We start from the raw sequence: 72,089 nt of genomic DNA, 5'->3' as shown, positions 1-72,089 counted from the left end.
AAAGGGAGATGAGAGAAAAGAGGGAGTCGCACGGCTGAGGAAAGAAAATGAGGGCTAGGGTTGAAAAGTTATCATAATGGGGTATTTAAGGGCTATACAAAATGATGTCGTTTTAAGGCCTTAGGGTTTTTAGAAACTAGCACATGGTCTAATCACACGATAAGGGTCTTGGTCCTTGCAAAGAATATTAATCAATGCTTTAGTATAAATCCATGTAGACACTGAATTTTTAATATATTTGCAATGGTTGCCTTGATTTCTTGTTGGTTGTATAGTTTAATCCCTAAAGTCACCATATTCATTATTTTAATCCATCATTTAAATATATGTTAATTTCTTGCCAGTTGTAATATTTTTCAAATATTATTTACATGAGGAATTTATAGAAATGCGTCTTAACTGACAAGGAGTGTGTTTCCAAGAATTGTTCGAACAAAATAATACCTTTTGCATTCGAATGAATTTGTTTTTTAAATATATTTGATATATGTATTTTATCTAAGAGCTAAGGTAATATTATTTTGTTCGGGGAATCCATGGAAATGCCCCTTAACTGACAAGGAAGGTATTTTCGAGAATTATTCGTGCAAAATAATATCTTTTACATTTTTTAAAGAATATCATATTTAAATGTATATTCGAATTTGAAATTTTCAAAATTTAGATGGTGTATAATCATTTAGGTACCAATTTTGGGTGTTGTGGGGTGCTAATCCTTCCCCACGCGTAATTAACTCTCGAACCCTTTCTCAAAACAAATTTTTGGTTAAGCGCATATCACTTTTTATCTTTTAAAACTATTTTTCTTAAAATTATTTTAAATGATATTTTTTAGATATTCGACTTACCTAACCCAAAGGTCGATGACGACTCCAAATTTATTTCTTTATTTAAAACTCAATATTTCCTAAAATTAAATTGGATCGCTTCCCAAAATAGCCCCAAAAAGCCTAAGGACCGTTCTGACACTACTATTCTAATGTCATGTATATTCGACTCATCATGTATATCAAGAATAAAATTTTGGGATCCTTCTGATAAAATCAAAACGAAGTGTGAAGTCCTAAGTTAAATATTTCAATTTTCACAGTTTATCACAAGCAAAACATCACCCAATCAATTTTCATGAAGTTAAGATGAATTTAAATTAAACACACATAATGGATTTACTCAGTTTCGTTTAAAGGTGTTTAAGGGACAAGAATTCTCAAATCAAAACATGAATAGAATCTTATCATAGACTTACAAATATGTAACATATCCACCACATAGTTATATTAAATACCTAGATCAAAAGTTCTTTAAATAGGTTGTAATGGGGTTTGGGACCATGTATGATTGAAGGACTCTTGACTTTTGGAATTGAAGAACTTATTAATTTTCTTACAAGAAAAAATTTCCTTTCTTATTTTTCTCAAGATTTCATGTGTACGTAATCAAAGGAAGAAACCAGGATTTTTTTTTCTATCTCATTTGTATTCTTTCTCTTTTGATTTTTCTTTTTGTGCAATTTTGAGAAAATAAAACAAATTTCCCTTGTTTTTCTCAATTTTCTATTTATTTTCTTAATTTTTGTTATACATTCTCAAGTAAAGAAAGCAATTAGTTCTCCAAATTTGGGTTCAAATCATGGAAATCAACGTAAAAGGATTTTATTGGCTTTCAATGTAGTTAATTTCCAAATAATAGGTTTAGGCTTAAAAGTGATTCTCTAGGTGTTTGTAACACCCTTAACTTGTATATATATTCGAATACGAGTCAAAGATGTCACATTACATTTACAATCACTCTACAATAGAAAACCGATACAAATTTGAACCTTTAAAACTTTTCCAATTTAATTCTTTCTATAAAATAATTTAAATCGCGTAACGTCAAAAATATAATATTTAAACATTCAATTCGATATGAGTTTTAGGCTGCAACTTGATAGTTTAGTGTTGTTTCACATTATAAAATAAATTGCCTAAAAACTTCCTAATTTAAAATCCATTTCAATATCATATATAATTTAATTTAATAAAATACTATTTACACATTATACTAGTTTTATCTTCCACTATTTATACTAGGTTCATATTATTATTATTATTATACAGACCAATTTAAAAAATAATAATAACCAAACAGAATAATAGAACACATAATACACATGCCACTAATAAGTTAAAAGAGTTGTCAGAAGAAATTCATACTGATACTGGCGTTAGATTTTATTTTTGCTCGGTGATGCTTTCAAAACTCCTCACTCCTTATGCTTTTCCTTTTCCTCACCAACGCATGAAAACAATCACACGCTAAGTATAACTTAGTGATGCATTATAAACTAATCAACGTGAGATATAAATATAAATATAACTAATAGTTGAAAATTGTATAATTTGTTCAATAAAACAATTGAATTTCCAAAACGACTTAAATAGGCCACTTTCCACATCAGTAAACCTGAAAAATCAACATCTCATGATTTTATAAAAATCATGACAGTTAATATCAAATGACATAAATCAATAAATATTCATTTCCAGTTGATCACATATCCAGTTCTCATAATTAATACTTTCACATTTCATATTCAATACTTTCACTTTTCAATTATCATAGCCCAATATATATCTAAAGAGAAAGTGCTCCATGTTCTATCATCAGTAAACAATAATATGCACTCCAAGTGTTTTGGATAACTTGCATTGATGGTGCCACATATAATGTACATGAATGTACTATATCAGTATCAGTAAACAGTGATCACTCCACCTCATTGCATGCCAATTGTACTTAAGACTCTACATGCAACATACAATGGACTTTATAGTAAAATCATATCATTTATATAATCCACATATCCAATCAGTAATATTTTAAAACATCATTTATCCAAAACCAGTGCATTGGGCATTTCATACTCAAAACCATTCGTAATTATAAAACATATATCATATAAAATACTTTGGGCAACTCATGCCTTATAATCATTATAGGAAAACTATTTAATTGTCCTTTCATAAAAATTCATATAAAAACAATTTGGGTAATTCATACTCAAAAATAAAAAATAGATCATTTCGGTAAACATTATGCATATATTCCATATTTTTCTTCAAAATTTTCTTTTAAAAAAAATTCGAGGTTGACTTATCGTAAGTCTTCCTCAATCAGTATATTTAAATAAAAAAATACATTCACCTTTACCTCACTATCGAACCTTCAACAATTATATTCTTTTTTATTCACATACTCGATCCTTCAATTTTGACTCGATTAAATCACAAGACTTATCATAGTCTAAATAAAATCATGCGTAAAACACAATATTCAAAGTATATATTAGTATTATACTAAAATAATCAAAATCCAATAATTAAATCTATAGAATATAAGTTGATACTTATTCGATATAAAATTAATTCACTATTCCATAACAACTTCAACATTTCCAAAATGACACTTCAATTCCCTATATATTCATTTTCATCATCAAAGCACTCAATTTCACAAACCTTAAAATTTAGTCACCATTTATGAATTCTTTTAGAATTCATACCAACTTTTCCAATTAACTTAAAATGGCGCTTCACCATTTTTATTCAATTCAAATCCAATACTAAAATTTCCATCATTGAAATAATATTTTCAATCTAATACTTTAATATTTGCAAACTTATAATTCAATCCCCAAACTTTCTAGCATCATTCAAATTAACTACAAACTTTCCCAAATTTTGCAATTTGATCTAAAACAATATTCTAACTTCAAATTCAGGATTTAAACATTAAATTCCAGCAATGAGCACCCATAATTGAGCATTTATAATTTAATTTCCCATAGTTTCTAAAACTTGCAAAATGATCCTTTATCTATCACAATGTTCTAAATTGATCCAAATAAACTTCCAAAACATATAGAATTCATCTAATACCAATTATAGACCACAAGAAATTTTTGAATATTTTTCCCCATTTATTTTCCCCATGGTCGAACCTTACTAGTACTCTAGGGCTTGATTTTCATTTAATTTAAAGCATGAATTCAACCTCCTATGATAAAATTCATGCAATCCAATCATCCTAACATCAAATTCAATCCAAATTCATCCAAATTATATAAACCCTAGCTATGGATTAAACATATACATACATTTTTAGATGATTTTAATCATCACACTTGCTTGGAAATTAATCTACAACGTCAATAACATAAAAATTATCCTTTAATTCTTCAAAATTCAACGTTTTTCATGAACCCTAATCATGAAATGCATCATCGAAGCATGTTTTCCATGAACCAAGTATATCAAATGATAGAGAACTTCAAGTAGACTAATTCTCTATCTAATACCTTAACCCAAAAATCAATAGAATAAACTTAAAAATCAAATTGAAAAACTCAACCTTACCTACAATGGAGGTCGTAGCTGGTTAAGGAAGTAGAAGCTGAAATTTTCATGATTTTTCCACAATTATCATTTAATACACATGGCTTTATAATAATTAAATGAATTTAAAAATCATTCAAAACTAGTTTACCATTTTTCCATTAATAAAAATTGATAATTTCATCCATGAAACCATAATATCTTCCAATTTAATATTCAAAGTCAAAGATGAACCAATAAAAATTGGCTTTCCAACTTTATCCTTGGTCATTTTCAAAAATTACAATTTAGTTACCAAATTTCATAATTTTGGCTTAACATGGAAAATCGACCTTAATTCCGCCAATCCATGTTAAATTTCACTATTCTAAATTGTGGAAATAATATTTATACCCCTTCAAAATTTTCTGAAATTTCAATTTGATACGATTATCCGAATTTGTATCGGACTTTACTACTTTATAGCTTTTAATACAAATCTCGAATCAAATTTATGTTTCCCATGTAAACATCAATTTCGAGAAAAAACTATTCATTTAAGGGAAAATATATAACTTTTAAAAATTACATTTTTGGTTCCTATACTTTTACAAACTTTATACTTTAGCTACTAAAATTTCAAATTTTACATTTTGGAAACTAGCCAAAATTTAAGGTATTGCAGCGTCTTATTAACAAGGTTGGTTTTTAGCTCATGGATAGTCCTTAAGTGCCTTTATCATCTTAATGCATTCGATCATCTCAATTAATATAAGCAATGAAATCAATAACTATGTCGAACTCTATTTTGCCTGGATGTTTGTACTTTTTTCCTTCATTTAGGATTAGGAAGGTTTTTAGTAAGGCACACAGTCCAGATCTGTTTCTTATGCTAAAATTATCTTGTTGAGCAAAAAAATCAATAATCGTGTTGTGGTATAACCATTGCCTTATAAAAAATTGCCTCGTTATATATAATCACTACAGTGGCCGTTTTCACCAAAGCTTAGTACAGACTCTCAGAGGATTCGTACACCCAAAAACCAAAATGGACAAGCGATGGTACTACTCTCTCTTAACACTAGAAAAGAACCTAATGAAAAGTTTTGAAGAATTTAGAGGATAAATAGAATTTTGTAAAGCAATATTGCTTGCTTGGATGCTTTGTAAAGATGAAATATTTAGGTATTTATAGGCTTCACCTTGGAGTTAATAATGTTAATCAAAATCAGCCATAATATCTTATTTTAAACTTTTAGGAAAATTGCTAATTAAGTAGTTGTAATTGTTTTTTTGTAACCATTGAACATAGTCTCAAACATGTCCAAATTTTTCCATAATCATATTCTTAGAGCTTGTCGATGTTGTCTTTAAAGGGGTTAATTACACAAAAACTCTTCCATATGGTTGCATCCTTAGTTACATCTTTAGGGAAAAAACTTGGAGTGTCCACCGCCTATGACCATCTCATTCCTCTTGTTAATGTCATCGATCTCAAATCGGCCCACAAGGCCAATTGGGATTTTGATGGAGTTATTAGTTAATGGGGTTCTTAAATTTAACACCCCTTTCATGTATTCATTTTCGAATATGAGTCATAGATGTCACATCAAACATTTAAAACATTTTTATTTGAAAATCAATAAAATTTTATTCTTTAAAATTTATCAAAATTAACATCAATCATTAAAAATATTTAATCCTGTAAAAATCAAAATATAATATTTTTAGTTTTAAGGGCCAGACTTTTCCTTGTAGTAGATTTAATTTACCATTTTTGCATCCCTCAAAGTTACTTAATTGTATCATTCTATACCCTTCCCTAACTTAAAACCGTAAATTATAAATCATAAGCTAGTGCTTAGGGTTTAAGGTTTATAGTTTAGAGATAATAGGGTTAGGGTTTAGGGTTTTAAGTTAAGGGTAGGGTATAAAATGATACAATCGAGCAACTTCGAGGGTTAACTTGATGTGAAAATATGATAGGGGCAAAAGTGATAAATTTAGTCTACTAAAGGGGTAAAAGTTACCATTTTGCCATATTTTTAACATTTAAATCATGTTCGATTTCAAGAAGCAATATGATAGTTCAATATTATATATCCTAAGTGAAACTGCCTAAATAAAAATTCATCCTTACTCTAATAAAATATAGTTTTATTAAAATATAAAATTAAAATTCATATTCTTAATTATTTATTACTTACTAAAATTGACACATGTTTACTATTATAAACCAATTAAACATCATTGGCATATCATACTATTTCTGACCTAATTAATCTATCCATATAAAAATATTAATAACACTTATTACACGTATACATGGCAACTAGAAAATTAAAACAATAGGACGTCATTACTGATATCGATAAATAGTCTTCGATGATTGATGTCAAGCTCAGCTCCGTACTCCATTTGCTTTCTTTTTCACTAAAACCATCACACACAAAGTATATACTTAGTGAGTCATTTCGTAATAAAAGTAAGTCATATCGATATATATATATATATATATACAAACGCCATAGTACGGAAAATAATATATAAACGTATAGGAACAAACTTGTTAAATCACTTTTCATATAATTAACCTGAAAATAAGTAGTTCAATATCAACATCTTAAAAATTAATAGTTAAAAAATCAGTAATGCAGAGGCAACAGTTTAGAAACCAAGAGCACATAATCCACATATCAAAATAAACAATTTAAAGTCAACAGTTAAGATATAAGGGACTTTATGCCAAATCAAAATACTAAATGAAAGCTTTACTTTTAACAATCAGATAAACCTGCACTTTTCACATTCATTTAAATGACAACCCAATGTATAATAAATGAGAATGTATTGTACATGAGTCAGACGAGTGTGTGTAATATGCAATTTACTACCAGTAACTTATTTAACTTTTAGTGCCAGTCAAACATACATTTACTATAGAACACAACATCATTGTATCAATAATCAATAATTAGATATGGAATCTCACAACATCAAAACATTGTGAAACCCATAATGCACATATAGCGCTAGCATAATGTACATGAATGTACCAATTCTATAATCAGTAATCACTCCACCTCATGGAAAGCTAATTGCACCAATGACTCTCAATGCATATACAATGGGCCTTTATAGAAATCATATGTCAATCATGTATCAAAATATCAATATAACATTGCATTGGGCAATTCATACCCAAAACCATTTAAAAAAACATTTAGCAGACCATTATAAAAATATACGATAATATGATTTGAATTGTTTTCATTTGAAAACATTCGAGGTTGGTCATCGTAAGTCGCCCTCATAACATATAAAATATTATAAAAGTAGTAATGCACTCACTTGATCTGCATTCCAATCAAACCTTTACTTCTGATATAAGCCTCATTATTGTACTTTTTCCTTAGCTTTTAGCTCGTTTCGATCTCGGTTTCTATCACGATCTACATGTGCATTATTAAAACAACACATAAATTTCATAGCACATATTAGTATCTTACTAACTTTGTAGATGCACAATAGCATAGAAATTGCTAAAAATCCCTTTTATACATATTTGATACTATTTTCATTTCATACGATCAAAGTCAACCTTAACACTTTAAATACAATTTCAAGTTTTTTACTATTTATATCCATCAATAACTCACATGACAATTTCAAATTTTACAATTCAGCCACTAATATGAATTCTTTTAAAATTTATCTTAACTTTTCTAATTTATTCAAAATGGTCCCTTGTCAAACCTAATATCATGTTATTCCAACAATACATTCAAGCTTAGTACATCAACTTTCAATCAATTTTCATTTCAATCCCATATTTCTTATACTTTCTGATTTGGTTCCTAAAGTTGTACAAACTTCCAAATTTGTCCAAAAAACATTCTAAAGCATGTATTTTCATTTCTAGACTTAGGGAAATTTTTCCATATTTTCCCTAATTTATTCATTTAGGTCTAACCATATAGGGTACCTTAGGCATGATTTCCAACTTGATTCAAGTATGAATTCAACTTCTAAACATTATTTCTAATCATCAATAACCAAATTCCATATCAAATTCAATTCAACTTCAATTTTATACGAAAACCTAGCATGGCCAAACGCTTTAAACACATTTCCAATGGTTTTCAATCAATTTTCAAGCATGGAAATGAATTAACAACCTCAATTTCATCATATCTAACATTAAAACATGAAACCTAACCTCCTCTTTATCCACTCAATTTATGAAACTAGGGTTTTAAGTGTGAAAGCATAAATAAATAGTATCAAATGATAGAGAATTTCATGTAGAACATGCTTACATCCAAAAACTAAAAAAATGGCTTGAAACTTTGAAAATAAAATTTTATTCTTACCTTGTACGGTTCACGACAATAGAAGAGGAGGAAGAGACATTTTCTTATTTTTCTTCATAAAAATCTAATAACTCTTGGCTTTTAACTAATTAAAATGAATTAAAAAATTATATAATGCCAAAAGACCATTTTACCCTTAAAATCTCATGTATTTACCATGGTACTTGTCCATTTTATTCATCATATGGTCAAAGATAAACCAACTTATTCAACTTCCAACTTTTTCCCTTGAAAGTTTCCCCAAAATTACAATCTTATCATTTTAATCTAATGGTTCCTATTTAACATGGAAAATCAACTTAAATACAATGGTCCATATTACATTCTAATAATTTAAAGTATTAAAATGACATTATTAACCTTTACAAATCATCCATCATAATATCTCAAATATCTGATTCAATTCAATTCAATTATTTGAATTTTTCCCAGACTTTATCACTTTATAACTTTTAATCAGAACTCCGTATCAAAAATATGAAACACAAAAAAACATCATTCTTAGGGGTAAACTACTCATTTACGAGATAAAACATATTTTTAGGAATTTTACATTTTTGGTCCCTAAACTTTTCCCAAATTTATACTTTGTCGACTAAACTTTCAAAAATGTTACTTTGGTCACTAGTCAAAATTTTGGGGTATTACAATTCTCCCTCTTAAAATAATTTATCCTCAAATTTTCAGCATGTACCTAATTTAAAAAATGAGGAAACTGATTTTTCATACATTCTTCTCTTCTCCAAGTCGTTTCTTCGACTTTATGATTTTTCCAAAGAACTTTAACAACTAAAAATGTATTGTTCCTCAATAACTTAGTTAGAAGAGAAGCAATTATCAAGAAGTTCTTTACAAACCTTCTATAATAACCACAAGTCCCAAGAAACTTAGAACCTCAAGAATATTCTTTGGAATTTTTCCATTCAACAATAGCTTGTACTTTCTGGGATCGAATATGATCCCCTCTGCTGAAACTACATTGCCAAGAAAACAACTTAAGACAATTAAAACTCACACTTCAATAGTTTGACATACAACTTCCTTTCTCGAAAGGTTTGAAGAATAATGTGATGATAAGTATCATGTTCTTCCTTTGTTTTTTAATATACCAAAATATCATTTATAAATACTATTATGAATTCATTCATGTATTACTGAGTTACTCAGTTCATCAAATTTATATATGTCGTAGAAACATTGGTCAAGTCAACCCTAATGGCATTACCACAAACTCATAATGTATATATTAAGTTATAAAAGTTGTCTTAGGAATATCTTCTTCGTAAATATTTAACTGATGATATTCATATCGAAGATCAATTTTAGAGAACACAGATGCACCCTTTAACTGATCAAAGAAATTATCATTTCTTGGAAGATGATACTTATTCTTTACTGATACTTTAGTTAACTAGGAATAATATATGCATAATCATATACACCCATCTTTCTTTTTCACAAATAATATTGGTGCGCCCCAAGATGACACGTTTGATCTTACAAAACCCCAATCTAACAATTTTTATAATTATGACTTTAACTCTCTAAGCTCAGTCGGAGCCATTTTAGATGGGGCCATACCATACATGCAGTACATGATAACACTTCTATTTTAAATTCTATCTCTCAATCGAGAAATAATCTTAGTAACTCATCTAGAACTACATCTGGATACTCTCTAATAGTCAGAATATCTTTCAACTTAACTTTTATATTTGAGTATCCACCACGTTGTCTAAGAAGAGTTAACAACTTGCAAAGTAATAACTTCTTGCCAACTACTGCTGAAATCACATTAGATAATGAATTTGCTCTTTTTCCTACCACTATTATCTCATAACCTTTCAAGTCCTTTAAAATTTTATCATTTTAAGAGACAATTCACTATGGTTTGATAGGGGATAACCAATCCATACCAAAAGTTGCATCAAATTCCTTGAAAGGTAGTTCCATCAAATCCGTTAAAAACTCAACTCCTCAAATCTTTAACAGACAGTTTCTATAGATACAACTCACCCTCGTACTCTGGCCTAAAGGTTTAGTCACACATATGTCACTTAAGATTGATTCTATCAAATTATCCTTTCCTTTAATCAACTCAGTACTTATGTATGAATGAGGGTTCCTTAAACTTACACTAGTATTTTTTATTATATAGGTGCACCACCACGATCAGACTAAGCAGGAAGATTGTGATTAATTGCATTAATTTCAGTACTTGCTTATTATTTAACCTCCCGTTAATTATTTATCTTGAACCCTCTGTTTTAAATGTGTGTGTGTGTGTGTGTGTGTGTGTGTGTGTGTGTGTGTGTGTGTGTGTGTGTGTGTGTGTGTGTGTGTGTGTGTGTGTATGCTATACTTTTCCACTTTCATTAGTAAGGAGTTGCATTAACCAAATCACATAAACACTAAATCAATAACAATGACATCCTAATGGCATGTATATACTTTTCTATACAAAACAACTTTGGTTTTGGCCTAGAATCGACTAAACTTGTAGCTCTGATACCAATAAATGTAACACCCATTTCATGTATTCATTTTTGAATGTGAGTCAGAGATGTTTAAAACATTTGTTAATTGAAAATCAATAAAAAAATTCTTTATAAATTATCAAATTTAACATAAAACGTTGAACATATTTAATCGAGTAAAAACTAAAATATAATATTTTAATATTTAAATCAAGTTTGATTTCATGCAACAATATAGCAATTCAATATTGTATTTTATCCTAAGTGAAACTTCCAAAGTAAAAATTCATCCTTACTCTGATAAAATATAGCTTTATTAAAATATAAAACTAAAATTCATATTCATAATTATTTATTAATTACTAAAATTTACACATATAAACTATTATAAACCATTTAAACATCATTAACATATCAGAGCATTTCTAACCCAATTAAATCTAGCCATATAAAAATATTACTACCACTTATTACACGTATAAATGTCAACTAGAAAATTAAAACAATAATAGGATGTCATTACTGATACCGATAAATAGTTTTTAATGATTGATGCCAAGTTCATCCTCTTACTTTACTTGTTTTCTTTTTTACTTGCACGAGAAACCATCACACGCTAAGTATACACTAAGTAAGGTATTTCGCAACTAAAGTAAGGCATATATATATCATATAAACCAAAGTACAGAAAATAATATATAAACATATAAGAACAAGCTTATTAAATCAATTTTTATATAAGTAGCTTGGAAATTAGTAGTTCAGTATCAATAATTTAAAAATTAACAATTCAAAAATCAGTTATATAGAGGCAATCGTTTAGAAACCAATAGTTTAGAATCCACATATCAAAATAAACAGTTTAAATTCAACAGTTCAGATATAAGACAGTTTATGCCAAATTAGAATATTTGATGAAAACTTTACTTTCAATGAATCAGATAAACCTGCACTTTTCACATTCGTTTAAATGTTAGTCCAATGTATAATAAATGAGAATGTATGGTACATGAGTCAAACGAGTATACACAATATGTAGTTTTACTGCCAATAATAGATTGCACTTTTATTGCTAGTCAAACGTACAAGTACCGTATAACACAACATCACTGTACCAGTAATCATATATGGAATCTCACAATGTCAAAACATTGTGAAACCCATAATGCACATAAAGTTCCAGTATAATGTACATGAATGTACCAGTTCAATAACCAGTAATCAGTAATCACTCCACCTCATGGCATGCCAATTGTACCAATGACTATCAATGCATATACAATGGGCCTTTATAGAAATCATATGTCAATCGCGTATCAAAATATCAATATAACAGTGCATTGAGCACTTCATACCTGAAACCATTTAAAAACCATTTAGCAGACTAGTATAAAAATATACGATAATATGATTCAAATTGTTTTCATTCAAAAATATTTGAGGTTGGCTCATCGCAAGCCGTCCTCATATCATACACAATAGTATAAAAATAATAATGCACTCACCTGATAAACCTTACTATCGAACCTTTACTTTCGATATAAGCCTCACTCTTGTACTTTTTTTGTAATACCCCAAAATTTTGACTATTTACCAAAATATAATTTTTGAAAGTTTAGTGACAAAGTATACATTTGCAAAAACATTTAGGGACTAAAATGGTAATTTTTCCAAAAAATATATTTTATCTCGTAAATGAATAGTTTACCCCAATAATGATGGTTTCGTGTTACTTATATTTTTTAGACGAAGTTTTTATCAAAGGCTATAAACTGATAATGTTTGAAGAAAATTCGAATAATCAGATCGAATCAGAATTTTGAAAATTTTTGAAGGATGATAGAGAAAGGTTAAAAATGTCATTTTCATATTTTAGAATAGTGGAATTTAATATGAACCATTAGATTTAATTTTCTTTTCCATGTTAAATCAAGATCGTTGGATTAAAATGACAAGATTATAAATTCGGGAAACTACAAGGGAAAATTTGGAAAATATGAATACATTTGTTTATATCTGACTTGATGATGTAAGGATAATGATATGATTATGTTGCAAGGTAATTATCATGGAATTTTAAGGGTATAATTGTCATTTCTCATTAAATAAAATTTTAAACCATTTTAGTCTTTAAAATGACAAGTTTACTTAGAGTTTTAATTAGAAAAATCAAGAAATTGCCTCATCATCTTCCTTCTTACTGTGAACTCAGTAGCCAAGGTGAGAAATGTTTTTTATTTTTCATTGTAGTCTTTAACATGCTTGTGTTCATGAAGGTACTTTGGATTGGCGATTATAATATTGGGCTTTGTAAGCTCATTATTCTAATGTTTTTCGTTCGTAGGTTATTAGATTGAGCCACTATTAGAGAACTATCTCAATAGGATTTCCAGCATCTCTTCTATAGTATTGTATTGTAACTTTAGTGGGCATGTGTATTCATAGAATCTTACTTTTGCTTTTGAATTATCAAACTTGGGTTATATTTTTGATTTAAACTACGTGTCACGAAGCTCCAGTTTATAAAAGTGTTTTTATAATTGTCATGTATGTCTATTTTGGTATAATTCAATATGTTTTTAAATGAAAATGAACATGTTTTATATTTTAGTGGTTGCCTAGATAGCCAATGTGGAATTTTAGGTCATATCAGGCTTAAATTGTTACATTTAGTGGTATGAGTACATCAGGTTGAGTCAGTCCTGGAACCCAGTGGTTGGTTATAGTAAGGTGTTGGTGAATACATACTTCTAGTTTTTGAAAGTACTTGTATAAGTCTAGAATCATGATTGTGCTTCTTCTTTTTTATTTATATTATAGAAATTTACAATGTCGATAGTTTCGAGAGTAGTCTTAAGGATATGATGGAAAGTTGTGCCTCGATAACGTCAGTAACGAGTTCTTGTCTAGGGTAAAAGATCATGGGATCCCGTTAAGCGTGAGAGTCACAGATGTGATCTTCTTTAGAGGTTTAACTTTCACTCTTAGGGAGATAGTGGATGTTATTCCTAGAGCATAGATTGTTTAGCCAACAACCCAAAGTATGCTAGTGTCGATGGATTCCTAGTAGAAAGACTGATGAGGTATAAGTTAGTTGACTTTGATGGTTCAGGCGATGATGATCTTACTTTGGTCGATCAATGATTGAAGGAAACCGTGAGGACTTTTTGGCAGTTTCATCTTACCCTAGAGGGTAAGCTAGAGTACATCACCACTTTGCTCAAGGGTGATACTATTGACTGGTGGGAGACTGTAAAGATGGTTATACAGCTAGATGTGCCTATGTATGATCATTCCCTAGGTGATTTTAGAGGTAAGTATATTTGTAAGGCACATATAGATGGATTGGGAATGCAGTTCTCCTAGCTAGCTTAGGGGGATCACTCAGTCTTCGAGTACATGAGAGATTTTCTTCGGTTGAGTCGTTATGTCCCAAACCTGGTTATGATCGAGTCCTTAAAGTGCAAGCGATTTCTCGAGGGGATTCATATTGATATCCATACATAGTTGGTGGTAGATCCACCTAGAGTGTTTTAATAGTTGACATGGTAGACTAAGGTTATGGTAAGCGTACAGAGCATGAGGATGAGCTTATTAGGTGAAACTAGCACTTCGAGCATGAGGACCTCAGTACCAATAGTATTACCTTATCTTTTTGCCAAGAGGGCCATAAATTCTAGTGAGAAAAAGAGAGTGACATCAGCTTATTCACTCCAACTGAGTCAGAGGTCAAACATAAGGTCTGGTAGAAGACTGTCAACTCCACCATCTGTGGTGAGCATTGGAATCTCTAACAAAGTGTTAGGATTTTCATAGAATGAGCATTATGGTAATAAGCATCGATTGAGGTTCTTTAGACTCTCTAAGAGGTATTATAGATGCAAATCTTTAGATCATGCAATGAGGGATTATCCTATTTCGAATAGCAATGTCTTAACTCGAATCAGGAGAGAGATCCCAATATATCAGTATAGTAGAAAGCCTATGTAGATAGGTGTCCATGTTATGCTCAGGCAAGAGAGTAGAAGAGCATATTAACTTGTTTCTAATTTAAATACATGTGATCCAATTTATCATATTTTTGTGATACTTAAAATGAATGTTGATAAACATAGATAAGACGTTAGGTACATTTTTAAATATTCCAATTATTTATGTTGTACTTGTGGTCTTGAGTTTTCGTATTCCTTCATGATACCAAGCCAACTATGTAAAAAAAGTATTCGTGTAGAGGATCCTGGCATGAGGATCCAAGGGCCTAGTTGGTGGGCCTTAGTGGAACAGACAAGGTTTATTTTATATGTTAATCGATGGCTTAAGTGAGGCTCAATAGTCAACCTAAGGGAACTTTTTAGCATAAGTGTTACTTTGATCTTGGAGTTGTGAGTCAGAGATGTATGAGAACTATATGAGAATAAGTGATTGTTCCTTGTTGAGTTGAAGGTCAACTCTAAGAAAATCCTCAGTTGCATAATCATCCACCCTTGCGTGCTCTCTAAGGGGGCATCCTTTTGGGTTATCAAGTTAGATATGAGTCTATAAAGATATTCTACATCCTCAGTTAAGGGTTTGTGTGATAGATCCCATACAGATTTAGCAATCCCAAGTCTAACCTTGGAGGTAAAGATCTCCATTTGAGTGTTAAGAATACCCAAGTTACTCTAGCCACTATGATGATCATCTTGTTTGTAAGAAATATCAAGATATATCTCAGCTAGTGTCACTATAATTTAGTTTCTAACTAGAAACATATGCCTCAAGTACTCACGGGGAATAAGTTAGTCAGCTGTTCATTTTTGATGTAGTAGTTGTAGATCTCACCCTAAGTACTAAGGGTACTATAGGTAAGATAGAGGGGTATGGGTCTCGAGGGGTATGGGTCTCGAGGTGCAATGAACCCTCCATCTACAACATGATGCCTTCTTGTGGGAACAATAAGTGATTCAACTATCTGAACAAGCCTCATCCTTGATGTCTTTGTGTTGGTATATGAGCACGAGTTATATACAATAATTAATAGTATGTAGCATTGTGTAATACCGTGGAATTTAGTGCTTGAGGCTATAGTAGACAAAGTACTTTAAGTATGATTGACTAGCATTAACCGCCATCGAATAGCATAGTGGTGGTAAGTGATCGTGGGTATAAACGTGGAGTAATAGAATCCTTAAGTTAGAGTGTGATTATGAAGGATCTCCTCTTTATGATGTGTGCTCTCTAGGAGAGCTAGCTATTGACATTTTCGCCAAGCAAGTAGCTAATTTTCAACTATGATTACCTTAGATGCATGATCCAGTGAGTAACATATTTATAAACAGCAAGGAAAATGAGAGAAAGCCGAGTAGCATGGATGGATATTGAATCAGAGTTGTATAGTGAAAATGTTTTAGAATGATGTGTAGAAAGTCATGAATCGTTATCATATCTTTAGTAAACAACATTGAGATCATGTGTGGCTAGTGTCCGTAGGATCTCAACGTGTAGTATGATAACTTACCTATGTTCAGCGACTAAAAGAGACTATAGAGTGGTACAATATGTTAACTCAATTAAGTAGAGTTAGCCAGTGAAGGGTTTAACAATTGTAGATGAGTCATGGAGAAGTATTTTTCCTTATGAAACATTCTGAACATTCAATGTTATACAATAAGAATAAGATTCTTTTGCTTTGTGCCTCTCGGTGCTTAAGGTTCAATGTAGGTAATTTCATTTGAAAAATTATAGATATATTTTGTGAATTTATGAGTTACATGTCATGTTGCAAGGACTTCTTTACTAAGGATAAGTAGTTATTCAATCTAAGTAAATTTTGAGGATAAACTTCTTTCAATGAGGGAAGAGTTATAACACTCCAAATCCTAGGCTAATATTTTTTAGTTTACCCAAGAGGTATGAGGACCTCGTGAAGTTCATAATCTAAGTCATTCTGCGAAGTGTGGGCTTAATTGGATAGAAATGGGCCCGACTGGCATTAAAAAAAGAATTTTTTGCATTAGAGGTAAAACAGGGATAACCAAAAGTGTAATTATCCCATTAGTAAAAAGGTTGTTTTTTGGGATTTTATTACATGTTAGGCGTAGCTTTTAAGTGAAAAAATATATAGGGTTTTGTCTTTTCTCCTCTCTCTCTATTTTCTTCTTCCTTCTTCATTTCCTCAAGCCTCGTAGATCTAAGGTGGATGACAAGGGTTTCTTCTTTGCCTTCATCAACTTCTAATCCACCCTTAGTTTTTCTACGACCATTTATGTTAAGAAAATGTTACTTTCATTGTGTGGCTAGCGAAAATGGGTGTAAAGAGCTCAAGTTCAAAAGGAATAATAGAAAGTTGGTATATCTAGAAAAATAAGTTTCATTTCGGGATTCTAACACTAAGGTAATGTATTTCCTCTATGGATTTAAGGCTTTCATAATCATGATGTTTTATTGGGAATTTGGGTGTTGAGAAAATTTGGAGGTTTTACTTGATTTCATTATTAGATGGTGTTCTTGGTGTAAAGCATGTGTTTTTATTGTACTTTATGACCCTAAGTAGCTTCCCTAATATTTAGAACATGTTTTGGGTTTAAATTATGGCCTTTGGGATGATTCTTCATTATTTTTCGAGCTTAAATAACTCTTTGGGTTCAAGTATCGATATTGGATCAATTGGGATGATTTCTGAGCAATTTTAGCAGGGAGTATCGATACTGAAAGGAGAAGTACCGATACTACCCCTCTGGTATCGATACTGAGGGTGTCTGGTATCGATATTGTGCTAATTTTTTTGGACACAAAAGTTATTTTTGATACTAATACTCATGATGGTATCGATACTTGATTAGGGGGTATTGATACCACCCATTTTGGGTGGGTAAAGTCGACTTCACTAAGGCTCATAAGAGTTAAAGATGGCCTGTAATGGTGAGACTTAGTTTTTAAGGGACATTAATGGCAAAAGATGCCTAGAAGCACGCTTAAGAAGGGATTACTAACGAAGTAACCATATTAGGTGTAATACATCCAAGCATCTTTAGTCAATCACGTATCAAGTAACTAAGAATGAAGGATCGTTGCATAGTATGTGCCGGCAAGTAGTATGATGAACTAATTAGATTACATAATGGAAAGAATCGTGTACTATATGAACATTAGTGAGCCAAGGACATACAATTCGTTCCTCCAGCTTAAGGGTGAATAGAAGGGAAGTGTGGTAAGAACGACTTGCGTTTCATTAACAAGTAGTGAACTCGAGTCAGGTATCGAGCTAGAAAATAATTTAGCAAGTGAACATCAGAAATAATAATTGTTGTAGAATCATGGAACACATAGAGACCTCCTTAGAGATAGAAGGGACTAAAATGCCTCGAGCATTAAATGACCAGGATAGAGTAACTTAATAGAATAACATATTTAAAGACTAAGAAACTCTTGCATAACGTTCTAGATGAGAGAACGAGCGAGATAGTAGCTAGTTAGTGGATGACCTCACTTTAGTGTGTTGAGCTATGCTAGTGTGTAGCTTGGCTACCTTAGTTGCCCTAGTGAGGCATTGTTAGTGATGTGTGACCTTTGGACTCTCAGTCATGCATGTATAGTTGCATCAATACAGTACATCAGATATCCTTAAAGCTTAGCTCGTTGCTATGTGAGATCAAGTCAATGCTTCAGTTGAGCGAGAATTTTAGCGATCTTATGTGATATTGGGTTTCCCCTCTATGATCTACTTGATGGTATGTGAGACCAAGAGATCATTCAAAAGTTTTGTGGAATTTTACTCAGGCTATGTGATACTAGGATTTCCTCAATTGTCTAGTTTATAATTCTATATGAGATCATATAATAGTAGTGTGTCATGTGTCACATTTAGAGAATGCACAATAGTTATAATTACTATGGTTAGAGACCCAATAGATTATGTTCATGCATGCACCTACTGCTTAATACCATGTCTTTAGCATGCTTGTGTTTATGAGACTCATAATGTTGCATTAGATTAGCAATTATATTGTTGGGCTTTGTAAGTTTAGTGTTCAGATGTTTTTCGTTCACAAGTTATTAGTTTGAGATGTTTGTGGAGTACTATTACAACAGGATTTCCAACATCTCTTCCAGAGTATTGTACTATAGTTTTAGTATACATGTGTATTCATAGAATTTTACTTATGTTTTTTTATTGTCAAACTTGGGTTGCATTCTTTGATCTAAATTATGTGTCACGAAGCTTTAGTTTATAAACGTGTTTTATAAATGTCATGTATGTCTATTTTGGTATCATTCAGTGTGTTTTTAAATGAACATGTTTTAAATTTTAGTGGTTACCAAAACGGCCCAATGTGACACTTTAGGCTCAATCGGGTTTAAGGTGTTATAAATTTAAATAATATTTTATATTTTATTTTAAATGAATTTTGATATATTTTAAAATTCTATTGTGTTGCATGCGTATCGTATTAGATTTATTTTTTGAATTTCATAATTGTACGTATAATTTGAATTAATATTATAAGTATTTTAAAAGTTTTTTAATGAAATAAGGAATAGAAATAAATTTATTGTGTTTATGTTATTTTTTATGTTTAAAGTATTAAATTCATATATTTTTACATGTTAGTAATTTGTTTTATGTATAATTAATATATTTATGTAATATATGTAATTTTTATAATTTTTCTTATATTTTATGTTTATATTATGCAATCATTTCATCTCATATTGTGTATTGTTTTCATTTCAGTGTTTTGATTTAGTCTATTCATTAATGGTTATGACGTATCTATTCTTATAGTTTGTATTTTTTATGTTTAAAAAAAAGTTGTATTTTTTAATTATGTTTGAAGTGTTATACATTTATATAAAATATTATACGGAATTTATTATACTGTTTTTTATGTGTTCAATTGTTCACTGTTATTTTTCATGTCATGTTATTTTTTAATTATTTTTACGTTGTATTTATATTTTAGTTTATTTCATATTTTATATTGATTAATTCAATTTTAATCTTAATTTTTTTAATTTAAATTAAATCATTATATTTATTACAAATGAATGAATTATTTTTTAAAAAGTTTAGTCTAAATTAGAAATACTTGTAATAAAATATGTATACGTGGTCCGTTGTTAGAATAATGGCCATCACATAGTGATAGGGGTACCGTTTGAAATTATTATTTTCGAAAATAATGATGTGAAAGGAAATCACACCAATAATGGTGGATTGTGACAGTATTTTAACGGATAACAAGCAAAAGTAGTAATAATGAGTTGTTATTCTCGTTATTGTTGTGTTAAGATAACTTTAAAAAAATCAACAATCCGTTGCAGTAATTAAAATTATTATGTTTTACGATAAGTATATATGCATTTAAAAAAAATTAACGATCACGATATCTAAAATATATAAGAATTTAAATTTTTTAAAAGGATGATTACCCTCACCCGCTCCCCACAATTTGTTCCTAATAATAATCATAATGACATCTATTATATTCATAATTATAATAAACAATACAAACAAACAAAAATAACCACAACTACAATTTAAATACATTTTATTATACGGCTTCAAAGATATAACCACCATTGCATGACATATGTTTTTTTTTTAAGCAGATAACATATGGGTTCCTATTTCCATGTGAAGCGATGCTTTGGCCGAGTGTCACGCCGAACGCCTTTGTAAGTACGTGGGTTTATCATGTGAGAGTTTGAATCTCTCGAGGCGTCATTTGTATTTTAAAATAGTCTCTCCAAGTGGGATAAATAATTCATGCAATAATTTAATGGGTAAACTACATATCTAGTACTTAAATTATCAATTTTATTTCGTTTTAATACCTAACTTTCATTTGTTTCAAAATATATCTAATGTTTATTTTTTGTCTCGTCTGAGTATCTCACCATTTTAAACTTAACGCGTGAGTTGTACGTGGTACTTTTTTATGAGTAAATTATATCATTCATCACTCATCTATCTTCTCACTCATATTTCAGTAATTAAAGTTTAATTTTTTAATTTAATTACCTAACTTTTAAATTACTCCTAATTTTATATATTTACCGTCCCATGTTAGTAAACTGTTAAAGGTTTAACGACCATTAACCTTCAGTGATCACATCTTAATTAAAATGAAACGAAAATAACTAAATCTTAATTAAAATGAACTAAAAGTAAATTTTTTGAATTTAATGAAGAAACGTTTATAAAACTCAAACGAAAATGACCAGTTTACCCTTAAAAAGAGAAAACCTTGTAGTTATTTCACAATTGGAATAAAATTTGATCGATCTATAACATCATCTCATTAAAAATATAATGAACAGTTTATATTAATAAAGCATAATAGAGAAATTATATTCAGTTTTTAATTACACAAATTAAAATACTTTAAACAAATTTAAAATGACTTGAATACATAAATATATATAATATACTAGGGTAAAGTATACAAACGGTGCATCAACTATGAAATATTTGTTTTATTAAATCAATAGACTATTAAAAGTTATACCTCTAACTATAAAGTGTTACTTTATTGAATCTCTCGATTATTAAAAGTTATAAAATTGTCACTCGACTATTCATTTCTTACTTGACATTCAAAGAATGAAGTCTATTTCCAATTGCAAATATTAGGTGTCAATTTTTTTAAAAATACGGATGATTAAAAAATAATATTTAATTATAATTTTTCTTAACCATTTATAATATACACATTTTGCAACTATAACTACTTAAATCCAAGATTTCAAGAGAGAACAACATTCTCTTTAATCACTAAGGTCACTCAATTAGTTCAAAAACAAATGGTAAATATTAATGGAATATGATAATAATTTTCAAAAGAGGGTATCCCAATCTTAAGAAGGTTGCAAGATGGTGACCATTAGTTATCCCACTTTAAAGCGTACAAAATAACACTTGAGATTGTTATCATATCTGTAACACCCCCAACCCGTATCCGACCCGGATACGAGTCCGAAGTGTCACATTGACTTTTAAAACCTTGACTCTTAAGAAAAATCCCGGGAAATTTAAAACTTTATTTAAAACAAAATACAGACTTTATCAGAGTGCTCGTACTTAATGACTTATTACATGCCAACACTTTATACATAACCAAATACATACTTTGTCAAATATTTCTGATCTGATCTTTTGGTAAGGAAAACTGACCTGTCTTGCTCTGCATTACTCTTTACTCTTCTCGAAACCTACGTATGAAACAATCACACGCTAAGTCGAAGACTTAGTGAGGCATAACAACTTATAATGCACTTTATAACATATATCGATACATGCATGTTCTGTTCTATCATGTTATAGCAATTCCATGCATTTTTCATATCGTATAAAATCATATCAGATTAATTACAGTAAATCCATACATACACATCATATCATTTCTATAGCATTTATCATACCACTAACATATATTTGTTCATATCTCTGGATTAGCCCATGTACATATATGAGAACTATCGATATGTGAGTCTATAGAGGTTGTGCACTAATGCTGTCACCACAGCTCGTATAATTGCACCGAAGTGCCGCGTAGAATTGCACCGTAGTGCCATATAATGATGTCCATAATAACCACATAGAATTCCTTAAGAATCATATACATATACTAGGGATCAAGTATGTGTCTTTCCAGACTTCACACATGTTCCAAAGAATATACATATGTCCCGAAGGACCGCGTAGAATTGCACCGTAGTGCCATATAATGATGTCCATAAGGACCACATAGAATTCCTTAAGAATCATATACATATGCTAGGGATCATATATGTGTCTCACCAGACTTCACACATGTTCCAAAGAATATATATATATCCCGAAGGACTGCGTAGACCCTCGACTCTTGGCATGCCAACTATACCCCTAGCTCTCATGACACATAACATGGGCGTTATCATTTATTTCATTTCAAATATTCACATAAACTTGTAATTCACTTTCACATATCACGTATCACATAGTTTCTTTTCATATGATCACATAGTCACGTAGTTCACTTACACGTAGATCATTTCCATATAATTCACATGTCACATATGTCATGTTTTCATATAATTTCTATCATTTCTCACCCAATCACCTTTATTCATGTAAACATACTTATCATATCTTGTTCACATAAGATCATATACTTCATATAATATATCGAAACACCTAGAACACTTTCACGTAGCTTATAGTCATAAGTCTTATCTCATAACATATACTTGGTTTCACATATATATATTTCATATCATTTCTTATACCATCACATAATTCATTTAACATACATAACATATTATGTAACATTATAATAGAAATACCTATAAGTCATATCACTTAGAGCACATATATACTTATAGTCACATTGCTTATATCTTAATCTTATGCCTTCTCTTAGACATATATATATTCACATGTTCAGGTAATCCACCATTTCATCACATAATTATGTATTCATATAGCTCATTTCATTTCATTTCATATCTATCTATATATATATATATATATATATATATATATATATATATATATATCCTCAAGATTTATCCTAATATAAATCATATAGCACTCTTATAATTCATATTCATATTCATCTAGGGCAGACTATAAACACATCTCACTTCTATTATTTCTATATATATATATAATCTAATCTGTTTACTTAATTCAATTTCATATAACTCCTATAATCTTCTCATATAGCTTCATAAATTTCTATCATACAACCCATGTGTTATAGTTTTATTTAAACATATGAATCTTTCCCATCTAGCTTATCTTATATGTTCATCTTATCATTTATGTTCAAATCTCCTAGTTAGTGTACTATTCTCACTTCATCCTATAGATCAATATTATCCAGCTTATTTCACTTATCATATAATAATATAATTATATTTTACTATGATCACATAGTTTATATCTCATATAATTCATAACCTTTCTTATGTAATTACTTATACTTTATCATCTAACACATAAAAGAACAGATCAATCCATATAATCAAACATACATACATGCATATTCCACTCATGCCTTTAATCATGAATTCATGTGTAACACTTTAGGAAATAGACTCATCGCAAGTCTTATTCCCATCGCACATCGTATACTATTGAATATGCACTCACCTGGCCTCACTAGTCAATTCCAATCTCTTATCTTTCCCCTTGATCGATCTTACTTGCCAAACGTTCCAGAATTGCTTTATGCGTAGAATCTACATAAATGTACATTTTGAGGCAATCATTAGATACCTACACCTTGTAATTGGATACTAGCAACTTAAAAGAACTTATTAAACCCATATTCACAATTCCCTTTAGGGGGAATCGGTTCCCTACTATGGGGGTATCGATTCCCTAATGACATTCTGGAAATGTTGTTCGTTTGAAGGGGTATCGGTTCCCCTTGAATGGGTACCGATTCCCCTTGCCCAGAAATCATATTTTCAACCAGAAAATTACTTCATTTCCACTCAAACACTTCATATATCATCCCCTTTTCATTCTTAACTCTAGTACACATACTTAAACCAATCTATATTCATTTATTTCATCTTAAACCTCAAAATCCTATCTTCCATATGAGATTCAAAAATCATACCAAATTTTCAATGTGTTTTAATTCCAATTCTAACACTTCATGCTTCTTAATTAGATTGATGACAAGTCAAATTCATCCCTAAAACTTCAACAACCATAACATATCAAAATTTCATCTTAAAACTCATATTGCAAATTCCTTCATAATTCCTTTATCTTATTGTTTAAATCCCATATAAGCTTTCCTTAAGCTTATTTAATACCCAAAGAATCAAAACTAAGCTTAAAACTCAAGAATTAACCAACTGAAATTAAACTTACCTTTGCCTTGCTCTCCCACGTATGAAGAAGAAGAAAGGAGCAGAGAACTCTGGATGCTTCTCAAATTTCCCACGTTTATATTACCTTAAAAAAATTATAAAAATCTTTCTGGTCAAATGACCATAATACCCTTAATTTCCTTTAATAATTACCAAATAACCTTCAATATATATTCAAATAATCATTGAATTCTTTCATTCTTCTACTTTAGTCACCAAATTCTGAAACTTTATAATTTGGTCACTAACCCGGTATTGAGGATGTTACAATATCAATCCAATGTGCCTCCCGAAATAAGAAAATAACACACACATGTATAATATATATGTATCAGAACCCAGGACATATATTATACATAGGCTTCATACTCAACGCCTCACTTTCATGGCCCAATCTTACCTCATTTTCTTCTCCTCCTCTTCCTCCGGCGCTTTTCACTCTCATCAGAACTTGATGATTGTCTCCGACTCTGATTCTGAACTAGCACTTCCTGAATCCGATGAACTAGAGCTTCCAGATTCATCACCCGATTCTGATCCAGATGCTGGCTCCTGTTGTTGCATGATAAGCCGGGGCATGTTCTTTAAATATTCACGCAAATTCTCAGTTATACCACCTAGACCAATTGAAGTGAAGAAGTTGATTGAAAATCTAGTGTTCTTGGGGTTATCCCTTGGGAAAATAGATTCGAAGGAGTCCATCATCGTTGGATCCGATAGCCGTTCGTTCAGTCTGCGGATTCCAAGATGCTCTGACAATTCCTACACCATTACCAAGTACCAAAATGGGAGCATAAACACAGTTTTTACCAATAACAGTAAAATAAAATAACACCTAGTTGACCTGAAAATCAACATAAAAGCACTCTTTTAACTTACCTGGAAGAGAATCTTTATAAATATACGGGAAGAAGAGGTTGTGTCCTCCTCTGTTAAGCGTATGTAGGATATAACATGCCACGGCAGAGCATCTGTGCCAAGTAAATGTGCAAAAAACTTTGCCACATTACGCAGTTTGTTTGTTTCAAGGCGATGGATCATAGAATACTGCTGAACAAAGCATTTATCAAAGTTTTCCTGATAGACTTTGTTGATCATGCAAAACCGCTGCCCCAGAAGACCATAATATCGAAGGTATGTTCTCTCCTGACTACAGCATTCCAGGAGCATAATGCATAACTCCATCTGCAAAACCAAAATCAAGGAAACAAATTTCTTAGAATGCAAAGTTATAAATAAGAATTTCATTCAGAATTGAAACGGATAGAAGGAAAACACATACCAATTGCCCGGGCTCAAGCTTAATTTTCAGCAGCTTGTGACCAGCCTCCTCAAAATCTACACTGGACATGATTGTCAGGTAGATTGTCCTCCTAAGATTTATAAGATTTGTCTCTTTCTCATCTTGTATTTAAGTCTGCTCTTCATCTTCCTCATCAGATTCATCATCATCCTCCTCGTCACCTGAAACTGCATCTGAGCCCTCTTCATCCTCAGATTCTTCACCAAGGATTGTTTTCTTCAACTCTTCATAGCGTTTTTCATTCTCCAAGAACTGAGGATCTGGTTTAAATATATCTGAAAAAAAGGACAATTGCAGGTATTCACAATCACATATCAGACAGAATTAAACAAACAGATACAGTTTATCACTAGAAGGAAACAACTTGAGACATACCTAGGGTGATCTCAGGATCTATCTCATCTTGGAGAGATATTTCATGAGTTAATTGGTCCTCCTGCTCAACAAGGTCTAGTTCTGGACGAACTGCAGGATAACCCTAAAAATGAATATATGGAAAACAATGATAAGCGGCTCCTTTAGATCAATACAAAGGTATGTAACCTTGAAAAATTTACAGGATTTTCAAAGAATTATTTAGGAAAAAATATACCTGAAATTTTGCTTTCCTTATAGCAAATAAGCCCTCTATTAAAAATTGAACGCGTTTATTGATCTCTCCCTCATGAAGAATCCCCCGAAATCACTCAAAGATACCTGTAAACACAACAGGCAACATTAATTGACAAGGGAACAAAGACATCTAAGAAGATACCACTAGACTAGAATTACCAACAGAAGGGGGGAAGGAGAGAGAGAGAGGAAGAAATAATTAAAACTTTTTCCTCAACATTAAACCTATAATTAATTTGTAAACAGTTTCCTGCAGCAACCAATACAAAGCAAGCATACCAATGAAATTAAAAAATAATAATAAAAAAAAACCCAAACAAGCAGTCACAAGCATATATTACGAAAGAAAACAGAAAACTTTTAAAACCAGCATTATCAGCTAAATGAACTTCTTAGTATACTCCAGAAGCTGGAGCATGAAAAACAGGCATCCCCATGGAAAAATAACATCCCGTGCATGACATGTATGATTAACAAAATGCAAGACAATGCATATCAGCATTCCAAAACCATAATACTATTGAATCTAAACCATTGGGAATTACAATACATATAAATAGAACTACTGCATTGAAATATACATGATTCAAACAATAACACCCACCATGGAGACCTTTTGGTGAAAAATCTTGAAGTAATGAACCACACTCTGTAACAAAACCAACAGCCACCTCAACACTGTCATCGGTAGGGTTTTCCAGCAATACAGTGAGTAGTTCCAAAGCAACAATCTCATGAGCCACTTGCTGGTTCACAAGATGTGCTACAAATTTGACAGCTGCCAGTAATTGAGGCTGTCCAATAAAAGAAACAGTAAGAAATCCAAGAAAAAAGTTCCTTTTGTCAAAGATAAATCATGAGAAGCTGTGAATAAAGGGGCAACTAATCACCTTGTCATTCCGCTTATATGCTCTCTTAAGCTGCAGAACAATCCTTCTCAGCAATAGCTCCCCCACCTCAGCAAACTTGTTATTAACAACGGCCACCAAGGCAGCAAAAACATCTGTGAAACCCGGAGAGGCCATCTGAGATTTCATGCAAGAACGAAAAAAGAGACCCCTTCCTCGAATAAGATTCTCAGCAAAGAGCTCTGGAATAATAATCTTTATATTAGTAGCATTGACCTTGTTAACAAGCCCATTGATACTTTTTCTAAGGGCATCCCATGTTAGCCGCTGATACTCGACACTGCTCTTATCTTGTGTCTCGTTCATCATCCTTGCTAATTTAAATGGAGGAATGTAAACTCCTCCACTCCTACCTAAATTTGCCGTGTCACCATTCAAGTTGGTTTGTTGCAAAGCTGATTGTTTCAGTTTGGTTTCCACTTCTTTTTTCTCCTTATTATCATCTCTGTCTCTACGGCTTAGCTGATTTTCACTGTCTCTCCTATAACTTCTATTGTCCCGTTCTGTATTTCTACGAGACCTTCTGCTATCATCATCATCATCGGAATCATGACGTGATTGATGGCGTCGGTCCCTATTTCTAGGCGATTTGATCAACACTGTTTAACTGAATATTTATTTTTTTAGCACCGTTTGATATATATTTCTCGAAGTGACATTCTTTCGGCTGAACTGGCGAAAGGCGCATCCTTAGGGACACGCTTTATCTGGGTTTTCGTTGAGTTGGATGCCACGTGTGGAAGGCGCATCCCCCGAGACGCGCCTTCACGGGATTCTGATGACTCGACTGCAACGCTGGTATTTTGTTTAATAATAAATATTTTATTTTTATTATTATTATAAATTAGTAATATATTATGTAAAGTGTTTCGATTATAATGTAAGAATTATTAAATGTATTTTGTTAATGTGTGTTAAATGTAGAGTGAATTATCTACATTAATATGATAGAACAATATAGAAAAACCAGTTTTGATTTTATTGTAGTTATAAAAAATGTATGAAATTATAAAATTACACATATGGTTATATTATTATTTTTGATTTTGATTATCGATCTATTAATTTTATCAGTTAATTATTTAAATGTTATCAATCTAGTCATCTCTTATCAATATTTAAAGAAAATATTGATTCATAAGTTAATAAATTAATATAATTACACATTTAATCTTCAAGACTTACATATTTTATGAATTTAGTCTTATTGAAAATTTAATTTAATAAATTTAATCCTCCAATCAGAACATGAAATGTGTCATCGTATACATAAATTTTTTAATAACTTTTAATTTGTTTAATTTAATATTTTTCTCTACTTAGAAGGTAGAATTATTATAATATTTTAAAAAAATTATAACTAATAATATTAATTATTATATTAAATAAATATATTGAAAATATTTATGTATTTAAAAGTTAAAAAAATTATTTAGGTGTACATACATTGACAAATTATATACAATGCAATAACATTAAATTATTAGAAACAAAAACATTCATTTAAATACAATATTAATTACATAAGAGTTAACGGTTATATGATGATAACAGAGTTGGACATTTTTTTCTATTGTGCCCGATGTTTCTACAATGCCCACATCGTTTTTGTTCTGTTGACTTCTCCCGAATTTCCATATCATAATGTATTCTAGTAGATTTTGGACTACCTGAGCCCCTCAATAGCAATGAATCTGGTACAATTGTAAGCCAAGTTTGAATCTCATTTGGGTCTCTTTCGTTTCCTATGGGCGGAAACTCAAATTCATATACCTTGAATACTTGTGAAAGTTGGTATACAGGATCAACATAATTTTTGTAGTCCAAATGCGAATGTAAGCAAGCTGCAATGACATGAGAGCATGGATATTTGAGTGCTTGAAAGAAACCACAATCGCACCACCTCTCTTGTAGATTAACTCTGAAAGAGTTAGCTTCAATCCCTTGCAGCGGACGTGGCATTTCAGTTACACGAAACAATTCACGGGTGCGAGAAAAATTTGTAACTAACATTCCATTTGATGCAGCCACTTTTTTCTGTAAATCAGCTACTAGTCTTGGGTGGTAAATATGGTCGTTTTGCATCCAAGTAAGAGCTTGTCCACCGAGCTTTGCAAAGAGTTGACCTACGAAAATAAGTCGTTTTAACTAACGCCGTGACTGGTAAATGACACGCCCCCTTTAAGGTTGAATTTATTGCTTCAGCCAAGTTTGTTGTCATATGACCATAGCGAAACCCCCCGTCATACGCATTTGTCCACATTTATTTGCTGATGTCTATAATGTACTCGCACCCCTTCTTATTTTTTCCAAACAACTCTTATAGCATCGACTCAAACCTTTGAGGTAAGAGTTCGTAACCTAAGCCATTAGGAATATGTAATAGTTAATATGAAGTATAAATAAGTAATAAGAAATTGATAGAAAAATTGGGAAAAAGTAACATAACCATCCGCACGACTAACTGACGTTCATCGTTCTTCTTGAATTTCCGTAATCGTTTACAGCAATATGACGGACACAATAACGATGTTGAACATGTGGAGGTCTATACATTGTACCCAAAGAGTCCATTGCTGCTTTTATCCCGGCTCCTCGGTCTGAAATAATGCATACTCGTTCCCTGGTGACAACATGTAAACGTAAATTTTTAAGGAAAAAAGCCCAAGACTCAGTGTCTTCTCCTTGAACGAGGGCAAATGTAACAGGAAGAATATTGCGGTTTCCATCTTGGACCACAGCCAATAATAAAACTTGCTTGTATTTCCCATACAAGAAAGTACTATCAATTTGGACAACTGGTTTACAGTACTTGACTGCATTAATACACTGATGGTAAGTCCAAAAGACACGATAAAATTGACAGCGATCGCGAACCATTCGATCATTCACGTAATGATGTTGAGTTTCGAACTCAACAATTGTCCCGGGATTGAGTCTTTGCACAACATGAAACAAACTGGGCAGCTCGTTGTAAGAGGAATCCCATTCACCATGAAGTTTGCAAATGGCATTCTGTTTTGCCAACCACGCTTTTTTATATGAGACAGTGTACCCATATTGTGACTGTATAGCAGAAATCAACACTGCAACAGCTATATGAGAGTTTTGCTTCACAATGGGCATTATTGCTTGGAAAATAATGTTGGAGTTCAAGTTGGGATGTTCCTGGTTTATACCTCTTGCACAACATGTATGAGGACCGTTGTATCTGGTTAGTTCCCATAAGTTGTTCTTCCTCTTCCTCTTTGATACACGGACCATCCATTGACATCCGTTGTCACGTTGGACGCAGTAGCAGACATATTTCTCCGTGTTAAATCGATCAACTCGAGACTGAACTGAGTTACGGATATTGTAACTCTTTATTTCCATCATTGCTTCCTCCTTCGATGCGAACTCCATTCCAATATGTAAATTACCGTCATTGACTGATGATTAAAGTCCATAGTTGCCAACATCAGGAAGATCTGGAAATTCAGGCTCATACATTGCATCATAATCAGCCTCATACATATGTGCAGGAAGTTCGGCTGGTGTTGTATTTATCGGAACGTCATCCTCATCATCATCAGAATGTACGTTAAACTGTGGTGAGTCAGGTTCAACGAATAATCTCGTTTCAGCACCTGGCTCCCGAAGAGGTTCTTCTGGTGGAGATGAGGGTTCCTCCGATAATCCAATGATGAGGTCCAATAAGTTCCCGCTTGCGTGTCCTCCCCTTGAACTTGAGGCCATTGTATCATGTGGGATGTGAATAGACTGCCGTTTCGTTGGCATTTTCATATGTAAGTCGAAAACATTGGCAGATGAATGTCTGCCCCTTGAAGTATAAGAGATGTTGCCATATGGATTATTGGTGAAGCCATTTGGATTGAGATCATAAGCGGTTGCAGATGAATGCCTTCCTATTGAACTTGATGGCATGGCATCTGGCGTTGGATCCGTCATTAATGATGTGAAATCATTACAGATCAGTTGTGTCGGGCTATCAACTTGATTAGCTTGATATGCAATGCCAAAGTGAGAGGAATATGAGAGACCACGAGAAGCACGAACCTCAATAAAAGTGGCATACATTTCAAAAAGAGATTGTGAACTCCCCATATGAGCATCAACCATCATAGAAACATCATCATCGTTTGAAAGCTGAAATGATGTATACGTGAGCGGAAAAAGTTCAGTAGGAAATCTGTACTGAAGTGAAGATAGTCTTCTCCGGCCTGCTACACGAATGTTTAATGAAATTTTTGTGATTAACTCCTTAATTGTGATGTTTCTCTTCAAGGTTAAGGGGATATAATGATCTAACTAAAAAACAACCCCCTCTTCAGCTTCCTTAATTTCGCCATCATACAAAACAACAGCAGAAAGACGACTCAGTTTTAGAGAATTTGAGAATTTAGAATTTGAGAATTTGAAAGCTTGTGAACTGAAGTTTGTTTTGAAAGTTTATAATACGTTGCATATAATAGTGTCTATAATCGAGGACACTCATGTCCCTCAGGGACACTATTCATATCATGTCCCTATTATGTCACTCATATCCCCATTATTTTGTCAGAGAATATGTTATCATTGCCCTATTATGTCACTCATGTCCCTCAGGGACACTATTCATATCAGTACCTATTATTTCTCAGGGGACTTGAAGGCGCGTTCCCGGAGGCTCGCCTTCCATTATTTTGTCAGAGAATATGTTATCATTGCCCTATTATGTCACTCATGTCCTTCGGGGACACTATTCATATCAGTACCTATTATTTCTCAGGGGACTTGAAGGCGCGTTCCCGGGGGGGCGCCTTCCATTATTTTGTCAGAGAATATGTTATCATTGCCCTATTATGTCACTTATGTCCCTTGGGGACACTATTCATATCAGTACCTATTATTTCGAATACTATAATTTATATTTTAATTTTAAATTTCGAATAATATTATTTTTATTTTTATTTTAAATTTTGAATAATATAATTTGTATTTTAAAAACATTTATCAAACATTTAATATTAAATGTGAATAAAAAATAACATTAAAAATATGTATGTAACAACCATGAAACATTTAAATAACATAACCAAATTACATAAAATTCTAAAATATAACTATTTAAATAACATTAAAATACAACTGGATCACCGATGTCGTCTTCTCGAATGAGTTCCACATGGCGGTGGTTGTCTATTTCGTGGAGGATTTCTTCGTAGAACTTGTTCTTCAGTCTCCTCATCTTCACTATCATCATCAGCAGCAGCATTTTCTTCATTTGGTGTAGATGACGCTGAAGGGGCTGAAGGGACTGTATAAAATAACGACCCTGGAGGAGTGCTAGTAACAATCCCACCGCTCCCCGGGAACTGTGAAAACTGTGGAAACATTGGCATCGATGTCTGTGATCCAGATGGAGATTGAGGTGTCTGTGGAGAAGCACCACCAGCCAAATAAGATGCATATGAACCATATGCTGGATCATTAAACATAGTCGTATATGCACCTCCATATGGTATAAAACCCTGCGGGCTAGGCATGTAACCTGGCGGGATAGGAATGTAACCCTGCGGGCTCATAATGTAACCTGGCGGACTAGGAATATAACCCTGCGGGCTCGGAATGTAACCATGCGGAGATGGCATATGAACTGGTGGGCTTGGCATATGAAGTGGAGGGCTGTGCATGTACCCCTGCGGTATCGACGGATAAGGATGTTGTGGTGGGACTAATGCAGAACCGATAGTGCCTTCTCTCCGTCCACGCGTCGGGGGACGATGATATTGAGACGGTTGACGTCTTTCTCGGCGCCTAGGAATGCTAACCCCTCGTGCTTCCATCGAAAGTAGAAACGACTTCCCATTTTCATTAAACCAATCCATATAGTTATCCGTAACCATATGACCAGTTTCAGCGTAATATTGTCGAGGGGCTAACAGTGCATATCGGTTCTCCCAAAGCGCAATCCAATCTCTGTATCTCACCACCCAGTTAACCTCTTTCTTTCCTCGTCTATCTATGTTATGCACGTCGTCTAAATTCCTAGGTGCTCCAGGAATATATTGCGTACAACCATACTGACGGAACACGTGATCAACTGGATGCCACTCAATAATAGCATAACATATAAGAGGTATAACCGACATCTATACCTCTAATGACCCACTAAGGTGGGGTGGGATGCAAGCCTTCACTTCATCGCTCGCATAAGGTATCCACTGAAACTGAAATATAAATATAGAATTCAAATAAATAAAATATTCTAATTATATCTAGCATTTTAAATTAAAATATTAATATTTAAACAGATTTAAAAACATACCTCAGACCCAGCTTTCGTATCAATAAGTAAACAAACTTCCTCTAACCAGTAGGTATACTTTTATGGTTCTTTCTTTTCATCGACCACCTATGAAATATAATATAAACTAAATATCACCATATTTAATTAAAAATATTTAAATCAAAATTTAGTTTGAAAATTACCTCAACAATAAGGGGAATACATAGGGTTCATTCACGATCGGGCATAAGAAAGGCATGCGGAACCACGCCCATGATTGCAGAAGAAGAAGACATCCACCGATAGCAGTTTTCTTATAATTCATCGCCCGACACATTTCTCTAAAGAGAAATGCCAAAACTGCAGCGCCCCAACTACATCTTCCAGCTTCATCAAAATCGATCAGATGTCGCAACCACATACAATGCACCTGGTTGCGAGATTTGTCGGGCATCAATATTCCTCCAATTATTCGTAGAATATATGCTCGAGCACATGCCTTTGCTTGATCCTCTGAAGCATTTTCATTTAAAACCTCAAAATTAGCTTTCAACCAAGATAAAGCTATTCTACCTCCATTAAACTCTGGCAGAGCAACTCCAAGATAATCAATGCACATTGACTGCCAATCACCATCCGCCATACCACACATCATATTTCCGTCGACGGGAAGCCCCAGATGCATAGAGACATCCTCCAATGTATCCAGCTTCATCAAAATCGATCAGATGTCGCAACCACATACAATGCACCTGGTTGCGAGATTTGTCGGGCATCAATATTCCTCCAATTATTCGTAGAATATATGCCCGAGCACATGCATTTGCTTGATCCTCTGAAGCATTTTCATTTAAAACCTCAAAATTAGCTTTCAACCAAGATAAAGCTATTCTACCTCCATTAAACTCTGGCAGAGCAACTCCAAGATAATCAATGCACATTGACTGCCAATCACCATCCGCCATACCACACATCATATTTCCGTCGACGGGAAGCCCCAGATGCATAGAGACATCCTCCAATGTAATTGTAGCCTCTCCACATGGAAGGTGAAAAGTGTGTGTCTCGGGCCTCCACCTCTCAATCAATGCAGAAATTAGGACAGGTTCGAGTTTGCAACCGCCAATAATTGTTGCAATATACTCGAACCCGGCAGAAGCCAAATATGGCAAAATATGTTTCGGTGTCGGTATACGTGGATTTTTAATAAAAGTCTCTAAAATACGATCAGTATCCTAAATAATATGCATTATAAAAAATTAAAATTAATATAAATTCATAATAACTTTAAATTAAAAATAAATTTAAATATTAACATTAATTATAAAAAATATTACCATATCGCTAAAATGTCTGGAGATATGGTCAACATCCAATCGCAGCAGTATTTCGTTTTCCATTATAACTGTAGACAAAACAATATAATTAGCAAAAAAAATAATTAATAATTCTAAATAAATAATAATTATTTTAATAAAAAATAAATATTTATATAATTATATTAATATAAAATATAATAACTATTTAAAAAAATACTAACATAAAAATAAATTTCTTACCACTAATAAAAAATTTAAAACTCAAATAGTTGGAGAATTTGAGTTATATAAGAGAGGAGAATATGATTTTGGTGTGAAGAATGAGGGAGGGTTGAGGGGGTTTATATAGGGGAGGAGGAGGGGTAGTTGGGGAAAAACGGATGGGGGCATTTATGACATTTAATGGAAGGCGCGTCCCCGAGGATGCGCCTTCCACACGCGGCATCCAACTCAGCGAAAACCCGGGTAAAGCACGTCCCCGGGGATGCGCCTTTCACCAACTCAGTCGAAAGGGTGCCATTTCGGGAAATATATATCAAACGGTGCTAAAAAGGTAAATATTCGGTTAAACAATGTCAGTTGCTCAAATCGCCCTATTTCTATACCTATCTTCTTCAGATTCCCGCCGCCTCTCATTATGCCTATCCGTATGTCTAGTGTCATGCCTATTACTTCTATCCCTTCTTCCCCTCATGTCCCTCTTAGCTTGGGTTAATTGACCAAGCTGACACTGTTTAACCGAATATCTCTCTTTTTAACACTGTTTGACTTATATTTTTCGAAGTGATAACCTTTCGGCTAAGGTGGCGAAAGGCGTATTCCGGGGACGCGCTTTACCTGTTTTATGCTGAGTTGGATGTCAAGTGTGAAAGACGCATCCCTAGGGACGCGTCTTTCATTAAATGTCTTAAATGTCCATCCGATTTTTTCTCAACTACCCTTCCTCCTCCCCCTATATAAACCCCTTAACTCCCCTCATTCTTCACACCAAAATCATCTTCTCCTCTCTTATATAACTCAAATTCTCTAAATCTTTGAGTTTTAAATTTCTTATTAGTGGTAAAAAATTTATTCTTAAGTTAATATTTTTTTAAATAGTTATTATATTTTATATTAATATAATTTTATAAATATTATTTTTTTATTAAAATAATATTTATATAATTATTATTTATTTAAATTTATTAATTAATTATTTTTTGAGCTACAGTTATAATGGAAAGTGAAATGTTGCTGCGATTGGATGCTGACCATATCTCCAGACATTTTAACGATATGTTAATATTTTTTTATAATTAATGTTAATATTTATTATTATGTTTAATTTAAATTTATTATGAATTTATATTAATTTTAATTTTTTATAATGCATATTATTTAGGATACTGATCGTATTTTAGAGACATTTATTAAAAATCCACGTATACCGACACCGGAACGTATTTTGCCATATTTGGCTTCTGCCGGGTTCGGATATATTGCAACAATTATTGGCGGTTGCAAACTCGAACTTGTCCTAATTTCTGCATTGATTGAGAGGTGGAGGCCCGATACACATACTTTTCACCTTCCATGTGGAGAGGCTACAATTACATTGGAGGATGTCTCTATGCATCTAGGGCTTCCCGTCGACGGAAATATGATGTGTGGTATGGCGGATGGTGATTGGCAGTCAATGTGTATGGATTATCTTGGAGCTGCTCCGCCAGAGTTTAATGGAGGTCGAATAGCTTTATCTTGGTTGAAAGCTAATTTTGAGGTTTTAAATGAAAATACTTCAGAGGATCAAGTAAAGGCATGTGCTCGAGCATATATTCTACGAATAATTGGAGGAATATTGATGCCCGAAAAATCTCGCAACCAGGTGCATTGTATGTGGTTGCGGCATCTGATCGATTTTGATGAAGCTGGAAGATATAGTTGGGGCGCTGCAGTTTTGACATTTCTCTTTAGAGAAATGTGTCGTGCGGTGAATTATAAGAAAACTGCTATTGGTGGATGTCTCCTACTTCTGCAATCATGGGCGTGGTTCTGTATACCTTTCTTATGTCCGATCGTCAATGAACCATACGTATTCCCCTTATTATTGAGGTAATTTTCAAACTAAATTTTGATTTAAATATTTTTAATTGAATAGGATGATATTTAGTTTATATTATATTTCATAGGTGGTCGATGAAAAGAAAGAACCATAGAAGTATACCTACTGGATTAGAGGAAATCCGTTTACTTATTGATACAAAAGTTAGGTCTGAGGTATGTTTTTATATATGAATATTTTAATTTAAAATGCTAGATATAATTAGAATATTACATTTATTTGAATTGTATATTTATATTTCAGTTTCAGTGGATACCTTATGCGAGCGATGAAGTAAAGGCTTGCATCGCTCCCCACCTGAGTGGGTCATTAGAGGTTTGGATGTCGGTTATACCTCTTATATGTTATGCTATTATTGAGTGGCATCCAGTTGATCGCGTTCTCCGTCAGTTTGGTTGTACGCAATATATTCCTGGAGCACTTAGGATTTTAGACGACATGCATAACATCGATAGACGAGGCAAGAAATATGTTAACTGGGTGGTGAGACACAGAGATTGGATTGCGCTTTGGGAGAACCGCTATGCACAGTTGGCCCCTCGATAATTTTACGCTGAAGCTAGACATATGATTACGGATAACTATATGGACTGGTTTAATGAAAATGGAAAGCCGTTTCTACTTTCGACTGAAGCACGAGGGGTTAACATTCATAGGCGCAGAGATAGATGTCCACCATCTCAATATCATCATCCCCCGACTCGTGGACGAAGAGAAGGCGTTGTCGGTTATGCATCAGTCCCACCAGAACATCCCTATCCACCGATGATGATGCTCAACCCTCCAGTTCAGATGCCATCTCTTCAGGGGTATATGCAAAGCCCACCAATTTATATGCCATCTCCGCAGAGTTACATTCCTAGCCCTCAGGGTTTCATTCCTAGCCCGCCAGGTTACATGCCTAGCCCGCAGGGTTTTATGACACCATATGGAGGTGCATATACGGGTATGTTTAATGATCAATCATATGGTTCATATGCATCTTATTTGGCTGGTGGTCATTCTCCGCAGACACCTCAATCTCCATCTGGATCACAGACATCGATGCCAATGTTTTCACAGTTTTCTCAATTTTCTATGAGCGGTGGGTTTGTTAGTAGCACTCCTCCAGGGTCGTTATTTTATGCAGGCCCTTCAGCGTCATTTACAACACCAGCCGAAGAAAATGTCGATGATGATGATGATAGTGAAGATGAGGAGACTGAAGAACAAGTTCCACGAAGAAATCCTCAGCGAAATAGATAACCATCGCTATGTGGAACTCATTCGAGAAGACGACATCGGTGATCCAGTTGTATTTTAATGTTATTTAAATAGTTATATTTCATAAATTTATGTAATTTGATTATATTATTTAAATGTTTCATGGTTGTTAGAACAATATTTTTAATGTTATTTTTAATTCAAATTTAACATTAAATGTTTTTAATATACAAATTATAGTATTCGATATTTAACATTAAATTCAACTTAATATTACAATTGTATTCAAAATTAAAAGTTATATTCCAATTATAGTTCACAATACTTAAATTGAAATTAAATTTATCCATACGTATGATTTTATCCTTAACATATACATTAAAACCAACTTATCACTTCATATTTATTCATAAAAACATGTCGATGCTCATTTCATACAATTTCATGCTCACAACCAACTTATCACTTCACATTTATTCAATTTATCCATAACATTTTATCCAATTTATTCAAACTTCACATAACGTTTTATTTTAAGTTATGAACATCCAATTTCACATGAGTGACATAATAGGGAAATGATAACATATTCTCTGACAAAATAATGGAAGGCGCACCCCCGAGAATACGCCTTCACCACTTTGCCAATTCCCTTCAGAAATAATAGGTACTGACATGAATAGTGCCCCCGAGGGACATGAGTGACATAATATGATAATGATAACATATTCTCTGAAAAATAATGGTCAATTCCCTTCAGAAATAATAGTTACTGACATGAATAGTTCCCCTGAGGGACATGAGTGACATAATATGACAATGATAATATATTCTCTGACAAAATAATGGAAGGCGCGCCCCAGGGGAACACGCTTTCACCACTTTGGGTACTGACATGAATAGTGCCCCTGAGGGACATGAGTGACATAATAGGGCAATGATAAAATACACTTATCACAAAATAATGGAAGGCACCCCCCGGGAACGCGCTTTCACCACTTTGGGTACTGATATGAATAGTGCCCCGAGGGACATGACTTACATAATAGGGCAATGATAATATATTCTCTGACAAAATAATCGAATGCGCGCCCCCGGGAACGCGCTTTCACCACTTTAGGTACTGACATGAATAGTTCCCCCGAGGGACATGAGTGACATAATAGGGCAATGATAACATATTCTCTGACAAAATAATCGAAGGTGCGCCCCCGGGAACGCGCTTTCACCACTTTGGGTATTGATATGAATAGTGTCCCCGAGGGACATGAGTAACATAATAGGGCAATGATAATATATTCTCTGACAAAATAATCGAAGGCGCGCCCCCGGGAACGTGCCTTCACATGAATAGTACCCCGATTATAGATACTAATATATGCAACGTATTATGGACTTTCAAAACAAACTTCAGTTCACAAGTTTTCAAATTCTCAAACTCTAAATTTCTCAAAAATATCAATCCTCTATTCTCTGAAAATGAGTCGTCTTTCTGCTGTTGTTTTATATGATAGAGAAATTAAGGAAGCTGAAGAGGGGGTTATTTTTTAGTCAGATTATCCCCTTAACCTTGAAGAGAAACATCACTCTTGAGGAGTTAATCACAAAAATTTCGTTAAAGATTCGTGTAGCTGGCCGGAGAAGACTATCTTCACTTCAGTATAGATTTCCTACTGAACTCTTTCCACTCACGTATATATCATTTCAGCTTTCTAACGATGATGATGTTTCTATGATAGTTGATGCTCATATGGGGAGTTCACAATCTCTTATTGAAATGTATGCCACTTTTATTGAGGTTTGTGCTTCTCGTGGTCTCGCATATTCCTCTCACTTTGGCATTGCATATCATGCTGATCAAGTTGATAGCTCGACGCAACTAATCTGTAATGACTTCACATCATTAATTGTGGATCCAACGCCAGATGCTATGCCATCCAGTTCAATAGGAAGACATTCATCAGCAACTGCTTTTGATCTCAACCCACGTGGCTTCACCAATAATCCATATGGCAACATCTCTTCTACTTCAAGGGGCAGACATTCATCTGCCAATGTTTTCGACTTACATATGGAAATGCCATCGAGACGGCAGTCTATTCACATCCCACATGATACAATGACCTCAAGTTCAAGGGGAGGACACACAAGCGGGAACTTATTTGACCTCAACATTGGATTATCGGAGGAACCCTCATCTCCACCAGAAGAACCTCTTCGGGAGCCAAGTGCAGATGGTGCTGAAACGGGATTATTCGTTGAACCTGACTCATCACAGTTTAACGTACATTCTGATGATGAAGAGGATGACGTTCTAATATATACAACACCAGCCGAACTTCCTGCACATATTTATGGGGCTGATTATGATGCAATGTATGAGCATGAATTTCTGGATCTTCCTGATGTTGGCAACTATGGACTTCAATCAACAGTCAATGACGGTGATTTATATATTGGAATGGAGTTCACATCGAAGGAGGAAACAATGATGGCAATAAAGAGTTGCAATATTCGTAACCCAGTTCAATCCCGAGTTGATCGATCTAACACAGAGAAATATGTTTGTTACTGAATCCAACGTGACAACGAATGTCAATGGATGGTTCGTGTATCAAATATGAAGAGGAAGAACAACTTATGGGAACTAACCAGATACAACGGTCCTCATACGTGTTGTGCAAGAGGTATAAACCAGGATCATCCCAACTTGGACTCCAACATTATTTGCCAAGCAATCATGCCCATTGTGAAGCAAAGCTCTCATATAGATGTTGCAGTGTTGATTTCTGCTATACAGTCACAATATGGGTACACCGTCTCATATAAAAAAGCTTGGTTGGGAAAACAGAATGCCATTTGTAAACTTCATGGCGAATGAGATTCATCTTACAACGAATTGTCCAGTTGGTTTCATGTTGTGCAAAGACTCAATTCTGGGACAATTGTTGAGTTCGAAACTCAACATCATTACGTGAATGATTGAGTGGTTCGCGATCGCTGCCAATTCTACCTTGTCTTTTGGACTTACCCTCAGTGTATTAATGCAGTCAAGTACTGTAAACCAGTTGTCCAAATTGATGGTACTTTCTTGTATGAGAAATACAAGCAAGTTTTATTATTGGCTGTGGTCCAAGATGAAAACCGCAATATTCTTCTCGTTGCGTTTGCCCTCGTTCAAGGAGAAGACACTGAGTCTTGGGCTTTTTTCCTTAAAAAGTTACGTTTACATGTTGTCACCAGGGAATGAGTATGCATTATTTCAGACCGAGGAGCCGGGATAAAAACAACAATGGACTCTTAGGGTACAATGTATAGACCTCCACATGTTAAACATCGTTATTGTGTCCGTCATATTGCTGCAAACTATTACGGAAAATACAAGAAGAACGATGAGCGTCAATTAGTCGTGCGGATGGGTATGTTACTTTTCCCCAATTTTTCTATCATTTTCGTACTACTTATTTACACTTCATATTAACTATTACATATTCCTAATGGCTTAGGTTACGAGCTCTTACCTCAAAGGTTTGAGTCGATGCTACAAGAGTTGTTTGGCAAAAATAAGAAGGGGTGCGAGTACATTATGGACATCAGTAAATAAATGTGGACAAATGTGTATGACGGGGGGTATCGCTATGGTCATATGACAACAAACTTGGCTGAAGCAATAAATTCAACCTTAAAGGGGACGCGTCATTTACCAGTCACGGCATTGGTCAAAACGACTTATTTTCGTTTGGGTCAACTCTTTGCAGAGTTCGGTGGACAAGCTCTTACTTGGATACAAAACGGCCATATTTACTACCCAAGACTAATAACTGATTTACAGAAAAAAGTGGCTGCATCAAATGGGATGTTGGTTACAAATTTTTCTCGCACCCGTGAATTGTTTCGTGTAACCGAAATGGCACGTCCGTTGCAAGGGATTGAAGCTAACTCTTTCAGAGTTAATCTGCATGAGAGGTGGTGCGATTGTGGTTTCTTTCAAGCACTCAAATATCCATGCTCTCATGTCATTGCAGCTTGCTCACATTTGCTTTTGGACTACAAAAATTATGTTGATCCCGTATACCAACTTTCACAAGTATTCAAGGTATATGAATTTGAGTTTCCGCCCATAGGAAACGAAAGAGACCCAGATGAGATTCAAACTTGGCTTACAATTGTACCAGATCTATTGCTATTGAGGGACTCAGGTTGTCCAAAATATACTAGAATACATTGTGATATGGATATTCGGGAGAAGTCAACAGAACAAAAACGATGTGGGCATTGTAAAAACATCGGACACAATAGGAAAAAAATGTACAGCTCTATTATCATCACATAACCGTTAACCCTTATGTAACCTAATATTCTATTTAAATGAATGTTTTTGTTTTTAATATTTAAATGTAATTGTATTTTCTATAATTTCTTAATGTATAATAATAATAACAGATAAAATGTGTAATTATACTAATTTTATTAACTTATGCATCAATATTTTGGTTAAATAATAATAACAGATGATTAGATTGATAATATTTGAATAATTAAGTGATAAAAAATTAATAGATCGATAATCAAAATAAAAAATAATAATATAATCATACATGTAATATAATAATTTTATACATTTTTCATATAACTACAATAAAATAAAAACTAGTTTTTATCTATTGTTCTATCTGATTAATGTGGATAATACACTCCACCTTTAACACACATTAAAAAAATACATTCGATAATTATTAAATTATAACCGAAACAATTTATATAATATATTACTAATTTATAATAACAATAAAATAAAATTTTTATTATTAAAAAAAATATCACCGTGATAACTGAATCAGTAAAACTCCGTGAAGATGTATCTCCGAAAATACGCCGTTCTCACGTGACATCCAACTTAATATAAAATAGATAAAATATGTCTTCGGATGCACCTTTCGTCACCTCAGTCTTTAAAAAATATAAACAAATTGTATTAAAAAAAAGTATTCATTAAACGGTATCAGTTTGATTACTTAGCCCATGGCTCGCCTGTCTTCCAATTTATCAGAAGATTCAGAATTTTCCTCGGGTGTAGCTCTCTGCCTGGTCTTGGAATCATCATCACCATTGCGAATTCTTTCTCTTTCCCGCCCATTATCATCACCATCATGAATTCTTTCTCTTTCATGCCTTTTATCCATGTAGGAACGCTTGTCATCTTCTTCATCAGATGATCTAGAACGTTCTTCTCTCTTCCTATCCTTACCACCACCATGAATTCTCTCACTTTTCCTCCTTCCATCTCCATTGGCATGCTTACCATCTTCACCAGATCTAGAACTTTCTTCTCTCGGCTTATCCTTAGAACTATCATCATCATGAATTATCTCACTTTCTCGCCTCCCATCTCTAGCACGCCTTTTTCCATCAAAAGATCCAGAATTTTTTCTTTGCTGTTCATCCCCATCATCATGATTTCTTCCTCTTTCTCTCCCACTTTCTCGTCTTCCCTTTCTCTATCTGACCTAGAATACATATTGCCACGATTTCCATGTTCCCTACTCTCATCTCTCGGATCATCGTCACTCGATTCACTGAATCCTCTACCCGTACTTTAAAAGTCACAAATCAATTAAAAAAAAGGCACCTTCCAGATTCCCTTCCGTCAGCAAACTGTTCTTGAAAACCAAAATAAATCGGATCTACAGAAACTCGAAACGCTTTGACCAGAGAAACATGAATAAAGGTGGAAAGTAAGAGCGAGGTGAGGCTGACCCGACTCGGTGTTGCAACTCGCAAGAGTTCAAACTTAAATCAGAGAGCAGTGATAGAGGTAAAAAAGATGCAATTGTCGTAAATAGAGCAACTTCGAACCAGTGCGCTTCAGCGAAGAGGAAGAAGAAGACGGCGGAGCAAGAAAATATCCGATGAGAATGAAGATTTTTTATGACCAATGCAAAGAAATTTATTTTGAAGGGTTAACTACACGGTTCATCACTTATCTTTTAGGTTTTTCCACTTTTGGTTACTGATTTCAAAATTTATAAAATATGATCACTTACATTTTTATTTAAACAATATTTGGTTATTTACGATTTTATTTAATTAAGACGAGATCATCCGAGTTAATTGTCTTTAAAAAATTATGAATTGAGTACTCGTGACCCGAATTATATATAATATAATTTTATATATTAATTTAAAATATTTTTATATCAATTTATTAAATATATTTTATTATTAATTTAATTTTAAAAAAATATTTTTATTTTCATTTCAAAATATATAATTTATTTTAATTTATTAAAAATATAATTAAATTAAAAATATATATATAAATAACATGAATTAAATATATAAATATATTAAAATATTTAATTACTGTTAATAATAATTAACTCAGGGTAAATATATCTTAATTTAAAAAACATAAGTACTCATATCTTATTAATTTTAAAAAGGTGAAAAAATCAATAAAACTAAAACCTATGTGATACCAAAGTTAACCCTACTTTTAAACATAAACCCTAATTTTGATAGACTGTTGGGCCTCTCTTTACAATTACAGCGTGGTACCAAAGTTAATCGGAGTTGTCTCAGGAAAGGCGAACTAATATACGATTAATATAAGGTGTTATCGGATACATTAAAAAATATTTGATAAATTTAGTTTAGCGCTACCGAAAATATCGAGTAATAATAATGTAATAGGTGGAAATCATTAAGAAATATTAAAAAATTTGGCAACCGGCAAACTTAGCTTGTCGGTTTGTGTCGATACTTTATGAAAATATATTGATCTATAATAATATAACAGGTAAAAAAATGACAAAACCGGTCTAAAAATGACAAAACATGTAAAGCGCTACCGGATATATTGAAAGTGTCGATACTTTATAAAAATGTATCGATCCATAACAATATAACAGGTAAAAAATGACAAAACCGGTCTATAAATGACAAAACAGGTAAAGCGCTACCGGATATATTGAAAGTGTCGATACTTTATAAAAATATATTGATCCATAACAATATAACAGGTAAAAAAATGACAAAACCGGTCTATAAATGACAAAACATGTAAAGCGCTACCGGATATATTGAAAGTGTCGATACTTTATAAAAATATATCGATCCATAACAATATAACAGGTAAACAAATGACAAAACCGGTCTATAAATGACAAAACAGGTCAAACGCTACCGGATATGTTGATAGTGTCGATACTTTATTATAAGTATCGACACTTTTAGAATTTAAAAGAGAAGAAGTTATAGTGCTAATAAAGTGTCGATACTTTATAAAAAAGTATCGATCCATAACAATATAACATGTAAAAATATGACAAAACCGGTATCGAAATGACAAAACTGGTAAAGAGCTACCGGATATGTTGAAAGTGTCGATACTTTATTATAAGTATCGATACTTTTGGAATTTAAAAGAAAAAATGTTATAGCGTTAATAAAGTGTCGATACTTTATAAAAATATATCGATCCATAACAATATAACATGTAAAAATATGACAAAATCGGTCTCGAAATGACAAAACCGATAATAAAAAAATGTATTTGTGTGGTCATTTTTATTTCAGATTTTTTATTTTTTAATACAAAAAGTTGGATATTTTAAGCAAAACGATGTGCACGCATAAAGTATCGATACATTTAAAATTGTATCAATCCCAAAAACATCAAAACCGATAATTATAATATAATAGGTAATTTTGCAATGTTATCGGTGTAAATATACATGTTAAGTTAGAAAATAGGTCAATATAAGCGCTACATATTATATTATATAAGCGCTACCTAATATATCATTGTACTTAATAATATTTTCGATTAAATGATATAACATAACCGATCTAAATTTTAATCGATCACTTATTTAACAAATCACATAATTTTTAACTTTTTTTAAGCGCTGTATAGCAGAACCGCCCATCAATTTTGTGAAACTAAAAATAACAAAATGGCAGCGAAGAGAGAGAATGGATGACTTTCCGAAGCTTAAATAAAAAAAAAATGTAATATTCCGATAATAATAATGTAAGAAAAATTCTAGAATGAAAGAATATATGATATTTTTCTTTAGTTTTATACGGTTAAATTTATAAATGATTTTTATTAAAAATTTAAAAATAAATTGTACGAATTAAAAGATCTCAATAGTTAAAAGGAATATTATTATTTCTAGAGGTTATAGGTACACACATTAAGAAAGTGTAGATACTCGGTTTATCCAGGATTAAGTTGGAGCCCTGGAGAATCTAGCACGTGCCCAAACCAATTAGAAGCCCAACATGGAAATCAAAGACAGTTATGAGAAGGGTTAGTAAGTAATTATCAAGAGGGGTCGGTTTTTTTTAACTCCTAGAAACCACTATAAGCCACAATCAACCACTAGAAACAAGGGGGAGAGGTTACAAAGCAAAAGAAAAAGAAAAAAAGAGATTAGAAAAAAAGGGACCACCAACAGAGATTAGAAAAAGAGGAGACCAACGAAAAATTTGAAAAGAAAAGCATTTGAGAAGAGAGGAGAATACGAGCAAAAAAACCTTATTAATTTCGGCAATTTCACAGTGTAAAGGGGATGCGAAAAGGAATCATAGTGTAATCTCACGATTCAAAAATAAAGAAAGCAATAGAGGTACATGTTCTTCGAGAAATTCTCTCTCAGTTCTTTATTTTCCAGTCGTATTTTTTCATTTTTTTGTGTGTATGCGATCGTTATTTAAAACTACAATTTGAGAGGGATTAGGATTTACCTAGACTTCTTGAACATAAATGGGGTCTTGTTGACTCTATTTGTTCTTTGTGTGGTTCCATTGTCAAGGAAAAAAGACGAGATTTAGTTTAACAAAATTAAAATAAAATAGAAGGGAGGGAGTGGTTGTTTACCTTTGAAAAGAGTAGTTCTCGCCATTGGGAATGGTTCACCGGAACTTTAGGCCGTTCATGTCAAGGTTAGATTCCTTACCAGTTCGTTTAAGAGAGCAAGTTGAGCGTGGGTGAGGCAATGCCTTGCGTGGAAGAAAGGGAAAGTGGAGAAGGGTACTGGAAGTGGCCATGTTCTTTAGTTTTAACAAATAATTTAGGTTTTTTAAGTTAGGTTATATATTATATGTTTTGGGTAAATTAGGGTCTAGTCATTGTAACTTTAGGTGTAAACTATCTTTAAATCCTCCTAAGTATAACGTTTTTTATAATTTAGTTACCTGTAGGGCTTGATTTTTGATTTTTTTTTTAATTTGTCTCAACTTAGATATTTTCCAATTTTTGTTTTAGTTACTATTTTGAGTTATTTAGGGTTAAGTTCCTTATATTTATGTTCGTTTTTATTTAATTCTTTGTTTAAATTTTTAGTCAGGATGTTTAATTTTACGTATGTTTAAATTTAGTCATTGCTTTAATAGGGATATATATATTTTTTAAAATTTATAGTTTAGTATGCCATATTTATTTTTTATATTTGACTCACATTTGTACATTATAGGTTAATATGCATGGTTATAAAAATTAATTTTTATTTAAAATAACAAATAATTTTGGGTTCCCAATCACACCCTAATCAAAGATTGGTGGCGACTCTTTGAACTGTATTTTTTTCCGATCGTAAAGGAAATCCAAAATTTTTCGAAACGAGAGGTTTTTAAATCGCATTTGTTTTTAAATTAAAAATCAGTTGAAAGAGGTAAATTAAAAATTAATGTGGTTTTTAAAATCTCACATTTTCACCTTTAAAAAAATCGTTTCGACAGCTTGGCGACTCTGCTGGGGACCTTTTTTTTAGAGAGTCAGGCCGATAGTCGATTAATTAATTGTCTTTGCAATTGAAAGTTATAAATTCATTTTAATTTGGTTTTTGATCCCTTGTTTGGTTTTTAATAAGTTTTGTTTGTATTTTGGTTTTTTAATTTAATTCGATTAACAATTAAATAGTTGTACTGATCTGTTTGCTAATGGTTTCAGAATAATTGTGTGTTTTGGGATTTGATTTTCAGTGTTTTTATTGTTTGTTTTTCGCTTTTCCTCACACACTGCACAGCTGCATTTTCATGACATGAGCTAAAACCCCGCTCCGTCCAAATTAAGTAGGAGCGAGAGACTATGCCCTCGTGTGGTTTTCACCTCCGCATGGGATAGTGGATTGCTCCTGGAGCTCACGCCTTATGGTCCTCGTGATGGTAATCACCTCCGTATGGACATAAGGAGGTGTGTTCCCTCGAAATTGAACTCGATCCCCTAAAGCCTGTGATGGGACAGGATTGAGGGTTCGACAGCCCAAGGGGGCACCGACAAGGACAATTCGAGAACCTATTACTTTAGAACCGAACCCAGCATATAGTGAACATAGAGCCCGAACTTAGGTCGAGCCTAACCCGAACCTTAAGAGTCCCATGAGAAGGGTACACAAGGAAAAGCTTTTTGAGTCATTTATTTTCACTTTTCGAATAAATGCATGCGAACTAGAAATCATGCGGTGAGGTTTATTTGTCAAGCAAGCATGTGAATTAGATATTATGCGGTTAGGGTTTTAATGTTCAAACAAAGCATGGGGGTAGATATCATGTTGGGTAGGATCTACTAAAACATGATTGGGTAGCCAACATGTAAGGGTAGGTTTTATTTAATGATTATGATATTTATTATCTTGTTGTTGATATTATGTGTGCTAACCCATTTTTTTTTCTATGTCTATTTTATTTTGATTTTATTGCATTCGCATCTTCATGTCATCACAAGGTGTTAATTCGCAAGTGATTGACTAATAAGAAGGCTGGTCATACTGAAACAAGAAATTCTTAACCATGTAGTCAAAATCAGGAGGTTCAAAGATATTCAGATGATCCATGAAGAAGCACATCCGATGAATGAAGAAATCTGAAGCTGATTGAAGACTTCCTTTAAAAGTGTGAAGGCCAAGATACCCTCAGAAGATAGATACAGTTACACCAAGGACAAGAAGACCCTTCACAAAGACATGAAGATCATTTCGTATTGAAAGTAAAAATAGAGACCTCGGGATTCAATTTAAGGACATCTGGCGTCGTCAAAGGTGATAAAGTACGCCGACAACTTTGGGTACAATATTAGATTCCATGAAGAGTACGGCTCAAGGAAATGAAGAAATGAAGAATCACATTTATATTATGACTACATGGTGTACTGAATTCTTGTTGTCTAAATGAAGGTTGTTCTATGGTGGTCACTCTTGGAATTAACACCTTGTGGATTTGCATTTGCATTCTTATTAGCATTAATTTATTTATTTTGCTATTGTTGCTTGTTGTCATTTTGTTATCTCATTTGTACTAACTTGTTTCTATGTTGTTTTTTCTGTTTGTCCGAATTGCATGATCATAACATATTCAAAAGGTGTTGATTTGTGAGTGTTCATCATAGTAAAAGGTTTTCATGACGAACAAGGGGTTTCGTGATCAAACAGACTATAACACAGTCGGGAAATGGCATCCTGAGAAAGCTTCGAAAATAATAGAGAGTTGCGCACATAAAGATCATATGTCTGATGAAGAACACAATGAGATAAGAGAGATAAAAGAGCAAATGTCCAAGATGATGGATAGAATAGATATTTTATCCAAAGGAAGAGAGACTTCTACCAAAGAAAAGAAAGAACTCAATGAAAACAATCTCGAGGTGTCAGATACGCAAGGGACTACTTTAGAACCTGCTGATTCTAGCCAAAATGAGAAACCACGCACAATCATTATTCGTATCAACAAGTTGTTTGGAAATGCCAAGGAAATAGTGGCAACTATAGAAGTTCAGAAGGATGAAAAGAAGACATGCAGTCCAAACTCGTTGGTGTTTGATAGTCTATTCCCAATATCAGGGGAAATAAAACTGGAAACTCCAATTCAACCCAAGTTAAGAGATGGATCTCGTTGTGATTCCATCCCAATATCATATAAGGAATTTTATGATGAACTATTAGAAGCCCGAGAAGTGGCCCCGCATTATGTGAAACCTTTGCAGCCTCCATATCCAAGTTGGTATGACGTCAACGTTCGTTGTGAATATCATGCTGGGATTCAAGGACATTCTATTAAGAATTGTTCTACCTTCAAACGTCGAGTCCAACTTCTACTAGATCATGGAGTATTGGAGTTTGAATTGAAAGGACAACCTAGTTTGGTAACATATTATCCTGTTGGATTCGAACCAAAAGTGACCAAAGGTAAGGGTATTAGTGAGGACATCCAAGAAGAAGATTGTTTGCCAAAGTACGGAGCTCAGATTCGTCATTTAAAAAGTGAAAATGATAAATTAAGTAGAGAGATAGAAGCTATGCAGGATGTTTTTCAAATGATCAATCAAGCTTTTAAATTTACTGGTATAGGAAATGTCCCAAAGGATTGGATAATAGGGGTCGCTAAATTGAAGAATGACGCTGAACAGTGGAGAAAGAATTGCAAGGTGCACGAAGGTCGAGCCGAGAAGTTTTCTCATGATTTACAAATTGCAGAAAAAAGACACAATATAGTTGTTGATAATTTGGGAAGATATCAGACCGAGAATCAGATGTTGAATAAGTCTATTGCCAATATGGAAATCTCATATCAGCGCCATAAGCGGGAGACTGACGCTGAGTTAGAAGCCGTTAGAGCGAAGAACGAGAAGTTGATAAAGATTGTAGATGATTGCAGTGATCTTATACAAGAGCTTCATAACCACAATGACTTTCTTACAAGGAAGATTCAACAGCAGTGTCTACAGCTCCGAGAAACGGTACTCAAGATAGAGAAAAGGGACAAAGTCATGAAAGAAGCTATGACCCAAGCAAGCAATGTGGCTCACAAATGGGTTGATTTAGCTGGCTTTGCAAGAGAATTGAAACAGATTGACAACTCGACCCCCGAGCATGAGTGGAAATTAAATTGGCTTTTGAAGGAGATAGAAAAGTTCAGAGCGAAAGCTGTCCGTTATATGTAAAGTTTGTTTGATGTATCGAGACCTTTGTGTTCAATGAAAGTTGTTTTAAGATGGTCACTCTGGAATGACACCTTTTGCATTTGCATTTGGCATTTGCATTTGCATTACATGTATTTATTTAAGCATTTTACATGCATTAATTATAAAAACACAGAAATAATTAATGGAAGGTTATGTGACAATAATAACAAGATCATTCATTCATACTACTTCCTCATCATCATGAACAAGTAAATGGAAACAATGGAGCAATCTCATAAGGGATCACAAGATCAGTTGCAAGAGCAGTTAGTCGGGTCACAACAAGATACGGGGAATCAAGCATCGGGTTCTTTACAAGGCGTATCGAATCAAATGATCCAGGTACTGGTACCACAGGCTGCTAGTAAAGAGAAAATAGAGGATAAAGGAAATCAATCTCATCAGATTGGTACATCAAGAGTGATAATTTGCCCTGGAGCGTCTAACTCAGACCTAGGGATGAGCCTCGTCAATTTTGAGCAATTTGAAGACAAATTCAGGTGGTTGAATGAAGCCATTGAAGATATGAAGATTGTTAATGCCCCTCACAAGGAGTTAGAAGCTAGAGAACTTAGTTTGGTCCCTGATTTGGTTATCCCACATGAATTTAGGGTGCCCAATTTTGAAAAATATGATGGCACTAGTTGTCCCATAATTCATCTGAAGATGTTTTGTAGAAAGATGGAAGGGTACCTAAATAATGACAATCTGTTGATTCATTACTTCCATGATAGTCTTGCTGGGCTAGCTATAGTATGGTATAACCGTTTGAACAAAGAACAGATCAAGACATGGGTCAACCTAGCTGATGCTTTTCTGGGACAATATCAATATGTTAAAGGCTTAGCCCCAAAACGTCATGACCTCCAAAGAATAAGAATGAAAGCTACTGAGAGCTTTAAAGAATATGCCCTAAGATGGAGAGGAGTGGCAGCACAAGTTCAACCTCCTTTGTTAGAAGAAGAAATATCATATATGTTTCACGATTCTCTTCCAGCTCCTTTCTTTGAGTTAATGATGGGAAAGTCGATGAATAACTTCAAGGATCTTATGACAGCTGGAGAGTTAATTGAGGATGCAATCAGCAAAGGAAACTTGAAAGACACTTTTAAAAACCCAACCGATCAAAAGGAACAAGCTGATGAGGTGAATGAATGTCACGTCCAGAGCTCTCAAAGTCGTAAAAGAAAAGGGGTAGCGGGTTACTCGAGGCGTCCAAAGAAAGTCCCAAGATCGAAAAATGCTTTGAAAGTGTTCCAAACTCCTATCTCAGATCTGTATCCCTATTTGATTGAAGGTCAATACCTCACACCGAGGCCAGTGAAAGTGCAACCAGACCCTTCTGCTCATAGCTATGATCAAGATAGTGTCTGTGATTTCCACTTGGGGGCATTGGGACATTCTACGGGAAACTGTAGGCCGCTGTTAAAGGAGATAGAGATGCTTGTGGCAAATGGGACGTTAACAGAGGAATTGGTGGAACAGTGGATGACGAGCTTGAGTGGGGCATCAAAGAACAATATATAACATCTGTTTGAGTTAAGTACCACGACATTAGATGGGTAATGAGGCCTCCTAGATAGGAAGAGATCATTTCATTCTATCATGAAGCTTTATTCCATTTGCAAAATCATGTTTGAACTTGTTTTTAATCATTTCTCAGTTTTTTTTGTATAATGATATTTAAATAAATTCATGTTACTTTAAGGATGGTAAGCATTAAATCGAATTTACAACTTGAAATTCTTTGAATATCAACTGAATTAAAAACTCTTTAAATGATTAGAGTTATAAATCTTTGACAAGGTGACAAGGTTGAAACCTGATAAAACAAGGACCTTGACCTTATCCCAGAAGATACAATCGAACACCATACCTTTTTATTGCAGGGACCGATATAGCCTTCTTCTATCATAATGGAATGAGCCATAGGCTTGGTATTTAGGTATGTATAGGAGCGGACAACGTGGGACATATTTTGTGTATGATGTCACGAAACTGAATAGACCACACTTTTGTTGATGACGTTCAATGATGATTATGATCTTTACGGATGAAATAGTCGAGTAGGTGAATCTAGTTTAGGTCAGTTGCTTGGAAATTGAACTCTAACGATGAGATTTTCTGACTTTCAACAACACCTAGACTATGACAGGTTCTTCTTGACAAGCTTAAGAAATTGGACCCGTATACCCAAATTATAATATTATATGTATACAATAAAGCTTGAGCTATCCCTCTAGAGCAATTGGTTAAACGCCCCGGCTTTATGGACATAATTTAGCTAGCCTAATAAAGGTGATGATATTATATATATACAATAAAGCTGAGCTATTCCGCTAAAGCAATTGGTTATAGAGGAAACTCGAAAGCCCTGGCTTTATGAATAGATTATATTCAAACCATGACCTTGATCGGGTACCTGGCAATTTGGTGTATGCTCCACTGTGATTGTCAAGTCAAAGACTTTGTGATGAGATGAACCCTTCAGCTAGCCCGATAGAGGCAAATTACAATAAATCTGATTTCAGCTAGCCAGATAATGGCAAATTAAATCAATTTTATGAATAAGGAGTTTCGGTAAAGATGGACTAAGGGAGTTAAGGAACACCTGTTATAATCAATATCACACGAGCACTCAGGAATTTCATTTTTAGACCGATATTTCTACACTGCATTTGTTAGAGGAGTCTACGAGGCTTGAACAAATGGAAGATTTCAGAGAACTGAAATAAAAGTGTTCTATAAAGTCTAGTAATTGATTATACAAGTTGCTTCATTTTGTCCGTATCCGATTAAAATACCAAGCCAGAAGGAGGGGCATGTTGTGATGTTCGCAAGGACCAAGAAAGAAATGTAAGTTTGTTGGCCGAAACCTTAAAAAATAGGAAGCCAACCTCAAGCCAACCCATCAATTTTGACACTTGTCAAAGAGTTATAACTCTGAAAAATTAAATAGTTATTGATTCTTTTGATATTCTTTGAACTCATGTTTATGATTTGATTTGATTGTAAGCCTGAATTAAGGGGCAATGCTTTATAAAATTCTTTCATTCTTTGATCCCTATAATAAGAGAAAAGGGAAAAACATTTTCAAACAGGACAGTCTCAAATGTCAAAGGTCCTTGAAGCTGGAAAGATTCATTCTGCCTCTGTTGTAGAAAAAAAATAAATGATGCCAGAATAGTGAAGCATTTCACAGTATTGAAAGCAAGTGGTCTGAGAGATTAGAAAGACTAAAGAATATAGCTTGCAGTATTTCCTTGTGACGTTGTTAGTAACCCGCCAAGAAGAAGATGGTCTCATTATTCGGAAGGGGCATTATCCCAGCTTGTATAAAAATGTAAGACATTTTGTTAAAAGAGTTGACCACTTCTTAAGTGTTTGTGGAGACATAAAGAGAAGCCCTCGAGCTATTTGATAATACAGTTGTTTAGTGACATCAGATTGAGACTATTCAAGTTATGATATATTGGGCACAAAGAAATCCATGAGTACCCACTTTGGGGGATGACCAGAAATCCAGATCATGTTGGGATGACAAGATTTAAACCAAGAAGATATTTGAGAATGGGTCTCACAACTTGAAGTGTCAGAGGCAAACCGTGAATTTGAGCAGAGCTTAAGTTGTAGAGGAAGCCAACCGAACATCAATCAATGGCAGAGTCCTTAAAGAACAACTCAGAAATCGTACTTGAGCCAAGGACAGAAATGGGGCAATACAGTGGCATTTCTGATCATAGCAAGAAGTTGAGAGAGAAAGCAATTTCTCCAAAATGAAGATAGAAAATGAAGACAACAAGAAGATAAAAGAAGATCAGATGGCTCTTCGGAAGAATGCAAGCTTGAAATTATGAGTTGCTACACTGATATCAAAGTAAACCCCAGAGAGGAATGATCAAGTAGAAGAAGACTGAGTTTGCCACTTTGAAGTAAAATGAAGATTGAATCGATATTTATGCATTCATAAGAACATCATTTGCATAAAACAAAATGCATTACGCTGATACATTTCATTGCATTTGTGTTTCATGCATAAACACATGGTTTTGATAGATCTTCCAGTGAAAAGAGAAGATGCAGGATGTTAAAATCCCGATAATTGAAAGGTAGAAGGTAAACATCAAATACAGGGAATCATGTTTAGAGAGGCAGAACCTGAGGAACGCAGGGGTCAATCCGCAGAGGAAACATTACTTTGAAGCGGGGAACGAGGCTCGACCTTTAAGTCATTTTATGAAGTGAAATGAGAAGGATTTCTCATTAAAATATGAAATTTGATATTTTGAAAAATAAGTAAGGTTTCATACCCAGCAAACAATTTAAGTCAATCGGGCCATCAGTAAGTCTTTCGAGCATGATGATTAAAAATCCTTCGGGTCATCTATAAGCCTTTAGAGCAAGATGATAAGTCCTTCGGGCCATCCATAAGACCTTCGGGTAGGATGTTTTCACATGAGTTTGAAAAATAAAAAAGTGATGTTTTAAGAAAATGAAACCTTTGAAAACTAAAAAGGATTTTTTCCCCAAAATTTGCACTTAGTAAGTCCTTCGGGCCATCAATAAGTCTTTCGAGCATGATATTTAAATCCTTAGGGCAATCAGTAAGTCTTTCGAGCATGATAATTAAATCCTTAGGGTAATTTATAAGCCTTCACGGAAGAGTAGTGAAGCAAACCCATCAATAAGTCTTTCGAGCATGATGATTAAATCATTCGGGTAATTTGTAAGCCTTCACCGAAGAGTAGTGAAGCAAATCCATCAGTAAGTATTTCGAGCATGATAATTAAATCCTTCGGGTAATTTTTAAGCCTTCACGGAAGAGTAGTGAAGCAAATCCGTTAGTAAGTGCCATCAATAAGTCTTTCGAGCATGATGATTAAATCTTTCGGGTCATTTGTGAGTTTCTCGAACAAGATGATAAATCCTTCGGGTCATCCATAAGACCTTCGGGTAGGATATTTTCACACCAAGATGATAAGTCCTCCGGGCCATTTTAAGCCTTCTCGGAAGAGCATTGGAGCCAGCCATCAGATCATCAGATGTGGGAGGAAAGAGAAGGTTCTCAAGTACAAAGAAATGGAATAATTGATTGAAAGAAAATGCGCACGAATTAACCGATTCAAGGTCCCAGGAAGAGAGAGGTTTAGATGGTAGCCGAGTCCAAGAAGATTCCCATATATAGATTAACCTTCAAAGTTGAGCATTCATGGAATAATGGTGAAGCAGAATCACACTAGAAGATTATTCGAGTTCTACTCCCTGAAGCAAGAGGGAGCGAACCCGTAAGCAGAAGATTGTTCGAGTTCTACTCCCTGAAGCAAGAGGGAGCGAACCCGTAAGCAGAAGATTGTTCTAGTTCTACTCCCTGAAGCAAGAGGGAGCGAACCCGTAAACAGAATAGTGTTCGAGTTCTACTCCCTGAAGCAATAGGGAGCGAACCCGTTTTTAGAAGATTGTTCAAGTTTCTTAATCCCTGAACAAGAGGGAGCAGACCTATCATTTGAAGATTTTTCAAGTTTCATTTATCTCGAAGTAACAGTGGAGTGGTTTAATCTTTTAAAGTTCTCAGGATCGGACAAACTCGATTATCTTTTGATCTTTGCTCTATTCTCGTTACACGATAATGAGCAAAGAGGGGCAGCTGTAGATACTCGGTTTATCCGGGATTAAGTTGGAGCCCTGGAGAATCTAGCACGTTCCCAAACCAATTAGAAGCCCAACATGGAAATCAAAGACAGTTATGAGAAGGGTTAGTAAGTCATTATCAAGAGGGGTCGGGTTTTTTTTAACTCCTAGAAACCACTATAAGCCACGATCAACCACTGGAAACAAGGGGGAGAGGTTACAAAGCAAAAGAAAAAGAAAAAAAGAGATTAGAAAAAAAGGGACCACCAACAGAGATTAGAAAAAGAGGAGACCAACGAAAAATTTGAAAAGAAAAGCATTTGAGAAGAGAGGAGACTACGAGCAAAAAAACCTTATTAATTTCGGCAATTTCACAGTGTAAAGGGGATGCGAAAAGGAATCATAGTGTAATCTCACGATTCAAAAATAAAGAAAGCAATAGAGGTACATGTTCTTCGAGAAATTCTCTCTCAGTTCTTTATTTTCCAGTCGTATTTTTTCATTTTTTTTGTGTGTATGCGATCGTTATTTAAAACTACAATTTGAGAGGGATTAGGATTTACCTAGACTGCTTGAATATAAATGGGGTCTTGTTGACTCTATTTGTTCTTTGTGTGGTTCCATTGTCAAGGAAAAAGACGAGATTTAGTTTAATAAAATTAAAATAAAATAGAAGGGAGGGAGTGGTTGTTTACCTTTGAAAAGAGTAGTTCTCGCCATTGGGAATGGTTCACCGGAGCTTTAGGCCGTTCATGTCAAGGTTAGATTCCTTACCAGTTCGTTTAAGAGAGCAAGTTGAGCGTGGGTGAGGCAATGCCTTGCGTGGAAGAAAGGGAAAGTGGAGAAGGGTACTGGAAGTGGCCATGTTCTTTAGTTTTAACAAATAATTTAGGTTTTTTAAGTTAGGTTATATATTATATGTTTTGGGTAAATTAGGGTCTAGTCATTGTAACTTTAGGTGTAAACTATCTTTAAATCCTCCTAAGTATAACGTTTTTTATAATTTAGTTACCTATAGGGCTTGATTTTTGAATTTTTTTTAATTTGTCTCAACTTAGATATTTTCCAGTTTTTGTTTTAGTTACTATTTTGAGTTATTTAGGGTTAAGTTCCTTATATTATGTTCGTTTTTATTTAATTCTTTGTTTAAATTTTTAGTCAGGATGTTTAATTTTACGTATGTTTAAATTTAGTCATTGCTTTAATAGGGATATATATATTTTTTAAAATTTATAGTTTAGTATGCCATATTTATTTTTTATATTTGACTCACATTTGTACATTATAGGTTAATATGCAGGTTATAATTTTTAATTTAAATATATGTATATAATTTTTTGTATTTCACGTTGTATGCTATTTTAATTTTGTTTAATTGATTTTGGCATGACATTTTTGCATAATTTGTATGATACCCTCATGTGCATAACTCGACCTATTACATAATCGGACTAAGGGTAATACCATTTTAATTTAAAATTGTCTTGAGTGGCCTATCTTAACTGATTAGAGGTCGTTTTGACTATTTTAAATTAAAAGTGTATCCCGAAGTAAAACAAAAAAAATTGATTCGCCTAAAATTTGGGAACGAAAGAAAAGGAATGTTCGGTTATTTAAATTTTCGAGAAAAGGTGTTATATCTTTTAAGATCTGGTCTCGATATTTGTAAATAATCGAACTTCTTTATCTTTCTAAAATGACTCGGTAATTTTAATTTAATTTATTTGAGTGCTTTTGAATGTTTTAAATTTACATTTTTATTTTATGGGATCAAAAATCAAAATAAATTTGAATTTGTAAAGTTAATTGCAAAGACGTTAATTAATCGACTAGGTACCATTTTAGGGCGTTGTGGGGGTGCTAATCCTTCCTTGCACGTAACCGACTCCCGAACTCGGATTTTGGTAACGCGGACCTTAATTTGTTGTTTTAATAAAAATTATTTTTATTTAAAATAACAAATAATTTTGGGTGCCCAATCACACCCTAATCAAAGATTGGTGGCGACTCTTTGAACTGTATTTTTTTCCGATCGTAAAGGAAATCCAAAATTTTTCGAAACGAGAGGTTTTTAAATCGCATTTGTTTTTAAATTAAAAATCAGTTGAAAGAGGTAAATTAAAAATTAATGTGGTTTTTAAAATCTCACATTTTCACCTTTAAAAAAAATTGTTTCGACAGAAGGAATATTATTTCTAGAGGTTTAGGTACAAACATTAGTAACTATATGGTATTTAAATGTTTATTATTAAATAATTAATAATTTTTACACATATATTACCCTTTTTAATTATCCTAGAATAATCATAAAAAATAAGCTTTTTAGATACTAAATTTTTAAAAGTTATCTATTGGTCATTAAACTTTAAAATTTTTTATTATAAATTAACCACATCGTTAAAATAATAAAAATGTCTTGTTTTACTTTTTAATTTTAACTAAAATTTCATTTTATTCTAAATTTTAATTAAAATATTTTTATTGGGTTTCTTTGAATTGAAAAAAAATAGATGTGAATAAAATAAATGATTTTTATTCTCATATTATAAATGTTGAATTTGTACCATAATTTATGTAATACTTTATGAAAAGTTACGGGTTGTTCAATTATATTTAGGGTAAAGTATAATAATTGTCACTGAATTTTTCTGAAGCTTGCATTTAGGTTCCCCAACTTTTAAAACTTTCAATACAGTCTTCCAATATTTAGTCCGTTTGCAATATGGTCCCTGACGTAACCGGTCATTTGACGCCGTTACACTGTCGTTAGTACGTTTGCAATATGGTCACTAAACTTTTTAGGCGCTTATATTTAGGTCCCCCAACTTTTAAAACTTGCAACACAGTCATCAATTTCAATCTAAACCCCAAATTCATTTTTGATCTCGAATTTCCTTTTTCGTTTCTCTCTTCTCATTTTCAGAGTAACTTTTCAGTCGGGGATGCATGAGAAATTCTAATCTAACTTTGAATTCTGTGGAGGTGTTGACTTGAATAAGGGTCCATTGAGTGAAGACCTGACCAAGGGACTATCGGGACCATCAATGATTCAAGGTGTAATTTTAGATATAGGTAATCTCAGGTAAAGCATAGATGTTCGATGAAATACTTGTGAGAAAATAATGGGGTTAGAAATGCATAGTTGACAAATACTACTAAGATGAACTAAGTATCATCGTTAAAAGTCACCAACAAAGTTGGAATTATTTTGTATAAATGGCATATAATAATTTTTTCGTTTAATCCTTCTAGTTAAAGATTTTCCAACAGATGATCAAATATAATGAAATCCAAAACAACACCTTCACCTCTCAGTCTCTTTCGCTCACATGCACTATCATTTGGTTTTTGTTCTTCAGTTTTCCGCCATGTAAAATTGTAAACCCAAGCAGTGCTCCGTCTTTCAGCTTTTTATTTACAAAGAAAAATATGGAGGAAGAATTGCTGGAATGCAACACTGATTGTGTTTATTTCTTATCCTCTCCCCTCACTTGCAATAAGGTATTTATTTTCCCTTTTGGGCTATCCAAAAGTAAGCTTTTCCTCTTTCGCACTTTTCCATTTTCAGCTCGCATTGTGTGCTTTTTGTCGAAATTTTTATGTTTCTGGAACTACATGCCAAGGATATGGATATTCAGTGTTAGTTTTGAACCAAAACCATCTATTTTTATTTCTTTCTTCTTAATCAAAACTTTTAGTACTCCTTATGAAAGATATTCAGTCCATCAGAATATAAGTTAAAGAGGTTCCTAGGCTAATTTTTTTATCTTCTTGTTTGGTTTTTCTTTAAATCAGGGAATTGGTTGTGTGTATCGACATAGTGAAATCGCTAGACTCAATCCGAGAGACTTCTGGTACTAGTTTACTAGGAATTGTATTGATCCAACCTGTGTATTGTTTTTAATAAGTTCATGTTGATTATGAGACTGATATATCATGAACGAATTGGATTTTTTTTACATGTTTTAGAAATTTTACAGTTGAATATATATTGAATTATAGCTTTAGAAGACAATTCTGCATGCACGTAACTCGAAAGACATCATGACATGGTAGTATATTTGGAGCAGCTACTTGATATGTTGCTCGATCATTGCATATTTGCACCTTCATTTTTGGCATATATATGTTTGTTGTAGTGTCCTCTATGTTTTACAATGTCTTTTATTGCTGATATGCCATGAATTTACAAGAATTATGGGGTCCTATGGTTTTAGTTCCGCTATCTACTTTAGATTCTCATCATGTTTGGTTGTTGAGAAACATTAAACATGAAGCATTAGAAGCAATTATATGTTAAAAGGGTAGGCCATTAATGCATTTGCAACTGGTAATGTTGTATTTGGCATCTAATGTATATCTTAAACAACCCATTTGACACCTTAGCTTTTGGAGTGACTATGACCGAATCTCTTTCCCTTTTTTTATTAAGTCCTCCTTTTGAATGAGTTATTAATTGATATTCTTGGTTTATTTTAATTATTGCTTGGTTGTATGTTGTAGTCCTATGAATTAAAACTCTTTACTATTTTCGCAGCTGTTGGATGTGTATGCTCAAGTTCCATCCAAACCTATTGGATTGTCATACCAAAGTGCAGCAGCTACGAACAAGACAAATTGGCGTTGTTACTTTTTCTTTAACGGTTTATGCAATAAACGTGATACGTGCACTTTTCATGTTCAAAGTGCGACAGCCGTTGGATGTGCATGAAACAAACCTCAAATTTCTATTAAAGTAAACACTGTTAAATATCAAATTCATGTTTAAAATTCCAAAACACTTCAATTACATTCTAAACCCAAAATTCCAAAATACTTCAATTATATTCTAAACCCTAAATTAAAGTATTTTAGAATTTGAGGTTTAAAATATAATTGAATTATTTTAGAATTTGGGGTTTAGAATGAAATTGAGGACTGTGTTGTAAGTTTTAAAAGTTGGGGGGACCTAAATGCAAGCGCTTGAAAAGTTTAGTGACCATATTGCAAACAAACTAAATGTTGGAGGACTGCCACGTCATCTTCTTCTAACGACAGTGTAACGGCGTCAAACAGTCGGTTACGTCGAGGGCCATATTACTAATGGACTAAATGTTGGAGGATTATATTACAAGTTTTAAAAGTTGTGGGACCTAAATGCAAGCTTTAAAAAAGTTCAGTGTACACTACTATACGTTACTCTTATTTTTATTAATATTGGATGTATTATTCTTATTAATGTGATATTATATATTTTTAATTTGTTGTTTTTAAATTGTATTTAAATTTATTTAAAAATAATTAAATGCTTAATCGCATCACATAATAAAAAATTAATTTAATTTTTTGATAATTTAATTTTTTGGATCTTAAAAGTATAAAATTAAAAAAATTTGCAAACATAACTATAATTAAATAGACAATTGATTATAAAATAATTTGATAAATTAAAAATATATTTTAAAATATATATACATTTTTTTAATAAAATTATTGCTTAAAAATATTAAAAATATATCAAAAATGGAATTTTAATTATAATCTAGAAGTCAAATAAGATATTTTTCATAATTTAGCATGTTATGTTATCTCGTTAACAACATTTAATGGACGAAACCCATTTATTAATAAAATCTAAATTTTAATGTTTATTTTATAACTTTTAAAAATTTAATGACGAATAAAATTATTTTAACGAAATTTAATAAATATTTATGAATTTCACCTTATTTTATATCGGTGGTACATATACCATATTAAGGTATGTTTTCTTTAAATAGTCTACGGGTGATTACAATATAATATATGTTTTGAACTTTCTTAGTCATTAACTAGACACACACCCACAGACGCATTTATTTGAACTTAGTACATATAATGAGAATAATATTTCACTTAACCACTGAGATCACTTGACAAATTTTATATTAAGATATGTATCAAATATTTATCGTAGACTTGTTTATAATATAAGGTAGTATATATTCAAAGACTCTCAACCATTTGAAAACGAACGCTCATACTCTTAGCATATGCGATGCTCAAACTCAGGACCTTAAAGGTGAACAACAAATCTTTTAATCACTGAGGTCGCTTGATTCGTGTTATATGATAGTCGTAATAATTCTACAAAATAAATATTAAATATTTATTCGTCTTTGGGAGTAGTCTAGCTATTGAATAGGATTATTAGTGCTCCCTTTGATTATATTTATAATCATTTCGTGATCTGCAAAAGTGTTAAGGTAAAAAAAAAAAAACAGATAGTAAATCGTATGTTTGATTTTTATTCTACCGACTGATTTGATCATTTAATTAATTTTTATATACTAATTTCAACATGTTTTTATATAAAATGAATATCAAATGTGTTTGATGAAAAAATGAGGTTACGGTGATTTTTGATGATTTATCCTTTTTGTTTGGATGAAGATTCACATAAGATCATTTAGTGGGTTGAAGGAGATAAGTCACAGAGGGAGGAAAAGAGAGATAGATTGAACCTCCTTCAGCCTTATGTGATGGTTTACATACATGCTTTCTTAGTATTGGTGTCAAACCTAGAGTGATAATGACTATTTATATGTTGGTAAGACAAGTAGACTTGGGTGTCAGTAGATCAAGTTGGCCTACTAGTGGTCATGTCAAGAGTCATAACTAGTCGGAGGACATGAAATTCCGAATGATGTAGAACTTGGGAGGGCTTCGAGGAACTCTGGAAGAATGATAGCGGAGGTGTAGCCTGTAGATGAGATCTAAAGGAGGTACAACACTTGTCCCTCTTGGTCTAGGGAATGTCATAAAATGACGTGAAATGAAACTTGCAGAAGGAGCCTTTTACAACTGAAAAAAATTGAACAGAGTTGTTTCAATGCCTATATATATACAACAAATGATTCTCAACGCTCTAGAGAGACAATGAGGGAACTAGAACGGAGTCATCTCGGTACTAAATATGTAGTAAAGGATCCCAAAACTCTTAAAAGAGGTAATAGAGAAAGTAACATCAGCTTAATGCTTTGTAGGGGCCATGGATAAATTCCTAAATCCATAGCAGAGGCATATCGACTCTCATTAGCTAGATGATGGATAGACAACGAAAATTTATTTAGATGGAGTGGAGCTGGTACATCTCAATGCTCTAGACCCAATAAGAGGCAAATCGACACTCTTGAAAAATACATTGCAAAACAAGTGGAGACATCTCTACGCTCTTGGAGAAACATTGTAAAATGGGCAGAGGCATCTCGACTTTCTTTATTTAGACGATTGATAGATAATGAAAATTCCTTTAGATAGAGTGGAACGTGTGCATCTCAACGCTCTAGAACCAATAGGAAGCAAATTGACACCCTTGAAGAAGACATTACAGAACGAGTACAGGTATCTCTACGCTCTTGAAGAAACGCTGCAGAATAAGTAGCAATTACCAACTTTGGAATGGATTGCACCACTGCACCATTAGAAATCCCTACCCCTATGATATTTGCAAATCTTAGTCCCGATAAATTTACCACTATCTAGTCGATCATAGTAGATTGGTTTTTTGTAATGAAGTCCAAAGTGGCAGCCTTAGATTGCCAATCATATTGTAACTTTTGCATATTCTTTTCCAATTAAGCGAGCTTTGTTTCAATCTTCTTTGTTTTTTCTCGAATGTTTTAAGGATGTGTATTAGTATTGGACATCTCTCTATCCGTTACACAATATTTCTTTCATTATTATTTCATGTTTTGGAACATGTGTGCATATTGTGGCGTGAAAATGTTAAACTAAATGTTATGCAATATGATCTAGCCCTCTTATTCAAATAGTACTTATTATAGAACTACTTTCATTGAAATAAAAATCTCAAACATCATAAATGGTTCGATTGCAGATATGATCTAGCCCTCTTATTCAAATCTACAATTTCATTCACTATTCAGGTAACTTTTTTTTTTGTAATCTAGGACAATGTCGATATGGGCTTGAATAGCTTCAGCTCTCTCTGCTAACACCCCTACATCACTTATTTGTGTTACAACTTCATCCATAATGTGTCTTTGTTCAAGAATTAGCCTGCATAGTAGTGAGTTGTGTCTTTACAAACATAGTTCATGTCTTTGATCTTTTTTCTCTAAGTTAAAGATTTGTAATTTATCATGTTGGAGGGCATTTTTTTAATTCTCCAATTTGTCTTCGTAAAGTTCTATTTTCCTCATGAATAGTTCTTGAGTCTGGTAACCAATACTGAACTTCCCTCTGAAGAAAGGATTCTTCGATTTCTGAGACACAAGCCCTTAGCTCAATATTCTTAGTTCGACTCTCGGTTCAATTTTCCCTATACACGCATTTCCTATATGCCACAAGTGAGTATTATCCGAAGTAACAATCTGACACAAAATTTAAACTTAAGAAAAATAAAAGAAAGAAATTAAATTTCTTTAAAAAATAAAGGAAAATAAGTGGAAGATAAAATACTCTTTTAATTTTGATCTTGAGATTGGAAACAATTAAGGTCTGTCGCTACACAATTTTCTTAAGACAGATTTTCTGCCACTCCTTTGGTGCTCGAGTTCATTGGTCATTGGTCTCCTAGTATACAACAACTAGATGTTCAGCTACAATACCACAATGGTAGAGATCACAAACTATCCTTGCCTTTGACTATAACCGAAAAACTAGTGGAAGAGAAAATGCTTTCATGATAAGAGAAGTTCATGAAATCTCATATGAAAACTTATTCAGAATTCAACTTGCGAAACTTGTGTTTAACCTATCAGGTTAACTCACTATTTATAGGGGATTTTCAAAAGAGATTTAATCTGACCAGATGTCTTTTAATATTCAACTTTAAACAGATAATAATATCTTTAATATGAAATATTCAAAAGATAAACTTCTTTTACCATTCAAACTTAAATAGATATTATTTTAATTTGAAATATACAAAATTGTATAATTATCTTTAATATTCAAAGTTAAAAAGATAACAAATGTCTTTTTAAATTAAAATATTCAAAGAGTAATTATCCTTCTAATAATCAAATTAAAATTATCTTTTAATTTGCAATAGTCAAAACAATATGAATTTAATAAAAATATTAAATCCATCAATTAAATTCACTCTTTTTCTAACAATCACCTGATGAATGAAATTGATTGATTTTATTAAAAACATTTTGACTCAGTGTGCTGATAGTCTCTACGATCGATAGTTATATAGGATAGGTAGGTGTCCTCCTTTGAACCTTCCCTTGTGACGATATATTTACTTTACTAGTTAACCAGTAGACACGATGTCTTTGAACTATTTTGTCATTTGTATAAACGATGACATACTTTACACAACTACCCCTCTAACAAGAATTTAGTTCTCATGGGTATGTCCTTAAAGCCATGGGCATTCGTCTGGTTCTGCAAGAGTTTGAAAGAACTATGTCCAATAGTCTCCTTGAACCGACCCCACTTCACTCTCACATAGATGACTTATGTTGCTCGGTTCACCACAACAAACAATAGTCATTAAAAGCCTTGCTTAACCTATACCACATTGATCAGTATTTACATCATATGAATGAACTTGGGATAAGAAACCCTCATAGTGGTCGTACACGATTTATGCAATTAGGTTGTCCCTTTGAACCTAGGTCTTGGGATCTCCAATCAACAAGGTAGGGTTTTCCTTCACATAAAGCCCTTGAATTTTATAGGTTTTAGTCACATTCCTTTAGATGTTTTCTTAACTTGATCTTTATTTAACCTTTGACTAGTGGATCCATAATGTATTTCTCATGCTCTAGCCTTTCCATTTGTGTCACACAGTTAGCTTTTTCAGCCTCAAACTTCATCCTCTAGATTTTTAAGTTTGAAGGAATTAGTCTTACTTGTTCTTCCATTAAACTAGATGGTTAAGAACTAGGTGCAAGAACAATCTCATTTTTTCTTTGACGTCTTCAGGCTTCAAATCCGAGATGGACATGTCATCTCTATAAACTAACTTCGATCGAATTTTTTTTCCAGGATTTGGCTATTTCATGGACCATTTTTTTTATTATGATCTCATTGTAATATGAATTTAGATTGGCTTAACGCATGTGTTACTAGAACGAACTGTCAGATCACTAGAAGTGGAGATCCTTGAAGATGACGATCTATTTCTTCTTTGAGACATTTTCTGGCCATTTTTGTTCTAGGAATTCCTTCAAAGGTGAGTAAGAACAAGTGAACCTGTGATAAAACACATGATCAGTTTTCCAAAAATGGGTGCAAATCCAGACTTGTTGTAACTGATCACATTCAATGAAATATCCTCATTCCATTCTCCTATAGTAATTTAGTGTCGTGAAAGTTTCTATTAAGATAGCCAGTGCTGGATTCATCTTCTTAGGTTGTTGCTATAAGAAGTTCACTATAGCAACTTCAACATGCCCCAGGACTCTAGGAAATACTACTTGGCCGTCAATTGCCAGGGCGAAGGCTTTGATTCTTTTCCTTTTATCTAGGTGTGTTTTGATTATTTCTCTGATACTAGTTTAGGGAATGCCTTCTATCTCGCCCTTCTGCTTAATTTGGTCATTTACCCATTTTTCACCCACTCTAAAAATCTTCACCAACTTAGATCTGAATTGTTGAGCTTTTGCAGGCTTGTAGTAAATTTAACCAACTTGAACATCCTCATTTTGTAGCAGGGTTGTATATTCTTCCACGGTGGAGACCACCCTTTCTATTGAATGTGAAGCAATGGTACTCGAACTCCAAAAGTGAATTATAACATGAAAAAGTGACTCATCCACTTTAACATATAATAGGCATGCAAGATCACCATATAGTTGATGGAATTGCTACATAGTTTCAATTACCCATCCATCCCATACATATTTGAGCCCATACAAATTATTCTTCTTTGAGGTAAGTAGTATCAGACACTTCTGACACAAAATCTGACTGTAAACTGTCTCCATATTCTTGTTGCGTTGTTTCTGACTAGGAGCGCACTTCAGAATATGAAACTAGCTGCCTTTGATACTCTTGATCTATTTGTGAAAACTTCATAATTTGATGAAATACTTGTGAATCAACACCTTTTATATCTTGATAATGTGATGCAACGAAAAGAAAAAAAAGAAAAAAAATAAACAAGTGGCTATGAGTAAAATATCCGATAACATAAAAAGTGGATAAAACCTACCTCACATGCTATCTACCCCATCCATGAAAATAAATCCTACATACACATGATTTCTACCCATGCTTTTTTAACATAAATAAACCCTAACAATATTATTATAGTTTGCATGTTTTTTGCTGATAAAAGTAAAACGAGTAAGGATTAAGGTCAATTTCTCCTTTGTGTATACCTATTTAGGGATCCCCTAGGTTTTCAACGTAGTTTCGAAATCGAGTGGTTCTCTTATGGTTTATTATATGCATGTTTTGACTATAAGGATAAAGTTATCAAATTATCCTTGTTGGTTCTCCTTTGAACTTGTCAGACCCTTGATCCTCACCCATCACAAACTCGTATGAACCAAGTTAATTTTGAGGGGATGCACCTCTCTATACCTAGCATGGAGAAACATATCTCATGAAGACATAGGTTGTGTACCTCAAAGGCTACTTGTTAGACCTAACATGGAAAAATATATCTAACGAAGGCATCACTTTCACCCTCACTTAAAAAGGACAACTTGGTTATAAGGCTAATTTCATGCAAATGCAATATAGTGCGTGAGGAGAAATCTACCAACCTTTGACATACATAAACTAAAATATAATTCTTATAATCAATCCAAAAAATCTAAAGATATGAAAATCCATTAATACATACATTACTACAAACAATTACAAGTGTACACATGTGAATGTAAATAAAGGGTTTAAAAGAATGCAATCAAACAAGTGCAATCAATCAAGAAATCGAGAATTAAATTAAGTCGAATTCATAATTTTCATTGCAAAGAAAATAATTATTCAATTAATGGTCTAACTATCTAAGGTCCTTAGTGGAGTCGCCAAGCTTTCATAACATTTTGAAAAATCAAAAAATGGTTTTAGCGTTCATTTTAACTAAAATTTGGGTTTTCCTTTTTGTCAAAAAATGTGGTTCGAGGAGTCGACATCAGTATTTGTTTGGGATGTGATTGAATCAGTCAATTTTTTTTGTCGTTTTAATAAAATTTAATTTTAAAATTATTAAAATAACTTTTAGGTCTATGTACCAGAAAATGAGTTCGAGAGTCAGTTACATGTAGGGAAGAATTAGCACTCTGTAACGCCCTAAAATCGATACCTAGTTAGATAATTGTTGTCAATGGAATTTATGACTTTGAAATTAATTTAATTAATGATCCCTTTCTCCAAATGAATAATTATAATGTTATTTAACCACCTAAAGTTTGAGGAAGAAAAAGTCAACATTTCGTTGCATTTGACCAAAGAGAAATAACCTTCTAATATGAGGTAGAATAGCCTCTTCTCTTTCTAATTCAACATGAATAAACATTTAAGGTTTATAAGGTAAAAATAAGACACTTTGGCAATTTCGATCGAAGAGAGATACCTTCTAATAAGAAGTAGAGCGACGATTTCTCATTCCAAAAGAAATAAGAAATATAAAGGTTTTCCTTAAAATCTAACATAAATTTTATTCACATGAAATTATACAACAAAAATTTATTAATTGATATTAATATTACCAATCCATTTAAAGTGAGTAAAAGATATTCAAATATTTATAAATATCGATATTATACCTTCAAATAGGATAAAATGACATATCCTCAATAAGTTTCAATAAAAGAATATCTCTTTTTCCACGCTCCTGGTCGATTTTAGTGTTATCATTTTATTTTGTTTCACTACAAGATATTTAATTATTTTAAATCATCAAAATTGAACTACTAGTTAGGTTAAAACAATTCTTTTTGATAATTTAAAATAAATAAATAAATATTTCCTTTTAATTCAATTATGAAAAATGTTTGAGTTAAGATTGTGAGGCTATCATGCTTTACAATTAAAAATGTCATGCAATCAATAACATATTTCATGGAATGTTAATTACAAAAATCAAGGAATTTAAGAATTAATCAAACAATTGAGACTAAAATATAAAGTATTGAAAGTTAAAGACAAAATCATAAGTGTCGACACCATTTTTCACCTGGGCGGGGCAAGACCGATACTGACTCGGTGGTTTTCTCTTTGAAAGGAATTTTTGAAATATGAGGAGTCGCCACCAATCATTTAAGGTGTGATTGAGAGACCATAAAAACCGGGTGATTTTAATAAAATATTTTATTTTTATCAAAATATCAAGTTTCAAGGTTTGCAAAAATCCAAAAATCGGGTTCGGGAGTCAGTTACGTGTGGGGATGGATTTGCACCCCCACAAGCGCCCAAAAATTGGTACCTAGTTGATTACCCTATATTTAAAATCAAAAAATTTGAGTTTGATCTTTATTTAATTGAAAATCATTACGAATGCAAAGTTGAAAAGAGTATTCGTTTATTGAGACCGATAGCATTCGCTCCCAAGCGTAAATGCGGGAGATTAGATATTGTGCCTAATAACTGAATATTGCCTCATTTTTAGAAAATCATGATGCGGTCTTTGAAAAGGATGTCGACCTATTTTGGGAATCATCAGTAGTCACCCCTGAGCATACTTGCGGGAGATATACCATTAATTCCCTAATAAGTGAACAATGTCTTAGGTTAAAAAAAACAATGCAATCAAACAAATTTTTATTTAATCCTAATTATGCTAAGGTAAATTAAAGGCTTTTTCTAGCTTAAGGTGTCATATTATGAAAATTAAAGGACCAAAAGGCATAAACCTAGAAGTGTAGGTTCTAATATTAACCCTATTTGATTTTAAACCAATTATTGAATCGAATAACCAAGATGGTCCCTTGAGCATTTACGCGAGGGCCGACTAAAATTAGCCCTAAATTAAAAGACTAGTTTGAAATCTAACCTAAAGTAGAGGTTCTAACATCAACTTAAATTAATTTTAATAAATATTGCTTCAAATAATTAAATTGGAACCTCGAGCAAAAGCGAGAACCAAAATTAAGAATTCACCAAATTAAAGGACTAAATGTTAAATCAAGCCTAAGATGGAGACTATAATGTTAATCTTAATTAATTATATCAATAATAAAGTTCTAATCGAAATTCGGGGACTTAAAGATCTAGATCTAAAATACCGAGTCCTAAAAGACTAAAAGTTTAAGGACCTAAAGCAATAATTTCTAAAGTTGAGGACTAATTAATAAATAAAAAACCTAGTCATTATCTAGATTATTAAACCTAAAGTATTTTTTTAGAAAATATTAATTGTTAATAAATTTTAAAGATCGAGAGCATCTTATACGAAAACTCGACTCGAATTGCTCCTTAATTAAACTAGAGTGTTATCCTAATTTCTAAATTCGATTTGAATGTTAATTTAATGTAAGAACTAAGTCTATAGGTTTAAACTATAAGATAATCAAAACAATTAATAAACCTAATTTAAAATAAAATAAAATAACAATAATAAAAAAAATAAAAAAAAGTAAAAACAAAACAAAACAAAATAAAAAATAAACACAAATACAAGGACCTAATTGCATAAAATAAAATAAAATAATAGTGACTAAAATGCAAACAAATAAAAGTTAGTAGTTAAATAAGAAATAAATAGTGACCAAAATGCAAAAATTAAAATAATAGTAGCTAAATTATAGATTAACAGTGACTAAATTAAAATAAAAA

The 72,089-nt window shown here is 32.9% G+C and overlaps 1 protein-coding gene and 1 pseudogene across 1 annotated transcript; both read right to left on the bottom strand.

The window, feature by feature from the left end:
- Positions 1-25,485: 25,485 nt before the first annotated feature.
- On the bottom strand, positions 25,486-36,170 carry LOC120152901 (annotated as a pseudogene).
- A 7,618-nt stretch (positions 36,171-43,788) lies between these two features.
- Positions 43,789-47,830, bottom strand: LOC120152803 (pre-mRNA-splicing factor CWC25-like). The gene is made up of 3 exons (XM_039164930.1): positions 47,700-47,830; positions 44,281-44,367; positions 43,789-44,173 (listed from the first exon to the last, which is right to left on the bottom strand). The coding sequence occupies exons 1-3, from the start codon at positions 47,828-47,830 to the stop codon at positions 43,789-43,791; spliced, it is 603 nt and encodes a 200-aa protein (XP_039020861.1).
- Between the last annotated feature and the right edge of the window lie 24,259 nt (positions 47,831-72,089).

This window comes from Hibiscus syriacus, unplaced genomic scaffold, assembly GCF_006381635.1.
Source record: "Hibiscus syriacus cultivar Baekdansim isolate YM2019G1 unplaced genomic scaffold, ASM638163v2 tig00111095_pilon, whole genome shotgun sequence".
Taxonomy (NCBI): domain Eukaryota; kingdom Viridiplantae; phylum Streptophyta; class Magnoliopsida; order Malvales; family Malvaceae; genus Hibiscus; species Hibiscus syriacus.
Note: the sequence above shows the minus strand (reverse complement) of the source record. Positions and strands in the feature narration are given on the sequence as shown.

Coding starts and splice junctions, on each gene's coding strand:
- LOC120152803 (XM_039164930.1), bottom strand. CDS start 47,830: ATGGCCACTTCCAGTACCCTTCTCCACTTTCCCTTTCTTCCACGCAAG. Junction 44,368..47,699: donor ATGAACGGCCTAAAGTTCCG/GTGAACCATTCC, acceptor TGACTTTTAAAG/TACGGGTAGAGGATTCAGTG. Junction 44,174..44,280: donor CGTGGCAATATGTATTCTAG/GTCAGATAGAGA, acceptor TGATGGAAAAAG/GCGTGCTAGAGATGGGAGGC.